The following is a 70,746-nucleotide window of genomic DNA, read 5'->3' as shown; positions in this document are numbered from 1 at the left end:
CTAATTCCCCCCAGCCCAGTGTGTGAGTGTAATCGAGAGCCAGAGTGGGATTGTGCCCGTGTGTTCCCCAGCAGCTGTGGCAGTGCAGGCACAGAAAGCAGCAAAGCTGCAGCAGGGGCAGCAAGGATTGGCCCCAGTGATGGAGATGCCCAAGGAGGGTGCCCAGGCAGAGGATTTGAGCAGAGGATGTGTGGGCAGGCCCAGGGGCTTCCCCCGCTGTGCAGCCCTGGCTGCTGCTGCCTTGCCTTCAGTGCAGCTCAGTGGGGCCTCCCGTGCTGGTGCTGCAGCTGGGAAGAGCAAATCTGCGGGGCTGGAGAGCCCCTGAGGCCAGGGTGAGGGGTCCCCCCGTGCTGAGCTGTGCTGGGGCTGTTTCTGTGCTCAGGGACACTTGGGATGGGCCATCAGTGGCACTTGGCCACCAGTGGTGCTTCTGTGCATTCCTCAGGCAGAGTGTAAGTCTTGGTCTAATTCCCTTCCCTTAATCACAGCATGTCTTGGAATTCTTTTCCCTTCTCTTGCCCTTGCAGACCCATCCATGAACACATTTTGTCCCTCAGGCCAGGGAATGTCTCCTCAATCTCTCCTGTCCTGGCTCTGGAGCTCTGTCACTGGAATGCAGCCATGGGTTTGTTCCCAGCCCCTGTGCAGGCTGTTCAAACAGGAGGCTGGTTCAACCCTTCCCCTGTCCTCAATTCTAAATCCTCCTGTGCCACTGAACAAGTGTCATTCTGTAATCACTGAGCACTGCTCATCCATGTAGAGGCTCCTTTGGTTATCAGAGCTTTAACTTGGTGCCAGACTTGAACAACAGCAGATCTTCCTGCCATCAGTTTTTGGGCCTCAGGTGCCATTAAAGTTGTGGCTGCACAATTCTGCAGACAGTGAGGCCACTCTGGCCACTGGGTTAAACATTTTAGCACAAGAATTCCTTTGGCATGACCTTGTGTAGCATCCACATTTTAAAAAACAAGGTTCCCTTTCTTGGTAAATATTTAAAGGTTTAATAAAAGACAACAGGAGACAAACAATAAAGGAAAAGATGATAACAGCTGGGGGCTTCTTCTTCAGGCAAGGGCACACCCTAACTCAGAAAACACTTCTTTAAATGCATCAACCTTTTGCATATTCTTAAGTCTTCATGCATTATTCAAAAACGTTCCCCCCCCAACCTAATAATCAAACTTTTTTCCTTCCCTGGGGGTCTGGATTTCCATAATCCAAGAATGTGAAGAATTTCCTTATTATCTTTTCTACCATTTTCTTAGTTACGTGAACAAAAGCTTTTTACATCATCATGTTATAGTCCAAGAAAAAATTATTTCTCACCCTACTATTTTTAAGTTTTGTTAATAGCAAAACTAAAGGAAACAATATTCATACAGCAAAGTTTTCCAACATTATACAGGTAGCATTCATTTTAATATTTTCCAAAAGCCAAAAATGTAATATGTCATACAACACGCATACAATTCAAACCTTCTTCCTGAGTCATGGCTGGGACACCAATCATTTTGGTTTTAAAGTTTTGCCATTTTTCATATCCATACCACAACACTGAGGCTGTCTGGGTTTAAAAAGTCTTACAATGTTTTGGCTTGCAGAGGGACTCCTCAATCTTTGTCCTGCAATTCCCTATTAATCCTCAGAATTGCTACAGCTCCATATTAATGCTGAGTAACATTAATTCTGAGATTCCCTGGTCCTGCTCTTGGTCAATACACCACAAAATTCCATGAAACTATGTCCTAAATATTTAATCTTTTTCTCCACCATTTGTGATTTTTTTTCCCAATACTCAAAAATGCTTTTTAGACTGAACATTCAGCCATTTCACAGAGGCTTCTTCTATCCTTCCTTCCTGTCCTCCTGATTGGAGCAAGTCATCCACATCCTGCATTAACCCAGTCCATGGGGCGGGGTAAATTCTTGTGATATTTTCTGCAGGGCTTGCCCCAATAAGGCTGGTGCTTCCCTGCATCCCTGCAGAAGGACCATCCATGTCTTTACCATTTTCCCTTCTGCCTCTTGTTCCCACTCAAAGGCAAAATGCAGTTTACCATGCTGTGTGAGTGGGCATCCCCAGAAAACACCTTTGACATCAAGCACTGACTGGTGTCAGTGTGAGGAGGGAACCTGGTTCAGGATGGTGTAAGGATCTGAGACTGTGGGCTGCCTGGGTTTAATAATCTCATTTATTCTTCTTAGGTCCTGCACCATTCTATCGATTCCATCTGATTTCTTGACTGGCAGGATAGGAGCATTATGGGCAGAGATGCCAGGCTCCAAAAGCCCTGCCTTTAGCAGGGACTCAGTGACAGCCTGTGAGCCCTTCCTTCCCTGCCCTGGAACAGGGTATTGCTTTTAGACACCACTTGTCCTTGTTACTTCTACAGACTTTGCAGAAGCTTCATATCTAATTTTCCCTCTTTTCCTGGAGCTGCCCACACTTCTGGTTCACTTCAGCATAGGCCTTGCCAGACATTTGCCAGGCAAAGACACAACTTTTTATCACCTTTACAATACTCATTTGCATTCCCAAAATAGCCATGAAATCCTTTCTGAGTAAATTGCAATCAGGATTAGGAGCAAATAGGAGCTCATGCATTTCAAACCCATCCCCCACATCTTCTAACAGTGGGTGAATAAAACACACCAGCTCAACTTTCCCACTTATCCCCTGAATACTGCTGTCTAAATCCCTTCTGGATTTCCCTTATTGTCCCCCCGGGTGCCCATGTCCTTGATTACCTCTGGGAGAATGTGCAAACTCCCTCAACATGCTCCCAAGGGTCCCTTCAGAGATATTTTGGGATCATCATCCCTTTTGCCAGAAGCCCTTCCTGGCTTTCCCTTTCTCCCCTCCATGGGTGCCCTGCCATGTTTAGTCCCCGAGGATCCCACTGCACTCACTGATGAGATTTTCAGTGCTCTCTGGCTGCCGACTCTTCCCTGCCCCCCCGATCTGTCACTCATCTGTCTCCTGGTCACTCTCGGGTGCCCAATCCATGCCCGGTGTCCCAAGGGAGCCGATCCCCCAAACTGGGTGCGGCACCTTCAGCTCCACTCGCTGCCCGCGCCCCGGATGGGGCAAGGAATTCCGGCCGAGCCCCGAGGTGTGTGGAAAACTTTACCAGAGATTTCTATCCACAAGGAAGGCAGAGGAGTCCTGTAAAAGCAATTTCATTCACAGAAGAAGAGGGAGAGGCCATGGGTCATTTCCCATGGGGTCTCTGCAGTTGCCAAGGCCGGGCCCCCCGCGCTGCCGGGCGGGAGCGGCTGCAGTGGGGAGCGAGTGCGGGCGGGAGCGGCCGAGAGCCCAGCGCTGCCCCAGCCCGAGCTGCCCCAGCTCCATCCCTGCCCTGCGCTGGGATGCTGCGGGTCTGGGGGGAAGAGGGAGCCGGCAGTGGGTGCTGGGGCTGGGGGCAGCAGGAGAAGGGGAGGAGAAGCAGGGCTGAAGAACAAAATGGTCAAAGGATGCACGTGGGAGGAGAAAGTGGGATTGTGCAGAAAGAGGAATAGTAGGAGGAAGAGGAGTGTGAGGGAGACGACACAGGAGGTGAAGGAGCAGGAACAGGAAGCAGCACAAGATTTCACCTCTCCCTGTATCTGCAGCCTCTCCCCCAGCCCCAGGAGCATTTCACCCACCAAATGCAGCAGATGACTGTAGAGGGGGGATCCACAATTTTCACAGGGGTGAACCTTGCTGTTTCTCAGCTTTATTGGGCTAAATGTTGGTGCGTTGGTTTTTTGCAGGGTCTGAAACTTTACATTTCGGAGGGGATTTTGGCTCAGTCTTGCTGTTTTGGTAGTTTTTGATCTGTGTCTTGATGTTTGGGTAACTTCTGATTGTAATCTTGGTATTTTGGAGCTCCCTATAGACACAAGATTCCTGAGATGAACTTGGGCAAGGAGGAACCCCCAGCCCAGGCCCTCTCCTCTTGCTTTTTCTCCCAAACCAGGATTTTTCATTTCCAAGACGTGGGTGAATGGAACAGGAGTAAAAGTCCTGGAGAGGCCTTATGAGGAGGAGCTACAAACCCAAGACAGGGAGCTGCAAGGAGGAAAGACCCTCCCTAAGCCAGGGAGGTGGTCAGAGATTCAGGCAGAGCTCAGAGCTGGTGGAGAAGCCTCGTGGAGGGGAGAAGCCCCACAAGTGCTTGGAATGTGGGAAGGGTTTCAGCCACAGGTACATGCTGATCAAACACCAGATGATCCACACTGGGGAGAAGCCCTGTGAGTGTGAGTGTGGGAAACGTGGGAAGAGCTTCAGTGACATCTCCCACCTGATGCAGCACCAGGTGATCCACACTGGGGAACGGCCCTACATCTGCTTGGAATGTGGGAAGAGCTTTGGGTTGCTCTTCAACCTGAGAAGCCACCAGCACATCCACACCTGGGAGAGGCCCTACGAGTGTCCTGTGTGTGGGAAGAGCTTCTCACACAGCTCTCATTTGACCCAACACCAACGGAGGCACCACTAAGAGAAGCCGTGTGAGTGCCCCGAGTGTGGGCAGAGCTTCGTGCTCTGCTCCAGCTCCATCCCCCATGGGAGGATCGGTGTTGGATGATCCCCAGTGCCCTGTTGGGCAGAGCCCTGGTGATCCGTGCTCCTGGTGATCCCCGAGGGGTGAGGGGGTGTTTGAGAGATTTCTCTCCCTTCTCCTTGTCCTGCTGTGATTTGGTTGCTAATAAATTCCCTCCCTGTGCCCAGGCTGGGTCTGTTGTTCCCGTTCGCTGCTCGGGGCGGGATCTCTCCTGTTCTTCTCTCACCTCCCGGGCCTCTCCTCAGCCAATCAGACAATGCGATGAAGAAGATCCAGCCAATCAGAGAGCGCAGCTCTGATGACTCACCGGTTGCCGGGCAGACCCGCAGCACCCGGTGTTCCCCACCTGGACCCGCCCTCCCCGCGCAACCACGATCCCCCCGCGGGGTCCCCCCAAGTCCCTCCCCAGTCCCGCCCCACAATAAACGGGACTGGGTCTAACTCGGAAGCTCTACTGGGAACACCGGGAGCTGCCGGGGAGAGCAAAGTGGGGCTGGGGGAGGACACACACCACCCCCAAATTAGCGTGGGGATGGAGCAAGAGTCCGGGCTTGGGCTGAGGCCACGAGGAGGGGGATGCAGCCACTGCTGGGTCAGGAGCTCTCTGGGCAGACGAAAACTGGTGACAGCAAGGCAGGGGTCCCCAGGGGGACCATACACGCTCTGGAGAAGGGAGAACACGAACCCCCGAGAACCTCCGCTCACCCTGTTGCACAGGTAAAAGCCAAACCCCAGCACCAGGAAGATGAAGCCCATCACAAAGCTCCCGATCCCCATCTGCACCTTGCTGTGGACGGTGTATGGCGGCATCTCTGGGGGTCCACAGAGGTCAGAACCCCCCAAAACCTCTCACAGACACCCCAAGCACCTCTAAGCACATCCAATCACCTCCAGCCCCCTTAAGCCCTCCAAAAGCTCCTCCCAATCTCTTCTCAGCTTCTGCAGGACCCACCAAAACTTTTCCTGTCCCTCTCACAATCCTATAACCCCCTCCCAGTTGCCCCTCACCATCCCAGGACTCACAAACCGTCTCCCAGTCCCTTCCCAGGCCCACCAAGATTCACCAAAACCCTCCCAGTCTTTTTCAGTGCACAACCAACCTCATTGCAAACCCTGGTTTTCAATCCTTGATCTTTTTCCATCCCCTTCAGACTCAGTCCAATCCCTCCCAGTTATACCCAGCACTCACCAAACTCCCTTCCAGTGCCCACCAGGACCTACAGAACCCCATCCCACCCTCCCCACCATCTTCCAAATCCCTTCTCAGCCATTCTAGACCTTCAAAGCCCTCTCCCAGTATAAACCAGCCTATCTCAAACTCCCTCCCAGTTCCTCCCAGCACACCCCAACCCCTCTCCCAGTCCCCCCAGTTCCTCCCCCACTCCCCCCACACTGTGGGGTCCAGGCTGTGCCCCAGTGCCGGCTCAGGGGGGGCTCCAGGCTGACGTGCTCCACCTGGCAGCTGGAGGTGACCCCACACTTGGGGACATTCCCAGCAGCACCAGGAGCTGTTAAAAATCCAATCCCCACTGGGGACCAGGTCAGTGGCCACCACGTGCCCCAGAGCTCCTGCTGGCCCTGGAACCACCTCAGCTGGATCTGGGCAGGGTAGAAATCCATCACAGAGCAGAGCAGGCAGTCAGGACCAGGCTGGGAGCTCGAGGGCCACAGCGAGATGGACACACTGGGGGGCACTGGGAGACAGTGGGGACACACTGGGATCAGCTGTGGGGAACTGGGAGAGATGGAAGAGGGCTGGTGTGGCACTGAGAGGGACTGGGAATGAAATTGGAGAGAGTGGGGGAACACTGGGAGAGAGTAGAGTGGGTTGGGGCAATGGGAGAGAGGGTGGAGGTTTGGGATTGAACTGAAAAGCATTTGGAATGGACTGGAGGGACTGGGAAGGCACTGGGAGAGAGGGTGGAGGTCTGGGAGTGGAGCTAGGAGGACTGGGAGTGCACTGGGAATGGAATGGCTGTGGAATGAGAGGAATTGGAAGGGACTCTGGTGCCACTGGGAGGGACTGTGAGGACACTGGTAGAGACTGGGATAGACTGGGAGAGCCACCGGAGTCACTCGGGCTGAGGCACCAGGAGGCCACAGGGATAGGATCTTAGTTTGAGAGAGGATTTTAAAGAGGGCACTCTGGAGTGTTGCCTCCTCTGCACAGTTCCCATAATCCCTTTCCACCAATAGGAAATTAATATTAATAGATAAAAGAGGAAAAAAAACTCCCAACATTTTATTAAATAACAGTAAGCCCACGAGGCAAGAAAAAAAAAAAAAAAGGAAATAATTTTAGATATTAAATTGTCAGACCTTACCCCACACACACACCTGGGACAAAAGACCCAAAATGCCAAAAAAGAGAAATCCCCGCACACAACACACGGTACAGGCGACACCAGCTCCTCCCCAAGAGGAAAAACCACCCAGGGGGAATCCCGAAGGAGATGAGAGCCCGGGGCTCGCCCAGCCCTGGACTCCTCCCCAGCTGAGCTGTGCGGGCACGGCCCCGGCAGGAGAAGCAGCTGGAGCCTCGGGCTGTTTTCTGTCCCGGCTCAGCCCGGCTCACAGCGGCTCTGGCTGCAGCAGCCCCGCTCTGCTCCTGCTGCACGGAGCCCCCGGGCTGCCACAGAGCAGCTGCTCACTCACCTCCAGGCACAGCAAGGGATCACCACTGCAGCCTCCTCAAATAAAAAAAACAAAAAGAAAAATCCTCCCCTTGCCTAGGCCAAAAGTGATTGTCAGCCACTGTTGAGGTTAGCTCAGCATGAAGAGAAAATCTCGGCCTAAGGCCATGGGAAAACCCTCTAGTGATGGGGAGCAAAAGGCTCACTCCCAAAATCCCCCTGCTCAGTTATGCAGATTATTACTAGAGAGTTCAATTACAATTGGTTAATTTTCACTGCAGAAATTATAATATTGTTAATTGCTCTTTCCCATTGGATCTCTCCCTCAGACCCTGCCTTAATCCCTCCCTCCACCCAAGTGTATAAATGCCCCTGAGGTACTCTGCTTTTTCTGGTTCCTGCCTAGTACAGTGCACACCTTCCTGTTTGTTGTTTGCACCTGATTAAAGTTCTTTCTCTAAACAATCCGATCAAAGTGTTCCGTCTCCATAAAAGTCGCCAGAGAAATTTTTCAGGGAAACCACCAGTCAGACTGTCCAGGCTTGGATCAGGGGGTTTCAAGCCAAGCAAAACCCCACAGTGCACAGAGAGAGCCGCAGAAAACCCGAGCAGCGAGGCTTCAAAATGCCCACACAGGGAACAAGGAGCCTCTCCCTGCCCCAGCCCCACACACATCCTATCCTGGGCTCCCGGGGTTTAGATACAAAAACCATTTTTGGGCACAAAGCAGAGGATCGTGGAATGTACCATCACAGTAACTCACTCCAAGAGAATCGTGTATACAATACCCACTTATTTCTATCTTTCTATAGAAGCAGGTACTGAACTCTGGATCCAGCAATGTGCACATAGGACAGGAGTGGAGAGGTAGAACAGACACCAGGGCAGATGTGGAATGTATGAACAGAGAGAACCCTCCAAGGGCTTTAACCTGATTCCCAGCTTTTCCATGTTTCAAGGGCTTTGACTGCCAGATTTGAACGGACTGAGATCTCACCGAGAAAAGCAGAGCAGTCTGGAACCAGACACTGCTGCTGGAGTCAAAGTCTGGACTGGGCACATGTCAAATTTCAAAATATATTGAATAAAAAACCCTGCTACCCACAACCTTTCCCAGCCCATCCCTCCTCACACAAAACAAAATACAATGGATCTCTTTCTAAAGGGTAAAAAATAAAGTAAAATGAACATTCAAAGTGTTCCCTGATAAAGCCACATTGAGAAAATACAAAATAATGAAGTGTGTCTAGAGAAACCGGCTGTAATTTCTCAGGTGTTTGGCTCAGTGTCAGCTCAGAGCCGGGCTCTGTCTCCCAGGTGCCCAAGTCCCCGGGCCAGCTCTGAGCAGCCTCTCCCGGCTTTCCAGCCCGGCTTTCCCCAGCTCTGCCCCAGCAGGCACTCGGTGTTTCCGTGGTGCCCCTGCCCCGCTCAGCTCCCCGTGCCCTGCAAAGGCGCCCAGGCTGCTCTTGGTGCCCCTGGGTGTCACTGAGCGAGGCAGTGACGAGCCCCGGGGCCCAGCAGAGCCCTGAGGGACACCCCTCGTCCCCGGCCTCCCGCGGGACACGGAGCCGCTGCCCACAAGGCCCTGGCACGTCCGGCCGGCCAATTCCTGCTGCCCCGGCCAGCCCGGGCTGCAGCCCCAGGGCTCTGCAGGGCGGGGCTGGGGCCACAGCCTGGCACCGTGGCCAAAGCCTCCCGGGGCTCTGGGCACGGCAGGGGCTACAAGGCCACGAGTCCGGGGCTGCTCTGTGCGGTTCCAGGCTGTGCCTCTGCTGCTGGGTGCCAGGTGTGGCCCTTGGTGACACGGGTGTGTGTCAGAGCCCTCGGTGATGTGGGACATTGTGGTGCTGCCATGAATGAGAGTGTTTGAGATTGCTTAAAAATCAGTGGCAAGGGCATGAGAAAAACTCAGATTTAATATTAAGCAACAAGGCACAAAAAACAAGGACTGGTTTCTCATGACAACTAGTCTTGGGGAGTTTACTCAACAAAGCTCCCACAGATGGAAGAGCAATGGACTGGTCCAGTATGGGCGGCCCTGCATGTGTTCATAACAACAAAGATGGTTTGTTGCGTGCCTTGTAGCGTCCTGTTTCCACCTGTTCCTCAGGGTAACGAGCGCCACATACAATAGTCCATAAATCTTCCCACCTTTTGGCCAGAAGCCACTCGCTTTGGGAAAGGACTATAAAAGTGACTTTCTCAGAGGAAACCCCTGAGATCTCCCCAGACGGCAACAGACATCTATTGGCTGGCTCCACGAGGATTCATCTGCCCGTCTTGGTAGCTATAATCCCAACCCCTCTTTCTCTCTCTCTCTCTCTGTCCTAATATTGCATTTTGTTTGGCACTAAATAAAGTGCATTTCTGTGAAAGTAAACTGGTTTTGTCCCCTGCTGTGTCTTTTGCGCTCTGAGATCCATAAAAGAACCAGTCACGACTCCCGCTCAGGTTGGGCGGATCGTGACACCGTGTAAAATTGTGCCCACAGCATCCCTCCTTTTGGCATCCTGGCTGGTGTGGGTGCCTTCCTGAGGAGGTACAGGCTTTTGGGGAGCTGCTGTTCCTGTGCACACCCTGGTGACTTTTCTCTGGTGTCCTGAGCCATGTTGACAGCAGCGACTCTGCAGGCCAGCTGCAGGACACATCGTCCTTGCCATGGCAGCAGCAGCTCTGTGGGCCCTGAGCAGAGTGTCAGGGGGTGTCGGCCTCTCCTGAAGCACTCGGGCAGCTGGACAGCAGCACAGGAGAGCTGGGTGACGCTGGCACAGCTCCCAAAGCCCAGCCAAGCCCAAGGGGCAGCTTTCTCCTGGCCCACGCTGGTGGGTATGGCTGCAATGAAACATTTAGATTCAGAGTACTGAGGGTTTGAATGGCCAAAAGAAAAGGGTAGGAACCACAGAAGTAGCCCAAAACTAAAGAACTGTAATGGAAAATAAAACAGGGATGATGCCCAGAAACCGAACATTGTACTGAGACAAACTCTGAGGGCCGAAACAAGGAGGGGCGTGACAATATATCCCCTCAGGGGGAGAACTTTCTAGAACTAAGGAACCACTAGGGGAAGAGAACTTGAACCAGTTAGCATAACCACTGTGGACTGTGGGAAGAACAGTTAGGTTTGCCACAGAGTAAGAAATGCTTTTCAGGATTTGAAGTCAACGCCTGGCTCTTTCTTGGTGAACTGTGGCTGCCTTTGTGCCCCAGCCAGGCCGACTCGCAACACGCTGCCAGCACAGCTTCAGCTGCCGCCTCCTTGTCACCATCGAGGGGTCCCTGCTGAGCCCCACGAGGCCTCTGAGCGCCAGGTGATGCATCTCCCTGGCCTCTGCCCACTGCGCCTCGCCAGCAGCAGCCAGGGACTGTGCTCCAGCAGGGCCTGCTCGGCCTCCTTGTCCCTCCCTGTCCCAAGGCAAACCAGCCTGGGCCCCTCGGGGGTGTCCCCACCGTCCTGCTGAGGCCAGGCCTCCAGGCCTTCTGCCCCAGCCCAGAGACGCGTCGGGGAAGCGCCGGAGCAGCCGGCTGGCAGGAAGAAGGGCCTGCCTGGGGAATGCTCATGGCCTCTGCCCCCCAGTTCCTCAGGGCTTCCCACCAAGCCATCCACACAAAGCCCTCCTGTCCCAGCACAGCCTCCCGCCACCCAGCGCCACACGCATCCCACTCACGCCTTCCCGCTGCCTTATCCTGGCTGGCCTCGGCAGCACCGCATCCCTTCATGGCTGCCACTGTCCCGTGCCCTCCAGGCCTCCCCAGGCCTGCCTGGCTGCTGGAGGAGCTCCAGAGGAGCCGGATCAAGAGGCACCTCAGAGCCCTCAGCAATCCAGCCAGCAGCACACGGGCAGGACACAGCTGGCCCTTCCTGGCTGGGAGAGGGCTGCTGGCCATCTCCAGGGACCAGGCTCTCAGCAACGCCCGCCCCAGCTCCGGCCTCTGCCCAGCCGCTCTGTCGGGAGCCTTAAGGCTTCGGCAGAACCACCAAGGCCAAGGGGCTTTGGGCCACTTTCCCTTGCACGCCGCACGCTGGGCCAACCTGCCCAGCACAAGCACCCTTCTTCCCCTCTTCCCCATTGGCCTGAAGACTCTGGCCACCAAAAGAAAGCTCCTGGACCTCTGTGTATACCAACAGCAGTTTATTATTCCTACTAAATTACTAATTTGCTAATTTACTAAATTACTAATTTACTTATTTACTAATTTGCTATTATACTAATTTACTAAATTATTAATTTACTAAATTACTAACTTACTAAATTACTAAATTATTTTCAGTAGGCAAAAGTAAAGTTGATGAAAAGTTGAGCTTGTCCCTGCAAGCTCAGGTGGCCCCAGCAAACACAGCCTCCCACATCAGTCCTCCACAGCACTCCAGCAGCAGAGACGGCCACGGCCACCCAGGGAAGGCCGTGACTTCCAGAGGCGGCGGAATCCATCTCGCATCCGCTGGAGTCGGGAGGAGGGAACGCTCTGTGCAGCTATGCTTATGTACAGAGCTTGATGTGCCAGGCATGAGATGGCAGGGCTGATGTCATCTGCCATGTCCTGAAGGGCTGGAAGAGAGAGAAACAGAGGCACAGTCAGAGCCTGCATCTGCGGGGACCTGGGGAGACCCTCCTGACCCGTCCATGCCCCCCAGCTCTTGCCACGGCCTGGAAGCAGCAGGAGGCAGCAAGGAGCAGCTGGAAGGTGCTGGCCCGAATCTCCTCGGCACAGGCCCCTGAAAGGTCTCTGTGCTCTGCCCACGCCGCCCCTGGTGCGCGCAGGGAGCAGAGCCCTCCGCAGCCCGGGCAGGGCACGCAGCTGCCATCGCCAGCCCCGCTGCCAGCGCGCTGGCCTCACTCACCCCTGCACATCAGCTGGAACTCTCGCTGCTTCTCCTTCAGGACGCGCCCGGCCAGCCCTGGGAACACAGAGCCCGTCACGGCTCTGCCCAGCGGCACAGCTGCCCCACAGCGGCGCTGGCAGCCCTGCGGCCGCAGCACCTCCTTCCCCTGCAGGGCTCAGCCGGGCCCTGGGCGCACCCTGCCGCCCAAGGGCACGGCTGGCACAGGGCGGCAGCAGCCCCGAGGGCAGGCGGGGCTGCACGGCCCGGCCCGGATGGCGGCAGCTGCCGGGGCTGGGGCCGAGCTGCGGCAATGGGGCGGGGAGGGAGCCGGCCTTGTGCTCACCCATGAACCTGACGGCCGCCTCTCGCAGGGGCTCCTGTGGGCTCTGCAGGAAGGGCAGGGCCTGCCGCAGGTGCTCGGCCGCTCGGCCCCTGTTCTCTGCCAGCTGCGGAGAGCGACGGGAGGGAAGGGTCGGGGCGGGCTCTGCCCCTTGGCCCCGGGATCCCCTGCCCGCACAGCCCCGAGGGGGGCAGAGGGCCCGGCAAGGTGCGGTGCTGCCCCGCAGCAGAGCCCGGCTGGGTCAGGGCTCCACCAGCTCCTGCCTTGGGGCCACGGGAGCCTGGAGAAGAGCCCGTGTGGGGCACAGCCCAGGGAAGGGAGCAGCGTGTGGGGCACAGGCCGGTGCCCCTGGGTGCAGCACTGGGCAGGGGCCACAGCTGCCAGCCCCACAGACTGGGCACCGTGGGCAAGGGATTCTCCAGGCTGGGGCTGGGGCTGGGGCTGGGGCTTGCAGGCTGTTCTTACCAAGCACTCGCCAAACCTCCACATCTGATCTGTCATCACCAGGTGTTCCAGATCCCTACTCTTGAGGAAGCTGACTGCAGCAAGCAGCGTTTCCCGAGAGGCCTGCAGAGAGCCAGAGATGCACGGCAGCCCAGGGCACAGGAGCTGCCTCCCTGCGCCAAGGCCAGGAGGAGGCTGGGGCCCACGAGGTGCCAGGGTGCAGGGAGACAGCTGAGCGTGGGGACAGCAGCGCCCAGGAGTCCTCACCTCTGCCACGCGCGTGTTCTCATTGTGGCAGTGGAAGAAGAGCGGGAGCAGGCTCTTGCTCACGAGCATCTTGAGACATTTTTTCCCCTTTGCCTCTACCAACCTCATCACCTCTTGGAAGAGGCGAATGCAGAGCAGCTGCACATGGCGGTTGTCCTGTTGGAAGGGAAGCAAAAGCCCTCCACATCAGCTGCTCCAGGCCCCTCTGTGCACAGGCCCAGGAATCCATGGGACACCACACTTGGGGGCAGCACCCAGTGGCCGTGGCTGGGGACACAGAGCCTTACGTTGTCCAAGAGCGGCCAGAGCGCGGCAGCCAGCCGCAGGGCGGTGGGGCTGGGTATGGCCAGGTCTCTGTGCAGCAGCAGAGCGCTGAGCACGACGCCGGTCATCTGAACGATGCCTTCATCTGCGTCCCGCAGCAGGTCCGCAAGGCTTTCAGTCAGGCTCTGCATTCTTTTGTACTGCATGGAACACAGGGCTGGCAATCCCACCCTGCTGCTGCTGCTGCAGCCATGGAGCCCAGGGGCCGCAGGCCTGTCCTGCAGCACTCGGGCAGCTGGGCAGCAACGCAGGAGAGCTGGGAGCAGCTGCCACGGCTCCCAAAGCCCAGCTAAGCACAAGGGATTGCTTTCCCCAGCCCCACGCTGCCAGCACAGCTTCAGTCACTGCCTCCTTCTCACCATTGAGGGGTCCCTGCTGAGCACCACCAGGCCTCTGAGCGCCAGGCGACGCATCTCCCTGGACTCGCTTTGCAGGTGCCTGGCCATGATCTCCAGGATGCTGTCACCCCAGTGACTCAAGTACAGGAACTCCAGGACCTGGAAGGCACAAAGCAGTGCCCAGGGTGCCCAGCTGGCAGGAGCTCAGAGCTGCCCAGGGCTGGGCCAAGGCAGCAGCACAGGGCACGGGCACGGTGCCAGATGGCAGCGGCTGTGAGAGGGCAGAGAGGTGGGAGTCAGCTCAGCGGGGCAGCGCTGGCCATGGGGCTCACCTCCACAAGGAAGGCCATGGCGGGCAGTTCCCAGTCTGAAATGCCTTGCCCCAGTAGCTCCAAGAGGCAGGATACGATGCTGGGACACCAGATGACACAGCCCTGACTTATCTCCCTGGTGGGGGGAAAAGACACCATTGCCCCTGAGCCGGGTGGGCAAAGCTGTGCCAGGGCTGACTGCCCGAGGCCTGGTCTGTTCCCGAGCAGCCCGTGGGCACTTTGGGAGGCGGCTGTTCCCGGGCACCCTCCTCTCCCAGCCTTTTCCAGTCTGCTCTTCATTCTCTTTGTGACAAGGCCCTCTCACCCATGCGCACGGGAACTGTGTGGGGCACCCTGGGCACAAATGGCAGCAGCAGCAGCCTGGAGAAGGGGGTCTCACCTGGCCAGCAGACGCATGGCATAGTGGTGGGTGTCAGCACACAGCAGCGTGTCCCAGCCCTTCTTGCGTTCCATGGCCAACACCACAGGCTCACACTGGACTTGGTAGAGCAGGACCTTCAGGGTCTGCACTGCAAACCTGTGTGCACAGCAATGCCCAGGTCACGCTGGCAGCCCTGCCTCCCCCTTGGGGACATGGGAGGGATGGGGAGACTGGCAGGACTGGGATGGAGCACCTTTGGGGGTTGGTGGCAAGGCCGAGTTGCTTCTGGCATCCCTTCCAGAAGGTATCAACCTCCTCTGGTGTATACAGCGTGCTGATGTAAGCTTGGAAGAGCAGATGCAGCAAGAGATGGGGGAAATACTCCAACACTATGGGTGGGCACCAGGTCAAGTTGAAGACATTCCACAGTGTCACGGTTGCCTGGAAAAAATGAAGCACCCAGAGACAAGAGTAGGTGCCAAGACATCCATGTGGCAGGGCCTGAGCGTGCGAGGGAGAGGCCGGGGGAGACACCGTGGGAGCAGCCGGCCTGGTGCCCCAGGTTCAGCGCAGTGCCTGAGGCAGGGAGATGCAGCTGTGGGGAGGACAGAGAGCTGGCTGCTCCAGAGGTGGCCTAGGGGCAAGCAGAGGTCAGTTGCAGGAACTCACAGCCAGAGCAAAGACGCCTGTTTTGTCCCCATCGGAGGTGTAGGCATTGTCCACTGGCCAGGCCCTCAGCAGACTGAGGAGGATGAGCAGCGCCGGCTCCGCGGTGCCAGTGGAGGTCAGGATCAGCCCCCACATGGCCGCAGCAGCTCTGTGGGGTCAGGGCTCTGTGTCAGGGGGTCCGGGCCACAGCACCGTGGCCTGGGCTGCTGCAGGGGCCCGCGCCGGCCCTCAGCCCTGCCTCTGCCCACTGGCCCCGGCCGGCGGCGCCCAGCCAGCCCACGGGGGTGCAGCCCCGCGAGGGAGGGAGCGTGGCAGCACGCTCAGGGGCTGACATGGCAGCACGGCAAACGGAGGGGCCGCAGGGGCCTGCAGCTGTGCGCCTGTGTGGCACTCAGCAGGGACAGGCTCTGCAGGGTAACGGGGGATGAACCCTAAGGCCTCAAGGCAGGTGGGGCTGCCCAAGGTACCTGTCACCCGACGGGGCCCAGCGCAGGAGAGTCATCAGCACATCGTAGGGGTATTTCTTGGTCAGCTCCAGCAGGCTCCTGTCCAGCCTGTGCCCAGCAGACTCATTGGCCGTGAGCCACTTGTGGATGTATCTCACCATGGCAGGCACCTGCAGAAGGCACGGGGAGACCTGGAGACCTGCCAGAGCAGCAACTTGCCCAGCTTCCCCTGAGAAGTGCTGCCCTTCCCACCACATTGGGCTGGGCCTCAGAGGCTGAGGGAACCCAGCAGAGCCAGCCTGAGGCGCCACACAATTCCTGGGGTGATCAAGCCTTGGCCACAGGCTGCTTACTTGCATTGGATTGGAGACACCCTTCTCCACAAGCAAATCCAGCATGGCAGCGCTGGTCTCAGCACCGAAGAGGTGCAAGTTTGCCAAAGGCCCAGTGCCCACACCGGCGGTCTCTTCCCGCCAAATGGACGTGATGAATTCACAGACCATCTGCAGGAGAAGGGCAGGAAGAGAGGGAGAATCCATGGAGTGTTCCAAGCACGGTGCTGGGCTGAGCAGTGGCAGCAGGCCCAGCCCAGGTGGGGATGGCTGCAGTACCTGCGCTGCTCTGCGGAAGCGGCCACGGGCAGGGTGCTGCTCTTGTGTGCGGTCCATGGCTGCACCTGGCACAGAGCGAGCGCAGCCAGGGCTGAGGGGCTGCGGGAGAGGCCGGAGAGCAGAGCCCAGCCCTGCGTTCCCAGGCAGGGACAGCCCGGCATGCACCAGCCCTGTGGCCCAGCTCTGGCACTCACCCTCCTGCTGCAGCTGGAGCTGCTGCAGCTCTCCAGGCTGCTGCGCTGAGGTAGCTGCAGCCTCCTCCTCCTCCTTCACCCAGGCCAGCTTGGGCACCCTGGGGGGTGTCTGCTCCATGTCTCTGTTTGCAAGGCTTGCAGGAGAGATGCCTTGAAAAAACTCCAAGATCAAGTGCTGCAGTTGTGCCTTGAAGGCCCAGCTGCAACAGAGAAGCCTTGGGAAGGCTGAAGGACAGTAAGTCCTGCAGTCTGGCCTCGAGGTCACCTGCACAGTAAGGCTTTGGGAAAGCTCCGGGTCAGCAGGGAACGAGCTGGCTGTGCGGGGGCTCCTCACAGCAGCGCTCTCTCCGTCCTGTCCCGACGCGTGCACTGAGCACTGTGGCGTGGCCGTGTCGCCGCCAGCACCTATGTCACCACGTGTCACAAAGGGTCACCCTTGTGCAGTGTGCTCTGTTCCATCCCACGGTGACCTCGGTGCAGTGTGTCACAAAGAGCCCTAGGACACACCCTCACGTGCCCTGGGGGCACCCTTCCCTCCCCCCCCAGACTGCCCCAATTGCAAGGAGGACGTTCCCCGAGTGTCAAGGACAGCCCAAGAGGAACTTCAGGAGCGGCTCAAACAACAAGCAGATGTTCCTCTGCTCTGCCTGCTCAGGGCAGCAGAAGGAGCCCCCACGGTTGCCGATGCAGCTGCAGCAGGAAGGGCACCCGTGCTTCCACAGGAGCTGCCAGGGCCTCTGTGGGACATGACCCGGTGCTGGGTGGCCGTCACACACGCAGGGCTGTGACACGGACACGGGACGTGTGGCCCAGGGCGCCAATGCTGCTCTGAGCCCTGGGGCCTGGGCAGCACTGGAATCAGCAGGTGTGGCAGAGTCCCTGCCAAAGGAGACCTGCCACCCCCGAGCCGTGCCAGTGCTGGTGCCTGCTCCTGCCACAGAGAGCTGTGCCCCCGGGGCACTTCTGTGCCAGAGGACAGCCCAAGCCCACGTGCATTGGTGCCCGTGCTCCTTTCTGCAGGTGCCTGTTGGCAGGAGCACCTGGAGCAATTGGTGGCAACACCTGGTCTTTGTCAGAAGGCAGAAGCGGTTGCTCATTCCTGGAATGATTTTTGCCCCGTCTGCAGCCCCTGCTGTGGAACACAGGAGAGCCAGACCCTCTGTGATCACCTGCCCTGCATCTGCCCCGTTCCAGCCTCCTGCCTCTGCAGACACAGCTGATCACCTGGACACAAACGGTGAGTGAGGAGCCGCCGCTCCAGCCCGTTCCCACCCGAAACTGGCGTGGCCGCTGCCGCCCCCTCCCACCTGCCCTCTGCAGCTCCGGGCTTTGTTCCAGCTGCAGGACTGGGACCAAGCACAGAGACAGCGTGCTTGCATCTAAAGAAGGGACTGAAACCGAGTTCTCTCTTCTGTTCTGTTAACAATTTTAACAACTGCTGTTGTTTTCTCCTTGAATGGTTAGATATATTAGTAAAAGAGCTGTTATTCCTACTCCCTTATCTCTTCCTCAGAGTCCTTGATTCAAACAATTATAATACTTGGGGGGAGTGGAACTAAAGTCTCTATTTCAAAGGGAAACTGCTGCCTTTACTGGCAGACACCTGTCCTTTCAAGCCAGGACATTTAGTTACCTCAACCATTTGATTTTAAAATCCTTAAAAGAAGTCTTCTTAATTAATGAAGAAAGGGGGAGTTGTGGAGACTGAAGGCATTCCCAGGTAGAGAAAGCAACTCCTGTTCTGCTCCCTGGGTCAGCCTCGTCCCCTCTCCCTGTCTGTCAGCCTTTCGGTCACTCCCGCCTGTCGCAGTACGCTGAGAGTCGTGTATAATAAGGACAAGGACTTCTTGAGCGTATGAGGCTAAAGAAGCATTTTATTGAAAAACCAAACCATATTTAGTGTGGTTCGCAAGTCTCGAACAGGACAGCAGTCCATTGGACAATAGGAGAAAACATCGCCTGTCATGTAGCACGAGAACTGTTTCTCAGTCAACATCAGGTGCTAATCTCTGTTTATTAATTCCTTTCTGTTTACCAGAAAGTTATCATCCTGGGAAAGGCTCAGGCTGGAGCTGAGAAACTGTCTCAGCCTGGGAAAAAGTTGCCCAGCCTGAGAAAAAGAGCTCAGATCCTGAAAAAGGCCTAGCAAACCGTGCCTGGGCCTTCAGTGGTGTCCATCCCGGCCCTGTTTCTCTGTTGGCCCCCATGCCCTAACCCCTCCCTTGTAACACCCCCATGTCCCCTAGTAATTGGTCTCTGATGTTCTACCCGCCCTGATCATCCCATGTATTTAATCTTGACTCTCACAAAGTACCAAGCCTTTGCTCCCTGAACCCTGGACCATGCACATGCAGGCTGAAATAAAACATCTCTGTAAAACCCCTGCAAAGGCCCTTCCCGCTCTTTTACTTGCTTTCACTCCAAGCAACACCAGATGCAACAGTTGTGGTTTGTACATTGTACTGAATGATTTGTTCTGTACTCCCCCAGGTCTGTGGAGTTGATTCAGCCCTCCCTTCGCCCCTCTCCGCTGGCAGGATCTCATTGGTTATGGTTCAGTTTCTCCCCTCCCCTCTGGCTGGGTTTAAAATTCCCCACCATACTTTGTTCTGCCTCTCTCTCTTCCCTTGGAATCTGATTGGGAATAAACTGCTGGACAATATCCAGGGAAAAGGAGCCTCCTTTGTCTTTTACCTTTGTCCATGTGGGTTCCACATTCTCCCCTGGTCCAGAGCAAGCCCAGAGGGACCAGAGAGAAGAAAGAACCCACAGGGATGAGGCTGAGCCGCAGCCCCATTCCTAATTTCTCACAATCTACTCTCCTACACAGAAACTCCTGAAAATCCATCCCAGGCACATTAAACACTTCTTGTGTGGGCCCCTGAGGGCCACGAGGATTCTTATGAACTCCCCTCCCATCAGTCCCTCCTGGGCAGTGCTGGGCATTAGCGCAGCTCCTGGGGCTGTCCAGGCACCAGCTGCTGCCACAGGGCTCGGGCTTGCTGCACTTGGGTATTAAACACGACAAATCTGGGGAGGGGCACAGCCCTAGAAACCAGGACTTTGCCCTCAGGAGCTTGGAGCTGCTCAAGGGGAATAAAGGATCCCCTGCACACACCGATTCCCCCGGCAGCAGCTCTGCCCTGCCAAGAACAGGGCTGTGTTTGGGAGAGGGAGGATGGCTGGGATGGCACCTGGCATGAGACAGCCACACGTTGGGATGAAGAGCTTGGGGAGATCCCGTTACTCAGGAGGTTTTGGAGCACCTTGCAATCCTGAGGGATGAGTTACTGGGAGGGGGAAGTCAACTGGCTCTTGTCAAGTTGTTCATGGGTCTGGGTCTTCAAAGAGACTAGAGCAGCTGTTGGTTGCTGTAAAGTTGTTTATTGCAGAAGTGCATCAGTCTCAAAGGCAAAGAGTTCAGAATATTAAAGTCCAGGCTAAAAGCTTTTGGCATAGAGTCCTGAGAAGGAGAAGCAGCAGCAGCCTGGCATTTCTTCTGCTTCCAGGTGGTGATAAAGATGGTGGTCTCTCACCCAAGTGCAAGGGGCTTTATTTGTAAATCATCCAATGAGCTAAAAACATTCCTTCTAAAGCTACTAGAATCTTAGTTCTAGACTATGAAAGTAATGTTATAGTTTACATATATAGATCTGTCTATTCCTGTAAATAGCTCTATCTGTTCTATCTAGAAAAATGTAAGCAATGTTCTTACTATGTTTTTATTATGTCTGTGTACTGATTTGAAACCAAAACCAGTAAGAGACTACAAGTCAGAAATATAACTTAATAGGAAAAAGAAAAAAAAATACATGCAATAGTAAAAAAAACCCCGTAGACAAAGTCAGAATACAATATGACACCCTGCTAGTTAGGGTGGTGGTAGCAGTCCAGATGAAGTGATCTTGTTGAAGTAGTGATCCTGTAGAAAGGTCTGGCAGCTCTTGTCCTCTGGAAACCAGTGGGTAAGGGCTGCCTTGGTGCTTCCAAATCTTAGTTTTATTTGGTAGGAAATGCTTGGCTCCTTCCCATGGGTGGAGCATCTCACAAAGGGATGATGTAATTTTATCAGTTTTGCAGTGGGATTCAATTTCCCATTAACAGAAGATTTCTTCCTGGAGGAAGGGTGGGTTGTGGCAAGGATAAAGAACACTGCCTCACCAGGTTTTCTGCAGAGGGCCCATTAGCAGAGGATATCTCCCACGGAGATAAGGAACTCTGCCCCATTTGGTTTCCACAGTTCATGAAGATGGTGATAGAACACATACTTTTGGGCACATCTTCACATTGTAACCCAGGACACTCTGGGGCTAAGTTTTTGAACTATTAACTAGATTTTAGGGCTTTTAACTCTCTTAAGGCACTTATAGTATATTCTTACTGAAAACTAAAACTCCTACTTCATATCTATGTAAATAATATTCCTACTTACTTCAAACTAAGACTTGTACTTCATGTCTGTGGCTTAATATATTTTAATTTCTCCAAAGGGTTTAATTCAATCCCTGCATTCTTCTCTCTCTCTGAGGGACTCAGAGAACCTTCTATTTAACACAGTCCAACAGGCTCTGACATTGGAGTGGGGCCCACAGGGAAGGACGTTGGGAGCCCTTATTAGGGAAGATCCTGCTGCTTTCTGCCAGTTTTAAGGGGTTATAAATTTGGGGGGGGGCTTCGGAGATTTCCCAGTTAGTTTTTGGGTGGAGGTGACCCCTTTTTAGGGAGAATCCTGATGCTTTCTGCCAATTTCAGGGATTCTAAGAGGCTTGTAGTGGACGCACTTCCATGGGTTCTGATATCACCCGCCCACACATCAAACTGGTCTGGACTGGTGCTCCCAGTGCTGCATGGGGTGGGGCAGTGGGGACCCCCCCATGGCACAGCACAGCTGCTTTGGGGCTGGTGGCACCGCCCGGCGCTGGGCATGGGGCGTGTTGGGGGAGCTGGGGCCGTACTGGTGGTACTGGGAGCTCACCTGCCTGGGGACCAGCAGGACTCAGGTGAACGTGTGTGCTCCCCCCGGGGACCCCCAGCCTGGTGCCACTCTGCCCCCAAAGAGCTGCTCCCAGTATTCCCAAGAAAGCTTCCCAGTTTGCTTGGTCCTGTTTATTGGGGGCCAGCAGGGAAGGAGCTGGAGAGACCCCATGAGGGGAGCCAAGATTGGAGGGGGGCAGAACAGGCCCTGGCATGGATTGGGAATGGGGACCCCCAGGAAAGGTCATGTCCCCCCTTTCTCACCCTGCTCTGGGGGGCCTTGGGAGGAACCTGAACCCCAACACGGCACCGGACCAGTCCCAAAGGTGCTGGAAATCCCCTAAGATGCCAGGGCAATTTGGGGGTGCATGGGGGGTGCCCAGACTGGGCCAAGAGCACAGCACTGCCCCAGCCCAACCTGCCCTGGCTCCATCCCAGCTCCTCCCACAGGATGCAACTTGTTGGGAAAATGGGGGGAGCCAAGGGTGGGCGCTGGGCCCAGGGGGAGCAGGAGAAGGGATGGAGGAGGGCCAAGGAAGGAGCAGAAGGGCCATAAAGAATAGGAAGTGGAGGCAGTACTAGAAAGCAGGAAGAGTGGGACCCCTACCAGTACAATTTAGGAGTACCAGCCCCCTCCCTCACTTCTGGGGTTCCCAGCTTCTCTTTTCCCATGCTCTTCCATGCCTTCCCCACTGCACCCCAATCCACCACCCCATTCCACATGCTTGGTTTTGGGGGTTCCATGCCCCTCCTCCTTACTCTGGAGGTCCCATACTTCTTATCTCACAATTCAGGCACCTCATTGCTGCTTTTTCCTGGGAAGAATTCCTGAGATTTGTGAGTTTTTGGGTTGCAGTTTTGGAAGGGGACAGCTCTGTCTGGCTTTCCCCTCCCTCTTGGGGCCTCTCAGCTACCACCGCCCCCTGGGAGTGCTGGCATTTCCCTCCTGGGGACAAGGACCTTCATTCCCTTCCAGGAGCCCAATGCCTGGCTGGGGCTCCAGGGCAGGGGGTCCTTGAGCAGCTGCCCCAGAACCTCTGCCAGGGTCTCCCAGCGCAGCTGGAGCCGCTCGGCCTGGGGTCCCCAAAACCCTCAGCAAGCCCCAAGTGCCTCCCAGGAACCCTCAACCCCCTCAAACCCAGCATCCCCCACAGCCCCTGCAAGTCCCCCCCATGGCACCGGCCTTGGCCACGTCCCCACATGTCACTGGCCATGTCCCACTGTGTCCTCACCCATGGCCATGTCCCTACCATGTTCCCATCCCTGTCATTGTCCCCCACATCTCCATCCATGTCTCCCCCATGTCCCCACGAATGGCCACATCCTCTTCCATGTCCATTTGTCCCCAAGTCACTCTCCATGTCTGTGTCCTGCCATGTCTCTGTCCCCCCATGTCCCCACCCATGTATTAGTTCAAAAGCAAATCAAGTCCAGAAGAAAAGCATTTCCTTGTCCATGCCAGCTGATGATCCAAGTGCTTGGGTGGCAGAGAAGAAACTTTTCTGGATGGATTTCCATTCCAGTGTCTCCAAACTCTAGGTCTTTGCCCAAATCCATCACCATTTTGCTTCAGAAGACACCCTTTAATAATAGGAAATCACAATTGTGTGATCACTTAGGTTGGAAAAGACCTCCAACACCATTCAGTATTCCTGAATGTCACCAGAGTACAGGACTGAAAGCAGAACATTTTCTGGGGTTGAAAGGCAACAAATGCACTCTCCCCAAGGAATTCCCAATGTTGGTTTGTATCCAGATGGATGGTCCCGCCCCCGTGTTCCTCCAGGTGCCCACAGGGAGACAGGATGATGCAGAACCCCCTCCCCACCCTCGCCAGGTGTCTTCCCAACACGGATCATCAGGACCACGAATCAGCAGGGCTCTGCCCAATGGGGGTCACTGGGGATCATCCAACACCAATCCTCCCATGGGGGATGGAGCTGGAGCAGAGCACGAAGCTCTGCCCACAGTTGGGGCACTCACAGGGCTTCCCTTAGCGGTGCCTTCGTTGGTGGTGGGTCAAGGCTGAGCTCTGTGAGAAGCTCTTCCCACACTCAGGACACTCGTAGGGCCTCTCCCCAGTGTGGATGCGCCGGTGGACAGTCAGGATGGAGTTGCGGTTGAATCCCTTCCCGCAGTCGGGGCAGCGGAAGGGCCTCTCCTCTGTGTGAATCCGCTCATGTCTGATCAGAGTGGAGCTTCTCGGAAACCTCTTCCCACACACAGGACACTCGTAGGGCCTCTCTCCCGTGTGGTTGTGCTGGTGCTTTCTCAGGTCTGACCTCAGCCTGAAGCTCTTCCCACATTCCAAGCAGGGGTAGGGCCGCTCCCCAGTGTGGATCACCTGGTGCTGCCTCAGACTGGAGCCACAGCTGAAGCTCTTCCCACATTTCCCACACTCGTAGGGCTTCTCCCCACTGTGGATCATCTGGTGCTGGGCCAGGCTGGAGCTGTCTGTTAATCCCATCCCACATTCCCCACATTCGCAGGGATATTCTCCAGTGTGGATCATCTGGTGCCGGATCAGTTTGGAGCTGTCTCTAAATCCCTTCCCGCATGTCCCACACTCGTAGGGCCGTTCCCCAGTGTGGATCATCAGGTGTTTGCTCAGGTCAGAGCTCCGGCTGAAGCCCTTCCCACATTCCAAGCACTTGTGGGGCTTCTCCCCTCCATGAGGCTTCTCCACCAGCTCTGAGCTCTGCCTGCATCTCCGGCCGCCTTCCCGGCTCAGGGAGGGTCTTTCCTCCTCGCAGCTCCCTGGGCTGGGTTTGCAGCCCCTCCTCATGAGGGATCTCTGGGCCTTTTCTTCCTGCTCCATCTGCCCACACTTTGGGAACAAAAAAATCCTGGTTTGGGGGAAAAACAAGAGGAGAGGGCATTAGGCTGGGGGTTCCTCCTTGCCCAAGTGCAACTCAGGAAGACACTGGGTGTCCTGTGTGTGTCAGAACCTGCAAAACACCAAGATGCAGCCCAAAAATCCTCCAAACATCACAACACAGATGAAAATCCCACCAAACAGCAAGATTTGGCCAAAACCCCATCCAAAATAGAAAGATTCAGCCCCTGCTAAAAACAAAAACACCAACATTTAGCCCAGTAAAGCTCACAAAGATCAAGATTCACCCCTGTGATAATCAGGGATCCCTCTCTCTGGTCACCTGCTGCATGTGATGGGGACAACGCTCCTGGGGCTGGGGAGAGGCTGCAGACACAGGGAGGGCTGGAACCTTGTGCTGCTTCCTGTTTCTGCTCCTCCTCCTCCTGTGTCCCTACTCTTGCTCACATTCCTCTTCCTCCTACTCTTCCTCATTGTCCTGCACAATCCCACCTTTTCCTCCCACGTGCAGCGTTTGACCATTTGCATTGGGATTATTTGTGTATATATGTTGGTGACTCTTAGTGATATCAAAATTTTGGTATGGTTTTTTTGATGTTCACCTTAAGGATGGATTTTATAACACCAGAAGAGCTTTAAAGGTAAACTTCAATAGATAAAATGTTAATAGAATATTGTTACTACGAAAAAAAAATAGCAGATTTTGGGGGGGCAAATATGAGGCATCCAATGGCTGCTCTGGAAGAGAAGCCGGGATTCCAGGCAGCCAGGAGAGGTTAGAAATGCACATTAACACTGCTGGGGCAAAGTGTGGACAAGGTACCAGGATATTCTTGCCTGGGAGAGGAATTGGGCTGATTCCCTCTGGCCCTCACCCCAAGCTCTGCCTGCCTGCACAGATGGAATTTGCACAGCTAAAGGCAGAGCCCATAGTGAGGATATCTGACTGCAACAGAAATTGGTTAAGCTGCAAAGAGAAACAGCAAATGGAGAATGTTGTTAAAACTTTACTAAATAAAAGTAAATATCCCTCTCCTCAGTCCAACATGTGCTGTCACTGTCTAGTTATACAGAGTGCATTAGAGCACTGGGGTGTTTTTGCTCGTCCAGAGAAACCAGTTGGGAATCCAAGTATTTGATGATTTAATTAGAGAAAAGTGGTCAATTGATGCAGCCCTGGCTGGCTGGTGCTCCTGCTCCCAAAATTGAGGAAAACATGAAGAGACACCACAACAAATCCTACAATATCATGGACCACTCTCTGGGAACCCTAAGAAATACATATCAGGAGACAGAAAATTGGAGTGGCATAATGAGGTTAAAAACTAAATATTATTATAATTCTTACTACTATGATTAATATTCATTATGCTATTATTATTAATGCTATTATTATTTTTTCATGTACTAAGGAATGTATTATCAGTCCTTGAAATAATAATCAATTCGACAGCACCAGCTCCTGACATTCCTGCTGACCAATCCAAAGAAAGGAAGAACAAGATATTTCACCATGGGAGAGAATCAGATTATCTTTCAACAGAAGGAGGAGAAGTTTGTGGAAAATTAAGTGATGCAAACAGCTGTTTGCAAATAGATGATAACTGAAAAGGGGTGAAACAGATAACAAAGGAAATACTAAAATAAATCATATTCTGGTCCAAATGTACAGAGGATGGCAATGGCACATGTGTTTGTGGTTCCCTGGCAGACCATGGGTTAAACGAATGCTGTTCCTCCCCTGATGTGCTGCAGCAACTCTCATCTTTTTCCCATGCCCGACACCTTGCTGAGTGCAGCTCATTCAGCAGCTGAGCAAGGGGATGCAGGTGGCAGCCAGGCCTGATCCAGAAACGGCTGCAAAAGGACAGGGAGGGAGGGCACTGAGAATAATCCCAAACCAAAGAGGGACCAGGAGAAAAAACAGAGTCAATGAGTGAATCTGCTTAGAGAAAGGGCCAGGGACTTGTACATGAGGAAGCAATGGGAGAAATCTTCAGTTTCAGAACATGTTGCTAATTGACATGGACTGCTGCTGAGCCAAGATCCTGAACTTCGAGAAGAAGAAATACTTAACAGAGCCATGTGATAATTGATAAATGATTTTGCTAATCATAGAAGTTTTGGAGCTGGTATAAACCAGCATACTTAAAATAAGAAAAGAACATGGACCTAGATAAAGGGAAATTATGATTAAACCCATTCTGTTTAAATCCTCCTGTTACAAATTTTCTAAATTGAATATTGCATACCAGTTTGTAAAAGGAAAAAAAAAAGGGCTTTCCACAGTCTGAAAGTTTTGCAGAATCAGATTTCCTGCCTTTGTGTAATCAATCACAAACTATCTGCTAAAGACCAGGCTTCCTACTTCTCCTGTTTTTTATCTACCAAGACCAGATGGTTACAGGACCAATTGTCTGAAGAACTGTCCCACAGAAGTTTGGAAGTTTTCTTTGACCACCACTGCTTACCTCGCAGAATTACTACAACAAAACAATAAAAATTATTGATGACTACAAGGAAAACCATACTATAAAGAGGGAACTGCAAACCAAGTTAGATGGAAGCGTGGAGTGGGAAGTGACCCCTCATGTTTCCCAGTGCTGCTTGCTCCATCTATACAAAATAAAGCAATCTAAATTTTGCTAAGCATCAAGACATTTTAGAACAATTTGGTGCCAAAACCCAGGACGTCCTTGGAGCCCTGAGAGGCGCTGGGATTTCGGGGAGGCGCCCCATTACTGTGGCCCCGGTTTGTCAGTGGCTCTCGGGACCCAACGACCTCACGATAGAGACTGAGCAAGGAAAGAGCTCCCCGGAAAACTGCAGCAAAATCACCTGTAATTCTTGTGCAGGAAGACCCAGACAGGAGCATGGAAGCTGTAAGTAATTGTCAGGTTGGGTGGAGGTGACTGTGTGCTTGCCTGAATGAGACGTGGATTTTGCCATCAAGCGAGAGCAGAGTCCTTCCATCCGCGGTTCCGGGATCCCGCCAGGGACCCGGCCGGGGAAGGGACAAAGCGAGTGAGGGGAGGCTGCTTTTCCCATCCTAGCCCAGGGAGAAGCTGGGTTCTTTTCCCATCCCAGCCCAGGCAGAGGTGGGACCTGGGCAGGGAAAAGCAGAGAGCAACACATGAGACACAGGGGGAAGAGGGAAAAAGCTGCTTTTGCCATCCCAGCCCAGGTAGAGGCTCCTTCCCATCCTGACCCAAGCAGATGCAGGATCCAGGCAGAACACAAGGGGAGCACAAACACCTCAAAATAGTCCCTTGAGGTAAAAATGGGACAAAGAAAAAGTAAGGTTTTAAATCTGAATGACCCACAAAGGGGTTCAAGTTCCTGTGATCCACAAAGCAATAAAGATAAGACACGTAGGTTGGCAGAAATACCACCAGGCAGCCCTTTGGCAATAATATTAAGATGCTGGGACACAGGGGAGTTATACAAAGGCTATTTAAAGAAAAATTGTAAAGAGAGGATACAGGAGGAGAACATGTTCCAGGGGGACGAATAGGGGTGTCAGGGGCTGTATGTATTTGGGACCTTACCATCTAAAGAGTCCTTGATAAAATTAAGAATCGGTCCCAAGGGAGAGGAGCTGGAATTTTTAGTAGATACAGGAGCAAAAAAATCCACAATTAAACATCTACCAAAAAGGTGTAAACCTAGCACTCGTAGTTGGAGCAAAAGGTAAACCATTTCCAGTCCCTGTTATTAAAAATGTGCAAATTGAGACCCAGAGCAAACCTGAATTAAATGATCTGCTGCTACTGTCAGAGGCAGAAAATAATTTATTGGGGAGAGATTTAATAATAGCATTGGATTTGAAAACTGAAGTATCCCAAGGGCAACTAAAAATTTATGCCTTAACCTGAAAAAATGAGGAACAAATATATCCTGAGGTGTGGTATACCCCTGGGGAAATCAAAAAGTTACAAATAAAACCTACCAAAGTGAAAATCACTGATCCAATTTGCCTATCCGAGTTCGTCAATATCCAATATCTCTGGAAGGGAGACAGGGCCTTAAGCCTGTCATAGAAAACTTCTTGCAACAAGGCACTTTAGAACCACATATGTCCCCACATAATACTCCTACTTTGCCTGTCAAAAACATAAACAGGAATTACAGATTGGTACAGAATTTGAGCAAACCCTTAAACTCCCTTAAATCAGCTGTTCCCTGACTACACTTGGTATAGTGCAATAAATCTAAAAGATGCATTCTGGGCATGCCCATCAGCAAAAGTAGTAGAGATTATTTTGCCTTTGAATGGGAAGATCCTGATAAGGACAGAAAACAACAATTGCATTAGACAGTATTGACTCAGGGCTTTACAGAACCCCCAATCTCTTCGGGCAAGCCCTAGGAGAATTGATGCAGTCTTTTGAGCCACCAGAAGGAGTGAAATTGTTACAATATGTAGATGATCTATTAATAGCAGGAAAAGATGAGAAATCTACTAGAAATGGGACTATAAAACTTTTAAACTTCTTGAAACAATAGGGTTTGAAGGTATCCAAAGCTAAATTACAATTCCAAATTACAAAACCAGATGTAAAATATTTAGGACATTGCCTAAGTAAAGGGAAAAAGAAATTGGATCCTAATAGAGTCACTGGAATACTAAGCCTGGGACCTCCAAAGATCAAAAAAGAAGTCAGGAAAATTTTGGGACTGCTGGGATACTGTCGTCAATGGATAGAGGGATTCAGTGAGAAAGTGAAATTGCTATATGAAAAACTTAACACTAATCACCAAAAATGGACAAAGGAGGATGATAAAAGTTTTGAAAAGGTCAAACAGGCTTTAATTCAAGCCCCTGTACTAAGTCTGGCAGATTTGGAGAGACCATTTCAATCACTTGTAAACAGCTCTGATCAAAGGGCACATGGGCTGCTCACTCAGGAATGGGCAGGCAGTCGAAAGCCAGTGGGATTTTATTCTAAACTGCCAGACCCTGTCAGACAGGGCTGGCCCACATGTCTACAGGCCCCAGTGGCCACAGCACTTTCAATTGAAGAAGCCCAAAAAGTCACATTTGGGGCACCCCTAGTGGTACACACCTCCATGATGTAAGGAAAATTCTGAATCAAAAAGCCAAGAAATGGCTAACCAATGCCCTAATATTAAAATATGAAACTATTCTAATCACTTCCCCAGACTTAGAGATAAAAGCAACAACTGCTCAAAGTCCTGCACAATTCCTATATGGGGAACCAGGAGAAAATTTAGAACATGATTGTCTGGACATTATAGAGTTACAAACAAAAAATAGACCTGACCTGGGGGAAGTTGAACTTAAAGATGGAGTAAAATTGTTTATAGACAAGTCTTCCAGAGTAGGAGAAGGAAAAGAAAATCTGGATATGCCATAGTAGGAGCAGAAGAATTAAAATTAGTAGAATCCAAACCTTTAAATGCAACATGGTGCTCAGGCTTGTGAACAATTTGCTCTTTACAGGGCACTATCTCAATTAAAGGGTAAAAAAGGGACCATATTACAGATTGAGGAAGAAGGGGGGGTTAATTAACACTCAAGGATGGGGATTGATACCTTAAGAATTAATTGTTAGAATACTAGAAGTTCTCAGGGGCCCCACTGAAATTACTGTGGTCCACATAAGAGGGCACCAAAAAGGAACAAGCTGTCATACAAGAGGGAATAATCTGGCTGACAAAGAAGCAAAAAAAGCAGCATTAGAGCAAAAAACAGTATCTGTATTAAGTACTACAGTTAGAGATCCACTTCCAACCAGGAATTACAGAAGCTGTTTACTCCCCAGCAAAAAGAAGCGATAAGGAAATTAAAGGCAGAACACATGTGAATAAATGGGTTTTACCAGATGGCAGGGAAATTTTACCTAAAGCCCAGGCCAGACAAATTACTGAACAATTACATCAACAAACTCATTGGGGAAACAAAGCACTAGCAGACCAATTTTTAAAATTTTTTTGATGCATCGGCATTTTTGATGTTGCAAAGCAGAGCATCCAGAGTTGTTTAACTTGTCAGAAAATTAATAAAACAGTGTGCAACAAGGTCCATCAGGAGGATGGAAAACTGCTTACAGACCCTTTGAAAGAATAGAAACAGATTTTACAGAATTACCAACAATAGGAAGGTGGAAATATTTACTAGTAATAGTAGAGCAATTAACCCACTGGGTAGAGGCATTCCCTGCAGCTAGAGCCACATCACAAGTGGCAGCCAAAATATTGATAGAACACATAATGCCAAGGTGTAGCCTGGTCCAAGCCATAGACTCAGACCAGGGGACACACTTTACATCAAAGGTGCTGAAGTTACTGACCTCAGCACCAGGCATCAGCTGGGAGTATCACACACCCTGGCACCCTCAGAGTTCTGGGAGAGTTGAAAGCATGAATCAAACTGCAAAACAACAGCTGCCAAAATTAATGGTTGAGACTAAAATGCCATGGACAAAGTGCCTCCCACTAGCCCTGTCTAATATACCAACAATGCCAAATTTGAGAACAGGGATTTCACCATATGAAATGCTGGATGGTATGTCTTGCCCTAAAGGAGCACACCTTGATCCAGCCTTAGTGCAGGACTCTTCCCTCCAGAATTACATAAAAACAATCAACAAAATCTTGCAGAATTAAGGGAGAAGGGAATTTTAGCTCAAACTGTCCCTCTAGGATTTGCCATACATAAGATTAAGCCAGGACAATGTGATAATTAAAGTATGGAAAGAAAAAAGTCTAGATCCAAAATGGGAAGGACTGTATTTAGTTCTATTAATGACTGAAACAGCTGCACAGACAGCTGAAAAGGGATGGACACATGTGAGGAGAGTCAAAGGTGCTGTAACCCCTCCTACTGCAGGCTGGGCAGGGACATCCGAGCCAGGAGACCTCAAAATGCAAATTCAGAGCACTTGATGTCAATACCAGATCAATTTGTCTCCAAGATCTCCCAATCAAGACTAAAAGTCACTTGTCCCAAACCCGGGTGTGACTGTAACCCGTTCATCAAAAAAGGGATCCACACTGTGCTGAGTTGTGGTGATGTCATTCCAATGGTGGGTATCTCCCATTGCATTATGTGTCCAATGTAAAAGAAACAAACATAAGGAAACTGTTAAGGTACTTAATACCCTATCAGCACCAAGAAAAAATCAAAATTAATAATCATAACTGGTGGAAGTCATGTGAGAATGGAAGGAAAGGAAAGAAGAAAGCCAAAGCAGAGGTACTGGCACAAGAGTGCTGGAAAGGGTTGCATATACCGTGCTGTTACTGCTGTGCCTCCTACTGGAATGTTAAAGCTCAAGGCTGGGACAAAATTAAGAAATGACACCAAAAGAGAGAGACAAAGTGGGAGACCCCAGGACACACTCCCTGCAGCCCAGAAGATTAAACAAACCTTGGCTACCAATAGAAACCCCACAGGCCTTGAGGGAGGCAGAGGGATGAAAACAGTCATGGGACTCATCCTATTGCTAATTATGACAAAAGGAAATAGTGCTGATGCTTGTTCCAAGTGTTACCAGACAATTGGGTATGGCAGACACACAGTATCCACCCTTGCCTTCCACACACACACCAATTCAGCCTGCTATAATAAGCACAACTCAGAAACCTCCATTATCATGGGAAAAAGTTACTGGGGAGCCACCAATTTGGGAAAAGGAGGGTGGGCTCCATCAGCATAGCAAAGTTGCCCAGTAGGAGAAGCACACCTCTGCTTCACAAAAGAAGGTATGTGAGGATATGCAGATCAGGGAGGAGTGCAAGATCACTACAAGGAAGAATTGATAAAGAATATAACTAAAGTGTTCAGGGAAGAAGGACAAACCATAAGGGAAGTTTTAACTTGTACGAGAAATTGAAACAACAACTCAGCAAACGGGACTTACCCACCTCAGGAAAGAATTTATTTGTGGAATTCATGAAAGAAATTTCTACTGAATTACTTACTGATATTACCACTGAACTGACTTAACTCACTGCTGGATCTGTGGAGGAACACAAATGACTGAACAGTGGCCATGGAGGGGGGAGGGATTAGACCCAGAGCAGTTATTGGAATCAAATGGAAATATCGAGGGGAGTCAATAGACCTGAAGGGTGAGTTCTAAACCATGAGGAAACAGGAGAAGTGTGTATAACACATCAGGGAACTAACTTAACCAATATGTGGGGCACACCCCCTCTATGACTATCCTCATTACAAATACAAGCAGTCAGTCTTGGTGGCCCAAAGCTCCAAAAGGATATTGGGGAAAGTTAAGTAAAGGTAAGTGTAGAAAGAACAATTTTACAGGACTAGGCTGGTATAATAAGAATAGAGCCAACCCATACGAAGAAGTAAAAAGTGTAAGCATCTATTGGCAACAACCTAAATCAGTTCAACTAAGCTGGAAAGCCCCAAACAGAATATTTGGGATCTGCAGGAAAAGGGTTTATAATACCCTACCAGAAAGATGGAGAGGGACATGTACTCCAGGGATTATCCAGCCTGCGTTTTTCACATTACCAAAAGAAAAAGGGAATAGAGTGTTAGGAGTTCCCTTGTATAAAACTTTGTATCAAAACAACAGCAGCCCTGCCACAGGGGGAACACAAATCTCAAAGGATAATGAATGGCCCCCAGGATGAATTATTGAGTACTATGGACCAGACCTGGGTTCAAGATGGGAGCTGGGGCTATCCACTCCAATTTATCTGCTAAATAGAATTATCAGACTACAAGCTGTAATAGAAATTACTGCCAATTGAACAGCCTGAGCAATGGAATTCATAGCTAAACAACTTACTCAAACTAGAGCAGCAGTACATCAAAATCAACTAGCCCAGACTATCTATTAGCTGAAGAAGGAGAAATGTGTAGGAAGTTCAATACTTCTGAATGCTGCTCAGAAATTGATAATAATAGTGAAGTAATTACTAAAATTGTGGAAGAAATAAAACGAACAGCCCATGGACCTGTACAAACCTGGAACTCGATGCTTAATAATAATTAGTGGAATAATCTATTAGGGAGAGTGCAGTGAGTCTGCTGCGCTCGCTGCGATTGGCTGATTCTGCCGTCACTCCTCATTCTCGCGCGCTGATTGGGCAGAGCGGGGACAAGCCCGGCCCCGGTGCCGCCCCCACGGCGATCGTGCCGCAGCAAAGGCGCCATTGCCGGAGCGCCTTTGTGGGCCCGGGAGCGGCAGCGCCCGCAGCGCGGTGAGTCGCTGCTCCGGCACCGGCTCCTGCCGAGCTCACAGAGAGAAGGAGACCGCGGGCAGCCGCTGCATCAGCGCCCTCAGCCCAGGGGGAACACGGGCCGGGCACAGCACAAGGAACCCGCCAGAGCCCCCTGCCGCCCCCTCCGCCCGCAGCGAGCTCCAAGCCCCCGCAGAACCGGGCGCGGCTCCCACCTGCGCTGCGGCCACCACCGAGCTCCTCCTCCGCCGCCGCCGCCGCCTCACCAGGCTCCGGCCGATGCCGGGCCGCACAGAAGGTTTGAAAATGGTGCCTTTGGCCCCGGGGCCGGGCTTATTCCCCGTCTGCCCAATCAGCGCGCGAGAATGAGGAGTGACGGCAGAATCAGCCAATGGAAGCGAGGGGCGGGCTCTGCACCCAGCATGGGCTCCTTTCCCTCGCTCCGCCATTTCTCTCCTCGCCTGAGGAGCGGCTCCGCGCTGGGCCCGGCCCGGGCATCGGGCCAAGGAGCCGCTGCTGCCCTGAACCGCCGGGAGCTCGGGGTGAGCGGGAGCTGAGGGCGGTGGGAGCTGGGGGTGAGTCCGGGGTGGAGCCGGGACCCACCTGGAGCCTTTGCAGGAGCCCGAGGTGGGCAAGGGATGTTTGAGAGAGGCCCCGGGGCTGTGGGGGAAAATTCACATCGCCAGAGGTTTGTGTGCACAAAGGAGACAGAGGAGTCCTGTAAAGTGACTTTATTGATGAGCAAAGGGAGAGTCTATGGGCATTTGCCATGCGGTCTCTAAAACTCAGCCTCCTTTTTATCCTCATTTTCCCGGCCGCATCTCCCTCTCCCTTTCCCCACTGGCTGAGGCGCTTGGAAGGTTCAGATTTCCCGATCCGCCTGCTGCATGTCCCCTTGATATGCACCCCTCCTTTAGTATAACATCCGATTTTCACGGCTCTGTTAAGTGTTTCTCTTTCTAGACTATCAGGAATTGAGCAGGATTTTGGCTGAGCAGCAGTCTGTGTCGATAAGTAACATCTTCTGAACTGAAGATTTCTTCCATTTCTTTCTAATGTACAAGTCCCTGGTCGTATTTCCAGGCAGATTCACTCTTTGACTCTGGTTCCTCTTAGGTTTTGGGATTATTCTCAGTGCCCTCCCTCCCTGTCCTTTTGCAGCCGTTTCTGGATCAGGCCTGGCTGCCACCTGCATCCCCTTGCTCAGCTGCTGAATGAGCTGCACTCAGCAAGGTGTCGGGCACGGGAAAAAGATGAGAGTTGCTGCAGCACATCAGGGGAGGAACAGCATTCGTTTAACCCATGGTCTGCCAGGGAACCACGAACACGTGTCCCATTCCCATCCTTTCTGCATTTGGACTGTAATATGTGCAGCTTTCTTATGTCCACTATTATCTGTTTCACCACTTTTCAGTTATCATCTAAGTAGAAACAGCAGTTTGAGACATTTAATTTTCTGCAAATCTCACCTTTTCCTTGGCTGGGGTGGGTCGGTAGAAAGGTGAAGAGCTTGAACTGTGTGGCTGATTATTATTTCGAGGAAATATTGTAATCTAATCCTGTAATTCAAATGATAGATGTGTGCTTTGCCCCAGCAGTGTCAATTTGCATTTCTACAGCTCCTCTCCTGGCTGCCTGGAACCGATGCTAATCTTCCGTGGCAGCCATCCCCTGGCTCACATGTGCACCCTCACAATCTGCTTTTTACTTGATATCTTTAATGTTAAAGAGTCAAGGCATTACTTGGTTCTTGCCCGGATGTGCAACAGAAATCATTTCATCCACACATAGGCCGAGTGTGCAGAAAAAATCGTTCTCTGGCACGTGACTTTTACTATATTTTTACTAAATTTCGTACAGTCTGAACCCATAGAAATCCATTTGTTTAGTGTTCATTGCTTCCAAGTTGTGTAGTTCTTACTATTTGGTATCCTATTGGACCCGGATTTCTTTGCTTCTGATTCTGTCCTTCTGATGTTAATTAGGTTGCACTCCTGATTTTCCTTCTCAGCCTTTTCCAGACCAGGTGTCTCCAGCTCCACCCGGAGTTGTCTCTGAGGTGGGTGTTCCTTGATGTTTGCTGGTGGTCCTATATGTTTTGTTGCTGGTTGTTATCTTTGTGGGGATCTTTTGGGCCATTCCCCATCTGTTGAGATGTTAAATTCATCTCTGTACAATGGTGCAACCTCCCTTTAAAAAAAAACCCTTTAAAATTCCTTTCCCCAAGAGGAAGGCAAACCAAGCCTGAGTACGAAGATGAAATTTTAAAAAATTTAAGCTACGTATATTTTCCAGCACCAGCCCAGTTTTTTTTTTGTGATTTTCTAATCCCCCCCAGCCCAGTGTGTGAGTGTAATCGAGAGCCAGAGTGGGATTGTGCCCGTGTGTTCCCCAGCAGCTGTGGCAGTGCAGGCACAGAAAGCAGCGAAGCTGCAGCAGGGGCAGCAAGGATTGGCCCCAGTGATGGAGATGCCCAAGGAGGGTGCCCAGGCAGAGGATTTGAGCAGAGGATGTGTGGGCAGGCCCAGGGGCTTCCCCCGCTGTGCAGCCCTGGCTGCTGCTGCCTTGCCTTCAGTGCAGCTCAGTGGGGCCTCCCGTGCTGCTGCTGCAGCTGGGAAGAGCAAATCTGCGGGGCTGGAGAGCCCCTGAGGCCAGGGTGAGGGGTCCCCCCGTGCTGAGCTGTGCTGGGGCTGTTTCTGTGCTCAGGGACACTTGGGATGGGCCATCAGTGGCACTTGGCCACCAGTGGAGCTTCTGTGCATTCCTCAGGCAGAGTGTAAGTCTTGGTCTAATTCCCTTCCCTTAATCACAGCGTGTCTTGGAATTCTTTTCCCTTCTCTTGCCCTTGCAGACCCATCCATGAACACATTTTGTCCCTCAGGCCAGGGAATGTCTCCTCAATCCCTCCTGTCCTGGCTCTGGAGCTCTGTCACTGGAATGCAGCCATGGGTTTGTTCCCAGCCCCTGTGCAGGCTGTTCAAACAGGAGGCTGGTTCAACCCTTCCCCTGTCCTCAATTCTAAATCCTCCTGTGCCACTGAACAAGTGTCATTCTGTAATCACTGAGCACTGCTCATCCATGTAGAGGCTCTTTTGGTTATCAGAGCTTTAACTTGGTGCCAGGCTTGAACAACAGCAGATCTTCCTGCCATCAGTTTTTGGGCCTCAGGTGCCATTAAAGTTGTGGCTGCACAATTCTGCAGACAGTGAGGCCACTCTGGCCACTGGGTTAAACATTTTAGCACAAGAATTCCTTTGGCATGACCTTGTGTAGCATCCACATTTTAAAAAACAAGGTTCCCTTTCTTGGTAAATATTTAAAGGTTTAATAAAAGACAACAGGAGACAAACAATAAAGGAAAAGATGATAACAGCTGGGGGCTTCTTCTTCAGCGAAGGGCACACCCTAACTCAGAAAACACTTCTTTAAATGCATCAACCTTTTGCATATTCTTAAGTCTTCATGCATTATTCAAAAACGTTCCCCCCCCAACCTGATAATCAAACTTCTTTCCTTCCCTGGGGGTCTGGATTTCCATAATCCAAGAATGTGAAGAATTTCCTTATTATCTTTTCTACCATTATCTTAGTTACATGAACAAAAGCTTTTTACATCATCATGTTATAGTCCAAGAAAAAATTATTTCTCACCCTACTATTTTTAAGTTTTGTTAATAGCAAAACTAAAGGAAACAATATTCATACAGCAAAGTTTTCCAACATTATACAGGTAGCATTCATTTTAATATTTTCCAAAAGCCAAAAATGTAATATGTCATACAACACGCATACAATTCAAACCTTCTTCCTGAGTCATGGCTGGGACACCAATCATTTTGGTTTTAAAGTTTTGCCGTTTTTCATATCCATACCACAACACTGAGGCTGTCTGGGTTTAAAAAGTCTTACAATGTTTTGGCTTGAAGAGGGACTCCTCAATCCTGGTCCTGCAATTCCCTATTAATCCTCAGAATTGCTACAGCTCCATATTAATGCTGAGTAACATTAATTCTGAGATTCTCTGGTCCTGCTCTTGGTCAATACACCACAAAATTCCATGAAACTATGTCCTAAATATTTAATCTTTTTCTCCACCATTTGTGCTTTTTTTTCCCAATACTCAAAAATGCTTTTTAGACTGAACATTCAGCCATTTCACAGAGGCTTCTTCTATCCTTCCTTCCTGTCCTCCTGATTGGAGCAAGTCATCCACATCCTGCATTAACCCAATCCCTGGGTGGGCTAAATTCTCGTGATATATTATGCAAGGCTTGCCCCAATAAGGCTGGTGCTTCCCTGCATCCCTGCAGAAGGACCATCCATGTCTTTACCATTTTCCCTTCTGCCTCTTGTTCCCACTCAAAGGCAAAATGCAGTTTACCATGCTGTGTGAGTGGGCATCCCCAGAAAACACCTTTGACATCAAGCACTGACTGGTGTCAGTGTGAGGAGGGAACCTGGTTCAGGATGGTGTAAGGATCTGAGACTGTGGGCTGCCTGGGCTTAATAATCTCATTTATTCTTCTTAGGTCCTGCACCATTCTATTGATTCCATCTGATTTCTTGACTGGCAGGATAGGAGCATTATGGGGAGAGATCCCAGGCTCCAAAAGCCCTGCCTTTAGCAGGGACTCAAAAACAGGCAGTGAGCCCTTCCTTCTCTCCTTTGGAATAGGGCATTGCTTTAGGACACTTGTCCTGGTTGCTTCAAACTACTTTGGAGAGGCTCCATTTCCAATTGTCTCTATTTTACTGGAGCTGCCCAACCTTCTGGTTCACTTATGCATTGGCCTTGCCAGACATTTGCCAGAGAAAGGCGTAAATGTATCACCTTTAAAATATCAATTTGCATTCCCAAATTAGCCATCAAATAGCTTCTCTGTAAATTATAATCATAATTAGGAGCAACTAAAAGCTCCTGCTATTCAAATCCATCCCCTGTGTCTAACAGTGGTTGGATAAAAAACACCATCTCATCTTTCCCACTCATCCCCTGAATACTGTTGTCTAAATCCCTTCTGGATTTCCCTTATTGTCCCCCTGGGTGTCCATGTCCTTGATTACCTCTGGGAGAATGTGCAAACTCCCTCAACATGCTCCCAAGGGTCCCTTCAGAGATATTTTGGGATCATCATCCCTTTTGCCAGAAGCCCTTCCTGGCTTTCCCTTTCTCCCCTCCATGGGTGCCCTGCCATGTTTATTCCCCGAGGATCCCACTGCACTCACTGATGAGATTTTCAGTGCTCTCTGGCTGCCGACTCTTCCCTGCCCCCCCGATCTGTCACTCATCTGTCTCCTGGTCACTCTCGGGTGCCCAATCCATGCCCGGTGTCCCAAGGGAGCCGATCCCCCAAACTGGGTGCGGCACCTTCAGCTCCACTCGCTGCCCGCGCCCCGGATGGGGCAAGGAATTCCGGCCGAGCCCCGAGGTGTGTGGAAAACTTTACCAGAGATTTCTATCCACAAGGAAGGCAGAGGAGTCCTGTAAAAGCAATTTCATTCACAGAAGAAGAGGGAGAGGCCTTGGATCATTTCCCATGGGGTCTCTGCAGTTGCCAAGGCCGGGCCCCCCGCGCTGCCGGGCGGGAGCGGCTGCAGTGGGGAGCGAGTGCGGGCGGGAGCGGCCGAGAGCCCAGCGCTGCCCCAGCCCGAGCTGCCCCAGCTCCATCCCTGCCCTGCGCTGGGGTGCTGCGGGTCTGGGGGGAAGAGGGAGCCGGCAGTGGGTGCTGGGGCTGGGGGCAGCAGGAGAAGGGGAGGAGAAGCAGGGCTGAAGAACAAAATGGTCAAAGGATGCACGTGGGAGGAGAAAGTGGGATTGTGCAGAAAGAGGAATAGTAGGAGGAAGAGCAGTGTGAGGGAGACGACACAGGAGGTGAAGGAGCAGGAACAGGAAGCAGCACAAGATTTCACCTCTCCCTGTATCTGCAGCCTCTCCCCCAGCCCCAGGAGCATTTCACCCACCAAATGCAGCAGATGACTGTAGAGGGGGGATCCACAATTTTCACAGGGGTGAACCTTGCTGTTTCTCAGCTTTATTGGGCTAAATGTTGGTGCGTTGGTTTTTTGCAGGGTCTGAAACTTTACATTTTGGAGGGGATTTTGGCTCAGTCTTGCTGTTTTGGTAGTTTTTGATCTGTGTCTTGATGTTTGGGTAACTTCTGATTGTAATCTTGGTATTTTGGAGCTCCCTATAGACACAAGATTCCTGAGATGAACTTGGGCAAGGAGGAACCCCCAGCCCAGGCCCTCTCCTCTTGCTTTTTCTCCCAAACCAGGATTTTTTATTTCCAAGACGTGGGTGAATGGAACAGGAGTAAAAGTCCTGGAGAGCCCTTACGAGGAGGAGCTACAAACCCAAGACAGGGAGCTGCAAGGAGGAAAGACCCTCCCCAAGCCAGGGAGGTGGTCAGAGATTCAGGCAGAGCTCAGAGCTGGTGGAGAAGCCTCGTGGAGGGGAGAAGCCCCACAAGTGCTTGGAATGTGGGAAGGGTTTCAGCCACAGGTACATGCTGATCAAACACCAGATGATCCACATTGGGGAGAAGCCCTGTGAGTGTGAGTGTGGGAAACGTGGGAAGAGCTTCAGTGACATCTCCCACCTGATGCAGAACCAGGTGATCCACACTGGGGAACGGCCCTACATCTGCTTGGAATGTGGGAAGAGCTTTGGGTTGCTCTTCAACCTGAGAAGCCACCAGCACATCCACACCTGGGAGAGGCCCTACGAGTGTCCTGTGTGTGGGAAGAGCTTCTCACACAGCTCTCATTTGACCCAACACCAACGGAGGCACCACTAAGAGAAGCCCTGTGAGTGCCCCGAGTGTGGGCAGAGCTTCGTGCTCTGCTCCAGCTCCATCCCCATGGGAGGATCGGTGTTGGATGATCCCCAGTGCCCTGTTGGGCAGAGCCCTGGTGATCCGTGCTCCTGGTGATCCCCGAGGGGTGAGGGGGTGTTTGAGAGATTTCTCTCCCTTCTCCTTGTCCTGCTGTGATTTGGTTGCTAATAAATTCCCTCCCTGTGCCCAGGCTGGGTCTGTTGTTCCCGTTCGCTGCTCGGGGCGGGATCTCTCCTGTTCCTTCTCTCACCTCCCGGGGCCTCTCCTCAGCCAATCAGACAATACGATGAAGAAGAAGATCCAGCCAATCAGAGAGCGCAGCTCTGATGACTCACCGGTTGCCGGGCAGACCCGCAGCACCCGGTGTTCCCCACCTGGACCCGCCCTCCCCGCGCAACCACGATCCCCCCGCGGGGTCCCCCAAAGTCCCTCCCCAGTCCCGCCCCACAATAAACGGGACTGGGTCTAACTCGGAAGCTCTACTGGGAACACCGGGAGCTGCCGGGGAGAGCAAAGTGGGGCTGGGGGGAGGACACACACCACCCCCAAATTAGCGTGGGGATGGAGCAAGAGTCCGGGCTTGGGCTGAGGCCACGAGGAGGGGGATGCAGCCACTGCTGGGTCAGGAGCTCTCTGGGCAGACGAAAACTGGTGACACCAAGGCAGGGGTCCCCAGGGGGACCATACACGCTCTGGAGAAGGGAGAACACGAGCCCCCGAGAACCTCCGCTCACCCTGTTGCACAGGTAAAAGCCAAACCCCAGCACCAGGAAGATGAAGCCCATCACAAAGCTCCCGATCCCCATCTGCACCTTGCTGTGGACGGTGTATGGCGGCATCTCTGGGGGTCCACAGAGGTCAGAACCCCCCAAAACCTCTCACAGACACCCCAAGCACCTCTAAGCACATCTAATCACCTCCAGCCCCCTTAAGCCCTCCAAAAGCTCCTCCCAATCTCTTCTCAGCTTCTGCAGGACCCACCAAAACTTTTCCTGTCCCTCTCACAATCCTATAACCCCCTCCCAGTTGCCCCTCACCATCCCAGGACTCACAAACCGTCTCCCAGTCCCTTCCCAGCCCCACCAAGATTCACCAAAACCCTCCCAGTCTTTTTCAGTGCACAACCAACCTCATTGCAAACCCTGGTTTTCAATCCTTGATCTTTTTCCATCCCCTTCAGACTCAGTCCAATCCCTCCCAGTTATACCCAGCACTCACCAAACTCCCTTCCAGTGCCCACCAGGACCTACAGAACCCCATCCCACCCTCCCCACCATCTTCCAAATCCCTTCTCAGCCGTTCTAGTCCTTCAAAACCCTCTCCCAGTATAAACCAGCCTATCTCAAACTCCCTCCCAGTTCCTCCCAGCACACCCCAACCCCTCTCCCAGTCCCCCCAGTTCCTCCCCCACTCCCCCCACACTGTGGGGTCCAGGCTGTGCCCCAGTGCTGGCTCAGGGGGGGCTCCAGGCTGACGTGCTCCACCTGGCAGCTGGAGGTGCCCCACACTTGGGGACATTCCCAGCAGCACCAGGAGCTGTTAGAAGTCCAATCCCCACTGGGGACCAGGTCAGTGGCCACCACATGCCCCAGAGCTCCTGCTGGCCCTGGAACCACCTCAGCTGGATCTGGGCAGGGTAGAAATCCATCACAGAGCAGAGCAGGCAGTCAGGGCCAGGCTGGGAGCTCGAGGGCCACAGCGAGATGGACACACTGGAGGGCACTGGGAGACAGTGGGGACACACTGGGATCAGCTGTGGGGAACTGGGAGAGATGGGAGAGGGCTGGTGTGGCACTGGGAGGGACTGGGAATGAAATTGGAGAGAGTGGGGGAACACTGGGAGAGAGTAGAGTGGGTTGGGGCAATGGGAGAGAGGGTGGAGGTTTGGGATTGGACTGAAAAGCATTTGGAATGGACTGGAGGGACTGGGAAGGCACTGGGAGAGAGGGTGGAGGTCTGAGAGTGGAGCTAGGAGGACTGGGAGTGCACTGGGAATGGAATGGCTGTGGAATGAGAGGAATTGGAAGGGACTCTGGTGCCACTGGGAGGGACTGTGAGGACACTGGTAGAGACTGGGATAGACTGGGAGAGCCACCAGTCACTCCAGCTGAGGCACCAGGAGGCCACAGGGATAGGATCTTAGTTTGAGAGAGGATTTTAAAGAGGGCACTCTGGAGTGTTGCCTCCTCTGCACAGTTCCCATAATCCCTTTCCACCAATAGGAAATTAATATTAATAGATAAAAGAGGAAAAAAAACTCCCAACATTTTATTAAATAACAGTAAGCCCACGAGGCAAGAAAAAAAAAAAAAGGAAATAACTTTTAGATATTAAATTGTCAGACCTTACCCCACACACACACCTGGGACAAAAGACCCAAACTGCCAAAAAAGAGAAATCCCCGCACACGACACACGGTACAGGCGACACCAGCTCCTTCCGAAGAGGAAAAACCACCCAGGGGGAATCCCGAAGGAGATGAGAGCCCGGGGCTCGCCCGGCCCTGGACTCCTCCCCAGCTGAGCTGTGCGGGCACGGCCCGGCAGGAGAAGCAGCTGGAGCCTCGGGCTGTTTTCTGTCCCGGCTCAGCCCGGCTCACAGCGGCTCTGGCTGCAGCAGCCCCGCTCTGCTCCTGCTGCACGGAGCCCCCGGGCTGCCACAGAGCAGCTGCTCACTCACCTCCAGGCACAGCAAGGGATCACCACTGCAGCCTCCTCAAATAAAAAAACAAAAAGAAAAATCCTCCCCTTGCCTAGGCCAAAAGTGATTGTCAGCCACTGTTGAGGTTAGCTCAGCATGAAGAGAAAATCTCGGCCTAAGGCCATGGGAAAACCCTCAAGTGATGGGGAGCAAAAGGCTCACTCTCAAGATCCCACTGTTCAGTTATGCAGATTGTTACTAGAAAGTTCAATTACAATTGGTTAATTTTCACTGCAGAAATTATAATATTGTTAATTGCTCTTTCCCATTGGATCTCTCCCTCAGACCCTGCCTTAATCCCCCCCTCCACCCAAGTGTATAAATGCCCCTGAGGTACTCTGCTTTTTCTGGTTCCTGCCTAGTACAGTGCACACCTTCCTGTTTGTTGTTTGCCCCTGATTAAAGTTCTTTCTCTAAACAATCTGATCAAAGTGTTCCGTCTCCATAAAAGTCGCCAGAGAAATTTTTCAGGGAAACCACCAGTCAGACTGTCCAGGCTTGGATCAGGGGGTTTCAAGCCATGCAAAACCCCACAGTGCACAGAGAGAGCCGCAGAAAACCCGAGCAGCGAGGCTTCAAAATGCCCACACAGGGAACAAGGAGCCTCTCCCTGCCCCAGCCCCACACACATCCTATCCTGGGCTCCCGAGGTTTAGATACAAAAACCATTTTTGGGCACAAAGCAGAGGATCGTGGAATGTACCATCACAGTAACTCACTCCAAGAGAATCGTGTATACAATAATCACATGTATCTATCTATCTATAAAAGCTAGTACTGAACTTTGGATCCAGCAATGTGCACGTAGGACAGGAGTGGAGAGGTAGAACAGACACCAGGGCAGATGTGGAATGTATGAACAGAGAGAACCCTCCAAGGGCTTTAACCTGATTCCCAGCTTTTCCATGTTTCAAGGGCTTTGACTGCCAGATTTGAACGGACTGAGATCTCACCGAGAAAAGCAGAGCAGTCTGGAACCAGACACTGCTGCTGGAGTCAAAGTCTGGACTGGGCACATGTCAAATTTCAAAATATATTGAATAAAAAAACCCTGCTACCCACAACCTTTCCCAGCCCATCCCTCCTCACACAAAACAAAATACAATGGATCTCTTTCTAAAGGGTAAAAAATAAAGTAAAATCAACATTCAAAGTGTTCCCTGATAAAGACACATTGAGAAAATACAAAATAATGAAGTGTGTCTAGAGAAACCGGCTGTAATTTCTCAGGTGTTTGGCTCAGTGTCAGCTCAGAGCCGGGCTCTGTCTCCCAGGTGCCCAAGTCCCCGGGCCAGCTCTGAGCAGCCTCTCCCAGTTTTCCAGCCCGGCTTTTCCCAGCCCTGCCCCGGGCAGGCTCTCGGTGTTTCCGTGGTGCCCCTGCCCCGCTCAGCTCCCCGTGCCCTGCAAAGGCGCCCAGGCTGCTCTTGGTGCCCCTGGGTGTCACTGAGCGAGGCAGTGACGAGCCCTGGGGCCCAGCAGAGCCCTGAGGGACACCCCTCGTCCCCGGCCTCCCGCGGGACACGGAGCCGCTGCCCACAAGGCCCTGGCACGTCCAGCCGGCCAATTCCTGCTGCCCCGGCCAGCCCGGGCTGCAGCCCCAGGGCTCTGCAGGGCGGGGCTGGGGCCACAGCCTGGCACCGTGGCCAAAGCCTCCCGGGGCTCTGGGCACGGCAGGGGCTACAAGGCCACGAGTCCGGGGATACTCTGTGCCACTTCCAGGCTGTCCCTCTGCTGCTGGGTGCCACGTGTGGCCCTTGGTGACACGGGTGTGTGTCAGAGCCCTCGGTGATGTGGGACATTGTGGTGCTGCCATGAATGAGAGTGTTTGAGATCACTTAAAAATCAGTGGCAAGGGCATGAGAAAAAACTCAGATTTAATATTAAGCAACAAGGCACAAAAATTTTTTTGACAAGTGTGAGTCCATCCAAGCCTCTCGTCTGTTTCTGCCCAACGACCCTCGCCTGAGGCCTGCGCTGGCCAGGGATGGGAGGAACACCAAGTGACTGTTCCGCAGGTGATGCCTACCAGGACTCCACATACAATAGTCCATAAATCTTCCCACCTTTTGGCCAGAAGCCACTCACTTTAGGAAAGGATTATAAAAGTGACTTTCTCAGGGGAGACTCCCTGAGATTTCCCCAGACGGCAACAGACATCTATCGGCTGGCTCCACGAGGATTTATCTGCCCGTCTTGGTAGCTATAATCCCAACCCCCTTTCTCTCTCTCTTTCTCTCTCTCTCTCTCTCTGTCCCACTATCGCATTTTGGTTGGCACTAAATAAAGTGGATTTCTGTAAATTAAACTGGTTTTGTCCCCTGCTGTGTCTTTTGCACTCTGATATCCATAAAAGAACCAGTCACGAGTCCCGCTCAGGTTGGGTGGATCGTGACACACCCCAATGATAGCCCCCACTGACCACACCCCAATGACCACCCCAATGACCACCCAATTGACTAATGCAATGACCACATCCCACTGACCACCCCACTGACCCCCCGCACTGACCACACTTCACTGACGAACCCAATGACCACACCCCAATGACAGCCCCTACTGACCACACTCCACTGACCAACCCAATGACCACACCTCAATGACCACCCCAATGGCAACCCCACTGACCACTTCCCACTGACCACCCCACTGACCACACCCCAGTGACCACCCTAATGACCACACCCCAATGACCACCCCAATGACAACCCCCACTGACCACATCCCACTGACCACCCCACTGACCACACCCCAATGACAGCCCCAGTGGCAGCCCCCACTGACCACACCCCATTAATCACTCCAATGACCCCCCCCCATTGACCACACCCATGCACCACACTCAACTGGAAAGCCAACTGACCACTACACTGACCACCCTTCACCTGCTACCCAAATAACCACATTCACAGGCCACACCCACTGATCAGACTCACTGACCACCTCTGAGCACATTGCAATGACTGCACCCACTGACCACACCCACTGACCAGACCCACTGACCATTCTGCACTGCTCACAACCACTGACCACCCCCAACTGACCACACCCTTCTGACCACACCCCACTTCTCACACCACAATGACCACCCAAGTGACCATACCCCCACAGACCTCACCCAACTACCACACCAATGACCACACCCACTGATTACCCAACTAATCATGTTCACTGACCACACCCACTGTCCACAGCCCTATGGCCACACAACTGATCACACCCCACTGACCACACCCACTGACCACACCCTAATAACCACAGTACTGACCACACCCCATTGACCACACCCATTGACCACACCAACTGACCATACCTACACTGACCACACCCACTGACCACACCAGCTGACCACCCAAATGATCACACCCACATTGACCACAACCACTGACCAATCCTGAGTGACAACTCCCTCTGACCAAACCCACTGACCACCCAACTGACCACTCCACTTACCAAATCCTCTGGCCACACCCACTGATCACACCCACTGACCACCCAACTGACCAGGAGAATCCTGGGAGGAATCTCAGTGAATCCAGAGATGAAGTTTTGTGGATGAGGGTAGAAATCATCTGAGGCAGCTCAGGGGCAGGGGCATCTTCAACCAGAGCAAGCTGCTCAAAGCCCTGTCCAAGGTGACTCTGGGTGTTTGCAAGGGTCAGGCATCCAACACCTCCCTGCACAGCCTGCTCCTTGCTTTCACTTCTCTCTGCTTAAAAATCTCCTCCTCGTGGAAGAGCAGCAGAGTGGAGCTCACAAAATGAAGAGACTCATTTTATGGCACTGCTGGCCTGGGCAGAATTACCATGGCCCAGAAAAGCCACAGGTGGAGCAAGGAAAGCCACACCTGGGCCAGTGGTGAAGCCCTGGGCTGTGCAAGGGCAGGATCTCACGTGCCAGGGACCAGGATTCAGACCTGGACCCTTGTGCTCCATCAAACAAAGGGTTTGCTCAGCTCCAGAGCCACCTGCCCAGTGCCTGCAATCACAGCCTCCAATTATTGGCTCTAATGAGGCCCTGAGAAGCTCCATCAGAAAAGGTTTCAGTGGCAACTCTAAATGCTACAAGACACTTTGGGTTTTTCTTCTCACCAGGGACTGCTGCTGTCTCCTCTCAGGATCTGAGGCCCCTGGGCTCAGAACACCAAATGCACTGCAGGGTTCATTAAAATGAGGAAAGGCCTAATGAGTCATTCCCACCCCTGTGTAAAGTCTTCAAAACCTGTACAGCTAATTAGAGAGATTCCAGGAGTGGAGATAAAGACTCCAATAACCACTTTGAAAGGTGATAACAACATTGTGCAGCTGATACTGACCCAGGGTGTCCTAAGAAGACCACAAACAATGGAAAACTGTTCCTGGAGGTCCAACATGGGATGGATAACTCTGCCCATCACCTCCACCCCCTTTCTCTCAGTGGCCACCTGGGCCCTGCCTCACTTTCTGTGACATGAGACTTCACTGAATTCTGTAATGACATTACAGCTCCTTTGCATGAACTTCAACTTCCTTTCACTCTGGATCTGTCTTCAAACAGGCGTGGAAGAGTTTCTTAATAATTAAAAGTAATAACAACAAAAACCCCCCCAAAAACCCAAAACCAAACCAAAATTAATAGCAACAAAAAGTCAAGTAAAAAAACCCCACAAACCAAAGCCAGCATCAAAACCAAAAGAAGTGAAACATGATTAGAAGTAAAACACAGCAAATGACTCCCCCAGGTCATCCTCCATGACCTCTGCAGGTGGACACTGCTCAGAGGGCCAGGCTGGCCCCATGCCCTGCCCAGGGACCCCTCACAGTCCCTCAGGTCCCAGCCCTGCTGAGGATTTGGGAGATTTCTGTCTCTGCCTCCCCCCAGAGCTGCTGACACAGCACAGCAGCCACACCAGGCACTGGGACAGCAGATGGCAGGGCCTGGGGACAGCAGGGGACTCAGTGACAATGGCAGGTCCCTTGTGCTCCACCAAAGCAGCATTTGGGGTCTCGGCAGTGTGATAAATTATAAAAGTATTGGGGTTTGTATAAACCAGAATACTTCGGTCTGAAATGAAGCATGACACTAAAAAAAGGAAAATACATTTAAATTATTTTGTTTTAAATCTTCCTTTTATGCAAATTATGTTTCTAAATAAGTTGTATCTACTGACTACTTCTGCAAAATCAGGTTTCCTGCCTTTGTGTAATCAATTGCAGCCTATTGTTATAAATGGATATTGGATGTGTTCGATTTTGTCCAATTAATCAAACAAAAAAGTTAAATTTAGCAGTAATTCACTAATAATATAAATTGTATATAAATTAATACAATCAAAATATAAGAGTTCTATAAATATGAGTAAATACAAAATTTGGCAGCAATTTCAAGTATAATAGAGGTCCAATGGTTTGGTTGAATAAAACATAAGCAAAACCAACCAGGGGATCCTTCCTCTCACACTGTACCAAACCAGCCAAGCTAAAATCTCACTTATATACTTATATATTAATACAGAATCTTCTAGAAAGCTCCTCCTTGTTTCTATTCCCAGAATCTTTGTCACTCGTGTTGCTCATGTGTCACCAGTGGTCAGGGTCTCTCCCCCTTTTGGGCTCTTGTTTCTGATGAAGGCTCTGGGTCTTCCTCAGTGTTCACTGAGCTTAGGGTTATATAATAAATATAGATTCCCACAAGAGGGAATATATATATATATATATAAATATATATTCTATTTGATGTATATATATATATCCAGTGAGCAACTCTTTGGAACCATCCCAGTTTGGTCCAGTTCAAGGTCAAAAATCTATTTCTAGACCTTCCCATCCTGCCTCCCACCTAACAATTGGAGGATGATTTTTTTCTGCTTTGTTTAACCATTTCCTTTATCCCTTTTTGCTTCATAGCAATTAAACACAATTTTTGATTAATTATAATGCAACAATTTTGCCAATATCATTGCAATTTAATTAGCACAAATCACATATGGAACACTATCCACTAAAGATCAGACTTCCAGATTTCTGCCATTTCCTTATCTACCGAAAGCAGATAAGCAGATGGTGCCATATTGTTCCATATTCTCACAACGCCCTCATGACTTAAAGAACATAGAAATAAAGTAACAGCCTTTGGAGATAATATTATATAGAAGGAAATATAAAGGCTGATCTTTATTAAAGGTCTCCAAGGGGCAGAAAATACCCATAAAATGCCCATCCCCCTCTCTAGGCTGAATATAAATTTATAAGTTTAGCAGCAGCATATTTGACAAAAAACCCCACCAATTAGGAGCACGGGTGGTGAGGCAGGAAAAGCTCCTTGACAAGAGTCACCCTAATCCTGACAGGACAGGGGCAGTTCAGGCACATCAAAGAAGCAAAGCAACAACAAAACCAAACAAAACCCAGGCAACCAAACCAGAAACAAACTGAGAACTGTCCCTGTGTGTGTGACAAAAGGACAGTGAGGGCAAGGGTGAAAGGAACACCGCCTAAAATCTTAACGGAGCTCAAAGTTAACAGTGCTTAACTAATTCCTTAACCTACTTGTTAAATGTAACACTTTAGCAAAAGAAAAGCACTTAACAGTATTTATCCTATTTTATAATCTAACTTGACAATTTACAGAGGAGTAGAATTTAACTTAGCTCATAACTTATAAAAAATCCTGGAATTATGGTAGGGCACTTCACTAAGCATTGGCTCAGAAAACTCTAAACTGTACAACTTCAAGTTATCCAGATTTTGAGAAGAGGAATTCAGGAAAAGAGAGAGAGATCCAGTCATGGCTGTGGATGAAGAGCAATCTCAGCTCAGTGAGCTCCATGTCATTTTCACACCCTGTCACAGCCTATATCTGCCCTGGCCCCTCTCACAGGTGGGTTTTGGGGTGCCAGGGATTTGGCAGCCACTTTGGGGCCATCCCACCTACAGAGAGCCTGACCCCCCAAACAATACCCAAAAACTCACTCAGGAATGGGTCCCCCTCCCTTCATCATTCCCAACCTTCATCTCTCTCGTTCCACACCCTCCCAATCCCCACTCATACCCATCCCACCCCTCCTGGACATCATGACCCCCTTCCCAAGCCCTGTTTCCCTCATCCCACCTCTCTCAATCCCCATCCCAATCACCCCTCCTGATTTGCAGCACATTTCCCCCAAATGCCTTCCAACCCCATTCCACCCTGAGGGACAGTGGAATTGAGTTATTTTGGGGTGGGATCCAGTAGTTTTTAGTAGCATTGAGTGTCTTTGAGGTGACAAATCATTGCCTCTTGTCTTTTGGAGTGCCAAGAAATGGAGACAACTACACAAAATACCCCCCCAAACACCCCATATCCCCCCAAGTATCTCCCCAAACCCCAGATTACCCTGAAATACTAGTAAAAAGTGAGGCTTTAAATGCCTTTGATGAATTTGTTGATTTTTACCCCATTTTTGTGTGTTTTAAATGGGATGAAGATGAATCAAAATATAATTAGAGGCAAATTAAAAGGACAACAAGCCACTTCCCATTGTGGATCACAGGGATTGTGGGTGTCCAGGACTCTTCCTGAGATAGGTTCTCTGATGGGGATGGAGCTGGAGCACAAAGCTCTTCCCACAGTCATGGCACTGGCAGGGCTTCCCTTAGTGGTGGCTCTGTTGGTGTCAGGTCAAGTGGGATCTGTCTGAGAAGCTCTTCCCACACTGGGGACACTGTTAGGGGCCACCACCTGCCTAGGCAGAAGATTCCAGTGCCCAATCACTCTTTCAGCTGAGATGTTTTTCTTGATGTGAAACCTAAAATTTTGCTGGGGCATCTTAAAACTGTGTCCTCTCGTTCTGTCAGGGGTGGCCTGGGAGAAGAGATCAACCCCTACCTGGCTAAAGTCTATGTTCAGGTGGTTGTAGAGTCTCACTGGAGACCATTGGAGCCATTGGGGCCATTGCAGCACAGCAGGGACTCATGGAATCAATGGGACTACAGTGACAGTGTGGGGCTGCATGGGACAAAGGGGCCATTGTGACACTGTGGAACCAAGGAGAGTTTTGTTACACTGCAGGAAATCATGGAATCCTGGAGGCCATTGTGACAAGGCAGGGCCTAATGGAACCATGGAGAGCATGGTGACACTTTGGGGTCACGAGGAACCAAAGTGCCATTGTGGCACTGCAGGGCCTCATGGAACCAAGGGCACATGAGTAACACTGTGAGGCTCCAAGGGACCAAGGGGACATGCTTACAATGCAGAGCCAAAGGTCCACTGTGATGCAGCAGGGCCTCATGGGACCAAGGATCCAACATGACACAACCACTGTGACACTACAGGCCCCATGAATCCAAGGGAAAAGGTAACAGGTCTGGTTGGCTTGGGCTGACTGGTCCAACTGCCATTGGCATTTCAAGGATCTCTTCTCATGTGCTCTTGAAACACTGGGGCCCTGGGCTTTCCTTCAAATGGAAAAGAACTGTCCTTCTCCTCTAGGTGCCCATGGCCAAAGTGGGATTCTGCCTCCAAAATTCCCTGTATTTAGAGATTAATCCTAGACAAAGGCTGCCATTACAAACAGGTCTGGCTGTCTGTGGCTTCCTGAGAGTCAGCTCCCAGCTGTCTTCAAACCCTGGGGCCCTGGGCTGTCCTTGCTACGGAAAAGAACCTTCCTGCCCAGCATCCCAGGCCAAAACTGATACTTCTCCTCCAAAATTCCTTATATGCAAGGGTTTCTCCCAGATGGAAAAAGCTGCCAGGATACACAGGTCTGGCTGGCCATGGCCTCTGGTGGTCACCTCTAATTTGCCCTGAACTACTGGGGCTCTGTGCTTTCCTTCCTATGGGAAAGAATTTACTTTCTCATACAGGCACTCATGGCTGCAATTGGGATTCTGTCCCCAAAATTCTGTGTATCCAAGGGTTGCTCACAGATGAAATCTTGCCAAGACAGATGGATCTGTTTGGCCTTGGTGTCCAGTGGCTACAGCTCATCTGCCCCTGAAGCACTGGGACTCCATGCTTGCATTCCTATGGAAAAGAACCATCCTTCTTTCCATGCGCCCATGGCCAAAATTAGGAATTCACATTCCAAATTCCGTGTATCCAAGGATTGCTCCCAGACAAACCTGTCAGGACAGGAAGGTCAGGCTGTCCTTGGCCTCTGGTGGCTGCCACTCATCAGTCCCTGAATCATAGAATCACAGAGTAACTAGCTTGGAAGAGACCTCCAAGATCAAGTCCTAAGACCTGAGCTGGACCATGGCCCCAAGTTCCATGACTCTAAGTTCCATATCCAGTGTGGTTAGACAGGAAAGTTCGGTCAGAAGATTGCTACGATGTACGGGAAGGTAGAGCCTTAATTAACCAATAAGAACTTAGTGATAATATAAGCAGACCATAGTTATATAAGGCCATGAAAAGAGGAAATAAACACCATTTTGCCATCCACCATATCGGTGTCTGTGAGTGATTGGCCCAAATCACCTGTAAGTCGTTGTGTCTTTCTCCAACCGGGTCACTCTGCCTCAAAAGAGGCAACAGGTGGTGCCGACACCCAGGAGCCGCCCCCGGCACAGGGGCAGGTGCGGCCGGGAGATCGGGAATCTCGCCTCAGGGACCGACTTTGGCGGGGAGGACGTTCCCATACCGAGATGGAAGCCCTTGTCAAGGTAGTGTTGCAACTGCATAAGCAGTGGCTTATGCAAGGCTAAAGATTTTGAATGTGCAACTGTTGCAATAAGGGGCCATTGACAGCCTGGTGGAGATTCTCAGTCTGGAGTGTTGGGAAGGATGCACCAAGGCACACGTGGATGATGTTTTGTGCACGGGCTCTGGCAAAAGGCTCAAATAATGAGGGAGGAGGGAGGGTGATGCAGGTGCTGCAAAAGGCACTGCAAGAACAAGAAACCTGGAAAGCAGCTGTTGCCCAACCCGAGTGGGAGTCGTGACTGGTTCTTTTAGGGATCTCAGAGCGCAAAAGACACAGCAGGGGACAAAACCAGTTTACTTCTACAGAAATGCACTTTATTTAGTGCCAACCAAAATGTGATAGTGGGTCAGAGAGAGAGAATGAGAGAGAGAGAGAGAAAGGGGGGTTGGGATTATAGCTACCAAGACGGGCAGACGAATCCTCATGGAGTCAGCCAATAGATGTCTGTTGCCATCTGGGGAGATCTCAGGGAGTCTCCTCTGAGAAAGTCACTTTTATAGTCCTTTCCCAAAGCGAGTGGCTTCTGGCCAAAGGGTGGGAAGATTTATGGACTATTGTATGTTGAGATCGTTAACTGAGGAACAGGTGGAAACAGGACGTTTCAAGGCACACCAAACCATCTTTGTTGTTATGAACACACGCAGGGCAGCCCATACCAAACCAGTCCATTGTTCTTCCATCTGTGGGAGCTTTGTTGAGTAAACTCCCCGTGACTAGTTGTCATGAGAAACCAGTCCTGGTAGGCATCACCTGCGGAACAGTCACTTGGCGTTCCTCCCATCCCTGGCCAGCGCAGGCCTCAGGCGAGGGTCGTTGGGCAGAAACAGACAAGAGGCTCACACGGACTCTCACAGAGGCTCAGAACTGCCTGTGTGTCACTCCAAGATTGGGATTTGGAGTGATTGAGATTGGGATTTGGAGTGACCACACAAACCACGTCCGATGGTTGCTCCGCTGAGTCTGCTGACTCACCACATGAAAATAAAGAACATTTCCCTTTATCTTTGTTACCCCCCAGTCCTGCCTGCAATTCACCCGCGGAACCGGGACAGTGGCTGAGTAATGAGACTGTCAGTGAGGTTGGGAACTCTGCTGACAAGCGAGACCCTGAGGAGGCTTGGGACAGACCCCCACCCTGTGCTCCACAGAATGACGCTGGTCAGCATAAAGAAGGGCGGGGTGTAAAGTCTTTGCCTGCTACAAATTCGCATGGCGGGAAAAAGAGGGAAGTTGGGAGGAGAAAATCACAAAAATGGACAAAGAGGGGGAGGAGGGCATGCCCAGAGACACAAGGTCCAATCAGGGAGCGCGCCCCAAAATATTTCCATGTAGGGAAACAACTTCCCCAGCCGGGAGGCGGGGAGACCCAGGGTGTGGAGAAACCCACCAACAGGAAAAGGAGAGGGAGAGGGCAGAGCCCAACAAAAAGATACTCTTGCTGGATTTGTTATGACACCAATCCTCTGTTTTCTGAGGGTGTAGCCCTTGATATCCCATTTACCTATTCCAAGGAATCCCACCCAACCCAATGCCAATTGAATAGCCCCTGGAGAGGAATCACTTTAGCCCTAATCACTGGGAATCTGTGTGGGCAATCAACAATTAGTTCAACAAAACCGACCTATCTGTAAAACTCTTGTTGCCATCAATACAACATACTCTTGGGTTGGTATTGCAAAACAGACGTGGGCTAGATCTTTTACTTATGCACCAAGGAGGTTTGTGTGCCGCCCTGAAAGAACAGTGTTGTTTTTATGCCAACTATTCAGGTGTAATTAAAGATGCAATGGCAGAACTTAGAGAAAGGCTGGTGCAACGAAAGAAAGACAGAGATGCTCAACGAAGCTAGTTTGAGTCACTTTTTGACCATTCTCCTTGGGTCCCCACCATAATATCTACTTTGATAGGACCAATCATCATGATTTTGCTTGTGTTAATTTTTGATCCTTGTGTCCTCAACAAACTAACACAATTTGTCAAGGCTTGCCTAAGCAGAATAGATATTATGGTGAAATCATGGCTCCTAAAAGAACTGAGCAGAAATTGTGACACCATGGGGCATAACGGAAACAAGGGGCTTTGGCCACACCATGGAGCCTAAGAGAACCAAGGGGCCATTGTGACATCATGGGTGCTAATAGAACCAAGGGGAAATTGTGACACCATGGACCATAATGGATGCAAGGGTGTTTTGTAAAACCATGTGGCCTAACAGAACCCAGGGGCTGTTGTGACACCATTGTGCCGTATGAAACCAATGGTCCATTGTGACATCATGGGGCCTAACACAACCAAAGGGCCTTTGTGACACCGTGGGGCCTCATAGAACCAAGAGGCCATTGTAAAACTATGGGAGCTCAGGGAACCAAGGGGATATTGTGACACCATGAGGTCTCAAAGAACCAAAGGGTGATTTAGACACCCTGGAGCCTAATGAAACCAAGGGTTCCTTGTGACACAAGGAGGCTCATGGAACCAAGGGGGCTTTGTAACACCATGGGGGCTCGTAGAACCAAGGGGCCATTTAAACATCATGGGACCTTGTGGAAACAATGGGCCAAATTGACACATTTTGCCTCATAGAACCAAGGTGCCACTGTGACACCCAGATGATTCATGGCACCAAGGGGCCAATTTGAACACTATAGGAGCTCATAGAACCAAGAACCAATTTGAACACCATGGGGCCCAAAAGAACCAAGAGGCCATGGTGACACTGTGGGTCCTAACACAACTGAGGGGAGATTGTAACTTCATGGGGCATAATGGGACCAAGGGGCTTTCTTGAAACCATGGGGTCTCATGGCACCAAGGGGCCATTTTGAACACCATGGGGCCTAATACAGCAAAGGGGCTTTTGTGTCACCATGAGTCCTCTGATAATCAAGGCAGGATTGTGACACCAAGGGGCCTCATAGAACCAAGGGGGTATTGACACACCATGGAGTCTAACCGAACCAAGGGGCCATTGTGCCCCCATGGGACTTCATGGAACCAAGAGCCATTGTGAGACCATGGGACCAAACAGGCCAAGGTGCCAATGTTACTCAATGCTGTCCACTGGGACCAAGGGGCTATTGTGAGACTATGGAGCCTAAGGGAACAAAGGCCCCATTGTGGCACCATGCAGCCTATCTGAACCAAGGGTCCATTGTGACACCATGGAACCTAACAGAAGCAAGGTGCCATTCTGATACTATAGGGCCCCATGGCACCAAGGGCCCATTTTGAAACCAAGGGTGCCTAACAGAACCAAGAGGCCATTGTGACACCATGGGACCTCAGAGAAGCAAGAGGCCATTGTGACACCATGGGTCCTCATAGAACCCAGAGTGCATTGTGACACCATGGGGCCTCATAGAACCAAGGGTCCATTGTGGCATATGGCAATCATAGAACCAAGGGGCCATGGTAACAGCATGAGACCTCAGCGAATCACAGATCCACTGTGACACCATGTGGCCTATCTGAACCGAGGGGCCATTGTGACAACATGGGTCCTAACAGAACCAAGGGGAACTTGTAACACCATGAGGCCAAACAGAACGAATGGGCCATTATAACTCCATCGGGCCTTATGGAACCAAGGGTCCCTCATGACATAATGAGTCCTAACAAAACCAAGGGAAAATGGTGACTCCATATGTCCTAAAAGAACCAAGGGTCTATTGGGAGTACCATAGGGCCTAAGGAAACCCAGTAGCCATTGTGACCCCATTGTGCTATATGAAACCAATGGGCCATTTTGATACGATGGGGCCTAATAGAACCATGTGGCAAATGCGACACCAGTGTGCTGCCTGGAACCAATGTTCCATTGTGACACCATGGGGCCTAACAGAATAAATGGGTCATTCTGACAACACGGGCCTCATAGAACCAAGATACCATTGTGACTCGATGGGACCTCATAGAACCAATGAGCTGTTGTGACACCATGGGACTTCATGGAACTCAGGAGCCATCATGACATGACGGGGCCTCAGTGAACCAAGGGGTCATTGTGACACCATGGGGCTTCATAGAACCAAAGGTGTATTGTGACACCAGTGGGCCTAATAGAACCAAATGTCCATTGTGACATATGAGGGCTCATAGAACTCAGGGGCCATTATAACACCATGGGAGCTCACAGAACGATGGGTCCATTGTGACACCATGTGGCTTATCTGATCTAAGTGGTCATTGTTGCAACATGGACTCAAACAGAATCATGGTCCATTGTGACACCAAGTAGCCTCATGGCACCAAAGGGCCACTTTGAACACCATACGAGGTCACAGAACCAAGGGGCAATTATTGACACCATGGAGCCTAACAGAACCAAGGGGCCATAGTTACACCATGGGTCTTAACAGATGGGAAATTGTGACACCATGGGGCATAAAAGAAGCAAGCAGTTTGGGTCTAACCATAGAGGCTAACAAAGGGGCCATTTTCACACCATGGTGTCCACCAGAATCAAGGGACCATTATGACATCATGGGGCCTCACAGAACCAAGGGACCATTGTGACCCCATGGAGCCTGACTGGACCACGGTGCCATTGTGACACCATAGGGCCTCATGGCACCTACATGCCATTTTAAACACTGTGAGGTCTAAAAGGACCAAGGGGACCATTTTATGCCCTGGGGCATAATGGCATAAGGGTATATTGTGACACCATTTGACCTAACAGAACGATGGGGCTGTTGTGACACTATGGGAGCTCATTACACCAAGGGGCCATTGTAAAAACATGGGACCTCATGGAACCAAGGGTCCACTGTGACATCATAGGTCCTCAGAAAACCAAGGGGTCCTTGTGACACCGGGGGCCTAATAGACCCAAGGGTGTATTGTGACACCGTGGGACCTAACAGAGCCAAAGGGCCATTGTGACACCATGAAGGCTCATAGAACCAATGGTCCATTGAGACACCATGGGATCTCATGGTATCAATAGGTCATTGTGACACCATGGGACCTCATAGATCCCAGGTTCCATTGTGCCACTATAGGACTTCATGGAACCAAGCGGCCATTTTGACATCATGGAGCCTCATGGAATAATGGTCTATAATGACAGCATGGGGCCATACAGAACCAAGGTGCCATTGTGACACCTTGCAACTTAACAAAACTAAGGAGCCATTTTGACATCATGGCCTCATAAAACCAAGTGGCCAATGTGACACCATGGGACCTCACAGAACCATGGGTCCGCTGTGGCACCGTCTGGTATGTCTAATCAAATTGGTCATTTTGACAACATGGACCTGAACAGAACCAAAATGCCATTGTGACACGAAGCGGGCTCATGGAACCAATGGCCCATTTTGAACACCATGGGAACTCATGGAACCAAGGGGCAATTATTAACACCGTGGGGCCTAATAGAACGAAGGGGCCATGGTGACACCGTGGGGTCTTATAGAATTAAGGTTGTGTTGTGACACCATGGTGCCTAACAGAGCCAAATTCTATTGTGACACATGGGGGCTCATAGAAGCAAGGGGCCCTTGTAACACCTAGAAACACAGAACCTCATGGAATCAAGTGGCCATTGTGACACTTTGGTGCCTCATAGAACCAAGGGGCCATTCTGGAACCATGGGGCTTCTGAGAACCAAGGGGTGATGTAGACACCATGGAAACTAATGAAACCAAGGGCCATTGTTACACCATGAGGTCTAAGAGAAGCAAGGGGCCAGGGTGTTACCTTGGGGCCTAAAAAAATCATGGGGACGTTTTGACATAATGGAGTCTTGTGGAACCAAAATGCCATTGTGACACCAAAGGATCACAAAATCCAAAGGGGAATTGGTACACCCCGGGGCCTATGAGAACCAAGGGACCATTGTGACACCATGAGGCCTAACAGAACTCGGTGGCCATTGTGACATCATGGGCCCTAACAGAATCAAGGGGCCATTCTGACACCATAGGACCCAACGGAACCAAGGATGCTACTGAGGAACCTTGTGTGAACATTAATTAAACCAAGAATCTGCTCCAGTTGAGCTCCTCTCCCCAGGTATCCTGGGCTGACGTTATGATGCTTTGCATCCCCAATTGTGTGTGCTGTTCATTTCTGGAATTATATTCGGTGCTTTCAGAATTGACTCTGAAAGTGAAGGTTTGTTTTGTCTAGTTAGCGGGTGCCCCTCCACCATTGTCTGGGCTTAGGAGAGGCTCACTGGCTTTGCTTTCACTTTGCTGGCTTGGCTGCTGCTTTGCTTGCTTGGCTGCTGCTTTGCTTGCTTTGCTTTCGGTTTGCTTGCTTGGCTTGGCTCGCTGGCTTAGCTTTTGCTTTTTCCTTATTAGTTAGTTTAGCTAGGCAGCCCAATTTCCTTCTCTGGACTGTTTTCTTTGCTTTCCTTCTTCTCTTTTCCTGAATACCATCTGAACCTGTTTTGGACCAGAACCTAGGAACATTGAGGAGCCCCTGGAGTCTGCATTTTCATGATAAGCATTCAGCCCTCCCCGGCGCCAGAGACTTTCTGAGTTTGTTCATCCTCTCAGACTGGTGAAAGAGTTTCTTTTGTCATCTGTGGCTGTTTTTTTCTTGTATTGGGGAGTGGGGGTTTTTTGTTTGCTAAATAAACAGGTTTTTTCCACTTTTCCTCTGAGGAAATTCTTCCTGAACCCGGTGGTGGGGGTCTGGATTTTTTTGGGGGGGGGCCTCCTTCCAGAGGTTTTCCTCTTAATTTGTCCTAAATCAGGACACCAGGGTTCTACAGGTCCTGCAGGATCCTGCTCCATCACAGGCTTCCTGTTTGGTCATAGCCTCCTTTGGGAATGGATCTACTGCAGAGCAGGATCCAGCACTGGATGCAGGTTAATCCCTGCTGCATTCTGGGCCTCCATGGGCTGCAAGTGGATCTCTGCTGCATCATGAGGTACCTGAGCTAGTCCCCCTCCCCATGTGTCGCTGCATGATTAGGGCAGGGGAAATTTGGGAGGACCAAAACTCCTGTTTCCTCCAGTGAATACTGAGTTTTCGGAGTAGCTACTGCCCATTCTGGTGTTGTGTCACCAACTGAACCATCCAGCAGTTCAATCTTAGGTCAGGCTCCCATATAGACAGGATCTTTTCTTGATCCCCTCTGGCTCTCATCCATAATTTCCTATATATTTGACCTAAGCATTCTTTTTCCAGGAACAATCTTAAAATGCTGGAAATAAGATTTTAAAGTTTTAGAATAGGATAATATATATATAAAAAACAAGTAGAACTTTTAGAACAAAAGTTTGTCCTTTTGGCCTTCTTCTTCATAAGTCTAAGTAATATTTCATAATTAAATAAAAAGTCTGCATTACAAGCCACAAATTGTTAGTTATTAAGTTAAAAGTAAAAATAATTTAAGCATCATTTCTTAATTAAGCAATTTATCCTTAAAATCCCTGTAAAAAGTCTTCATTTTAAATTGTTTAACTTAAAGTACTGTAAAACTCATCTTTGGTAAAACTATAATAGAAATAAAAAGTAATAAACATCTAAATCCAAACAAAAAAAAAAATCTCACACATTTAATCCCAACCCTAACAAAAAATCCCCCCACAGCATTAATTCATCATCCAAACATTGGGCAAGTCTTTGTAATCTTCGGGCCTAGATATTGGATTGAATCCCATCAATGTTGGGATACCCAGACTCCATCCTTCATGCTGGAGTGCAGGATGGCATCACATGTACACGGTGTTAGGCATTGCCATTCCTTGATAGTTGATCAAATCTGGAGGTCAGGGGATTCAAGAAGCCCTGCTTTTGCATCCGTTTGGTCTGCCAAGTATCTTAGTCTAGGGATGGTGTATATGCTTTGGGTTATGTCAGTTTTCTGAAGAGGTTTTCATGTGAAGATGTATGCTCTGACACATATTACTCACCAAGCTGGTGACATGACAGTCCACTTCCCTTTGCTGCAGAGCATGTAGAAAGTGCTGGTGGTCAAAAGCTTTAGCCAATATCCATGAATACAACACCCAGCAGCCTCTGTTCTCTTCTGGCAGATCAAATTATTGTTTGCAGGAGTATCAATTTTTCAGAGTATCCCGCTGCTTCATAAAGCCTCTTTGCCTTGGCTTGAGGGAGCATGCCTCAGTTAACCTTGCTGATCTTATTCTGGAGAACAGGTTTAACAAGATGGAACCAATTGTGATCATTCATGGCTTCTTATAAATAGATATGATAATAGATTTCTTTTCCAGGTTAAGTATAGGTGGCCCATTCACCTGGGCCAAATTGGTAAATTTATCTCAAATATGGGCAGTGGCCAACAAAGTATGATTGAAAGAATTGTATTGCTCCCACATGTCCTACCCACTGTCCAGTGATGCCGTTCAGTCTTGTTTTTTATTTTCATGAACAGAAACAATCCGTCGAGCTTTGTCCACAAAAGTATGTACCATACCAATGGAGAAGAGCAGTGCTCTGGATGCTCTGGGCCCAGACTGTCTTCTCTTGCATCATCTTAGAGAGACCTAGGGCCAACAGCAGAAGAGTTTTTGTCACACCACTTTCTTCGCACTCCTATAAGAAATCCCACAAATTCAATGTCTGATGCATTTGTAAGATCTTGAGTTAGTCTGTGAAGGCACTGGTATTTCCTGACCTTCTCATTGGCAGCAACTTTCAAGGAGGAGTTGTAGTGCTTGTATCTGACTGCCATGTTCACCATGAATGCCTTTCATCCTTTAACAAATATCAAATCTGGCTTGTATAACTTGTTGTGATCGTCTCTTGAAATACAGTCCAGTTCTTCTTTTTAGCAGCTCACAGATGTGTCTCTTTGTGCCTTTATTCCTGGTGTTTTGAGTAATTGGACAGTTTCCTATAATATGGGCTGATGTTTCATTATCAGCACCACAATATTATCAAGTTTCCACAAGTACCCCTGGCCAAGATCTCTCTCGGGGCAGACATTGACTCTCAACTGTAGTGCAGTTAACAATTTTCTATGAGGTGTGCTTCTGGTTATCCTCCAATTACTGATATTATCATTTTCAAACTTCGCAATACTGTGGCCTTGGGATACGAGTAATTTTTGATATGATATGATATGATATGATATGATATGATATGATATGATATGATATGATACGATATATATCGTATGCCTTGGGATACTTGGCCAATCCCTCCCAATTTCCATCGAAGTAGTTTATATGTTCCAAGAACTGTTTAGCATGGCTTTTCCTTTGGTTTGCTTTTTAAGAGTGTGCACATTTTTTGGCTGTGGTTTTAGTCTGTTTCCTTATTATCACCTCCAGCCCGGGCTTTGGTCCTTACTTGGTGCTGATTGTAGCAGGGGACTTCATCACCTCTCCATTGGATGGTATCCCAACCAAGCAGGCAGTTCAATTCCCACAAGCATGACTATATCAGCTATTTCACTACTATATTTAAGTTTAGTTAATAGCAGAAATAAACACGGTATCTTTATAGCAAAACTGCTATAACATTATACATTCAGCATGCATGTTAATATTTGCAAAAAACCAATATTATAATATGGATTTATATCATGCTGGACATTTTCCAGCCCATTCCCAGCTCAAAGCAGAGGGAAGAAGAAAAGGAAAGAGCGGCCCTGAGAGAATCCCAGAACGATGGTGATGAGAAGGGGCCCAGCAGGGTGAGACACCTCAAACCCAGTGAAGGTGCAAATGAGACCACAGGAGCACAACCTACGAATTTGATTGAACATGGATTTGATTGAACTGGAAATGTGAGGTAGAGAAATAGGAAAGAGAGAAAAAGAAAGAGGGAAGAGTTGAGGCTGGGACTGGGCAGCTGCTGGGAAGAGCCACAGAGCACAGAGCCTTTCACCAGCACACCCAGAGCCCAAACTGAACAATTTGCTCAGTGGTGACTCCCCAGAGAGTGGCATGAAAAATGTGTTCCTCTTTGTGTTGATTTTAAAAGGTGTAATACAAGAAAATAAGAGACAAATAGTAAAGTAAAAGGCTATAATGGTTGGGAGTTTGGTACTTGGTTAGGAATACACTTTTTTTGAGGTATATTTTTTGAATTTATTAGCTTCTTGTATATTTATAGCCTTACTGTATATTTTCAAACTGTTTTATAAATTACATTTTATAATTTAGGATTTGTTTTAAAGGTTATTTATGAGTTTGGATTTTAAGAGCATTTGTGGGTTTTTGTTGTGGTTTTAATTTATTTTTTTTAATAAGGTTTGATTTGTGGCTTTTAGTTTTTAGAGACGGTTGGTGCTGGTAACTGGTATATTAGCAATAGGTGTTTCTATTGAGTGTTATTTAATTAAGTAAGTAGTTTCTTTATTACAAATACTCTTTACTACCTATGCTACTTTTAAAGAAAATTATATTAAAAAAACAATTTTGACACTATACATACAGTATTTCTCCGAATATTCAGGAGAAGCCAATGCCATAACATGTATTTGTAGCAGCGGCAGAGCCGCAGCGCCCAGCGCTCCCCACTCCCACCCCACCTGCGCCACCTCCTCGCATCCAGCGACCCCCGGGAGCGGAACTGGGGCTCGGGGCGAGGGGACGGAACGGACGGATCTGCACTGGGGGGCCCCGAGCCCCCTGCCCAGCCCTGTGAAGCGTGGAAAAACTCTCTATACCGCACAAAATAAGGTATAAGAGTAGGAATGTATTTATTCAGCGCTGAGGGGGATAGGTCCTCCAAAACCACGCACTCCTTTGGCGACCTGCACCTCTCTTTTTATTCTCTACAAACTAGAATTGCACAATACATCTAATACATATTCATCGCCTCTCCCGCTACATATTAAAATTAGCAACAAGCCTCTTCCTGCTCCACACTGCTCCTTGGGAAAAAGTAAACCGTTTTCCTTTCAGTTGAACTTTTCATCTTGTCTCCTAGCACATATTCTTTTTACTCCTTTGCCCATCTTCTGGACTTTGATACCAGTTTTCCTGGGTTCAGGGATCTGGAGAATCCCCCTTATCCTGTGGTGCCTTTGTCCTTGCATCCTGTTCGCCCACCCCAGCACTTTATCTTATACTGCAGCCCTGCTCTCCTCTGTTCTTGTAAGCACCATAAATTCCAGCCAACATAGGGTTTTGTCAGCCCCCTTCTAGTCCAAGCATTTCTCGATGCTCGATTCCTAACTCTCAGTTGCTCTGTCTCCCCTGCAGGCTCAGGGGGTGCTGCCCCCTCCCCAACAGCCGCTGCTGCGGCGGCCGCGGGGCACAGGGGGTGGCAAAGGGGGGTCCGGGATGCGAGCGGGGGAGCAGCGGGAGGAAGAGGAGAGAGGGGAAGGGGAGGAGAGAGGAAAGGGAGGAGCAGGAGCAGGAGGAGCAGGAGAGGAGAAGCGGGCGCAGGCGGAGAATCGCGGTGCTGCAGGGCGAGCCCGCTGAGCCCGCAGCTCCGCTGGCCCCGGCAGCATCGCATTCCTGCATCCCGCGGGTGAGCGCGGAGGGGAAGCTCGGCCCGGGGCTATCGCGGCAGCTCCGGCACGGCTGGTTGGGTTTCGGATTCTTGGGGGATGGGGGGTGGAGTTTGTGCCTCGCAGATTCGGGAATCGAGTCCCAAATGTATTTGGGTGTCCTTGGGAGACGTATTGCTTTATTGATGTGAGGAGGGGATGTTTCTGGCTCTTGCAGGAATCCAAAGCTGAGCCGTAAATGCTCCTTAGGGGGATTTGGAGTGGCCCACGTGGCGATGGCCCGGTCCCGGCGGGGCGGGACATCGGTTTTGGGGATCCCCGGGAGAGGCGGGGGATGAAAGGCGGGAGCCCCGGCGTGGGGAGAGGGGCGACAGCAGAGCTGGGGGACCCCCGGCAGCCTGGAGGGGAGGTGGAGCCGGGAGATGAGTGGGGTGCGGGCCCCCCGAGCCTGGAAGGGCTGGCAGGGAACGGGGGAAGCCCCGAGTGCCTGAAGTGGGGGGATGCTGGAGAGGGGGACCCTGGGACCTGAGTTAGGATCAGGGCAGGATGAGCCCTGGGACTCACGAAACTACCTCAGCGTGCCTGAGCAGGAGCCAGGAGAGGGGGAATCCCCAGGAGCCACGGGTCCCCATCAGTTCTGAGAACAGGAACCCCCATAACCACAAAGTGAACACAGTGTGAACAGGGATCTTCTGGGAGAGTGTTTTTGGGCTCCTTCATGATTTTTGGAGGTTTTTATGGACACCAGACAGCCTGGGCATTTCTTGAGATGCACTCAGACAGCAGGACCTTCAAAGCCGTATCAATCACTTTGTTTTTCCCCCAAACCAAGATTTTCCATTCCCAAGTCTTATCCAGATGGAGGAAAAGGCTGTGAGGAACAGGAAGATGCCCCTGGACAGCCAGGCAGGTGAGGAGGAAGTCACTGCCCCTTTCCCCCTCTGTTCTGCTGGGAGGATTGGGGGCATCTTCTCCTTCCGTCTGGCACAGAGTCAAATCCCATCCTCTCCTTGTCCTTCCCCCACAGACAAGGAGCTGAGGACGGAGACCATGGAGGACAAATCCCCACAGCAGAACCTCGTGGAAGAGGCTGTTTGCAGCGGCTCCACAGTGCAGGAATCCAACAGGGAGGAAAAGCCGCGGAGATCCCGCATAAGGAGGGGCTGCAAACGCAGATCATGGGGATCCGAGGAGGAAAGACCCAGCCTGGGCCGGGCAGGCAGCCAGAGATGTGGCCAGAGCTCTGAGCTGAGGGTCCATGAGCAGCTTCAGGATGGCAAAAAGCCCCTTCAGTGTTTGGAATGTGAGAAGAGTTTCCGCACGAGCTCTGGCCTGGTCCGGCACCAGATGATCCACACTGGGGAGAAGCCCTATGAGTGTGGGAAATGTGGGAAGGGATTCAGAAACACCTCAGATCTGATCAGGCACCTGACAGTGCACACTGGGGAATGGCCCTACGAGTGTGGGGAATGTGGGAAGGGATTCAAGTGCCCCTCCGGCCTGATCCGCCACCAGAGGATCCACAAAGGGGAACAGCCCTACGAATGTGAGGAATGTGGGAAGAGCTTCAGTGTGAGGTCCAGTTTGACCCGCCACCAGAGGATCCACACTGGGGAACGGCCCTACAAATGTGGGGAATGTGGGAAGGGATTCAACCAGAGCTCCAGTTTGCTTTGCCACCAGAGGATCCACACTGGGGAACGGCCCTATGAGTGTGGGGAATGTGGGATGAGCTTCAGGATGTGCAGCAAACTCACCCGTCACCAGAGGATCCACACTGGGGTACGACCGTATGTGTGTGGGGAATGTGGGAGGAGCTTCAGCCAGAACCACAACCTGATTGTCCACCAGATGATCCACACTGGGGAACGAGCCTATGTGTGTGGGGAATGTGGGAAGAGCTTCATCCAGTACCACAAACTGATTGTCCACCAGATGATCCACACTGGGGAACGACCATATGTGTGTGGGGAATGTGGGAAGGGCTGCAGAACCACCAGTGAGCTGATCCGCCACCAGATGATCCACAACGGGGAATGGCCCTACAAGTGTGGGGAATGTGGGAAGGGATTCAGAAACACCTCTGAGCTGATCCGCCACCAGAGGATCCACACCGGGGAACGGCCCTACAACTGTGGGGAATGTGGGAAGAGCTTCAGGCACAGATCCCACCTGGTTGTCCACCAGAGGATCCACACCGGGGAGAAGCCCTATGAGTGTCCTGAGTGTGGCAAGAGGTTTCAGAGGAGATGCAGTCTGCTAAAGCATCGGCAGATTCACATAGAGGAGAGGAGAGGCCCTTCCGCTTCAACTAGTGCAGGAAGGGCTTTAAGAAAAACTCCACCATCGTCACCCACCAGTGGATCCACACCAGGGAGAGGCCATAACAGTGTCCCCAGTGTGGGAAGAGCTTCTCCCCGAACTCTGCTGTGACCCAGCACCAATGGGGCCACTGGTAACGGAAGCTCTGTGAGTGCCCCATGTGTGGGAAGAGGTTCCTGTGCTGCTCCAGCTCCATCCCCTCTGTTGGGCCCCGTTAGATGCTCCCCAGTGACCCTCGTTGGGCAGAGCCTTGGTGATCCATGGTCTTGGTGATCCATGTTGGGAACTCACCTGGCTTGTGGTCTCCACTTCTTCCTGGCTCTTTGTGGGCACCTGGACTCAGCAGGCAAAAAACCCACTGGGATGCAGACTGACATCAGGAATTCATTTGGGACAGTGGATTGTACTTTCCACCCTGTGAGAGTCCATGTGAGCCTCTCATCTGTTTCTGCCCAACGACCCTTGCCTGAGGCCTGCGCTGGCCAGGGATGGGAGGAACGCCAAGTGACTGTTCTGCAGGTGATGCCTACCAGGACTGGTTTCTCATGAAACCTAGTCACGGGGAGCTGACTCAACAAAGCTCCCACAGATGGAAGAACAATGGACTGGTCCGGCACGGGCTGCCCTTCATGTGTTCATAACAACAAAGATGGTTTGGTGTGCCTTGAAGCGTCCTGTTTCCACCTGTTCCTCAGGGTAACGAGCTCCACATACAATAGTCCATAAATCTTCCCACCTTTTGGCCACAAGCCACTCACTTTGGGAAAGGACTATAAAAGTGAGTTTCTTAGAGGAGACCCCCGAGATCTCCCCAGACGGCAACAGACATCTATTGGCTGGCTCCACGAGGATTCATCTGCCCATCTTGGTAGCTATAATCCCAACCCCCTTTTCTCTCTCTTTCTCTCTCTTTCTCTCTCTCTCTCTGTCCCCCTATCACATTTTGGTTGGCACTAAATAAAGTGCATTTCTGTAGACGTAAACTGGTTTTATCCCCTGCTGTGTCTTTTGCGCTCTGAGATCCATAAAAGAACCAGTCACAACTCCCGCACGTGTTGGGTGGATCGTGACATTATTTGGTGTAGTTGGCAATTGGATTCCCGATACTGGGGGAGTTGGGGTTTCTGTGCACTTTATACCAGGGGAAGACCTGTGCCATTTCAGCTGCACCTAGTCTGTCAGTGCCGTAAGGACTGAACAGTGTTAGAAAGCAAGGGAGGTGGTATTGGGTTCTTCCCACAATCTGCACACAGACCCAGGTGGATTTTAAACTCCATTTCAGTTATTGGAGAATTTTTTGAAAGGATCTCAACTGAGCAAAAGATGGGACTTGTGTTTTTTGTTGTTTGCTGCTTGCTGTAGTTGAGGAGACAATCATTGTGCAACTAAAGAGATCCTCCCAAGCAGTTTGGTCTCCTCAGCCACCCAGGGAGGAGAGGGGATTGTCCCCAGCAGAAGTCTGAGTGACAAGTGTTGACCTCCGTGAAGTGGTTTTTCCCCTTCGCACATAATCGTAACTCAGAGGTTACAGTTGTTGTATAATTATTGTATTTGACTACTTGGGATCACGAAGAGACAAGTGGTTTTTGTAGTTAAGTTAGTGTCTCCCAAGTAGTGTGTCTCTTCACCCGCTCCAGGGAAGAGAAGGGATTCACAGTTTCAGCTGTGCTTTTTGTGTAACTTTAAGTGTGTCTCCCTGAGTATGGTTTTAGTCCCTTCGTAAAAATGTCTGAAAATGATAAAGCTGCATTTTAGGCTTTACTAGCTAAGTATAATGTCAGACCCTCCCAAGGGGGGGAAGACTGGGCACACAGTAATTGGTTTAATTTAGAAAATGTAATTGATAGAATACATTCCTTGCAACATGAAACAAAATTCAAACTGAGCAACAAAAATAAAACCACACGTTGCTCAGTTCTTGGTGCTTGTCTTTCAGCTGATGTAGAATCTCGTTTTAAACGAGTGAGTGAGGAAAATGCAGTGATAGACTCCTTGCAAAACCTGGTGGAAGCTTTGCAAAAACTATTACAGGAGAAAACAAACTAACTAGAACAGAAAACAAATCAGATAGAAACTCTGGAAAACCAACCAGAGCAGGAAAGAAAACACAACTACTTGCTACAACTATCACATGCCTTACAACATGCAGATACACCTAATGAAACAGAAGAAAAGGAAACATATCACATAAAGCAGATATACCCACAGAGAGAACTAGTACATGTACATGTACTAGAAAATTGCTGCTCTAAAATGAGACCTCTTGTTAAAACGGAATATAGATACCTGAACGACGATGATTTTGACCCCCACATAACCTCCAAAAAATTAGCATACACTGCTACTGAATTGGCCAAATTAAAGAAAGAATACTCACATCTCCCCCAAGAATTTGAAACCGAGTATGTTTTTAGAGTTTCACTAACTGGAGAAGATTAAATTAAATTAAGTGAACAAGAAGCCAGTGGGCACTGGGGCCTTGGAGCTCTCTTAACAATGGGTGACAAATTTAACTTATGGTCCCTAACTCAGCACGCTGTTTTTTGGGCAGGGGGGCTTAACCCTTTGGAAAGGGGAAACCTTGTAGCTTTAGTTGGTACCCCCGACCAACTCCTAGAAAACTTTTAAAAAGCTGCCTGCTTGCAAATTATACATGAAATAAAATTCACTGCTGGCCATAAATCACCTATGCAATTATCTGTAAATGTAAAACAAATCCCTCTCCTCTCTAGTGCCAAAGTACAGATCAAACCAGTTATTCAAGACTTGCAAAACTCCCCTGTATGGCCAGTCCAAAAACCCAGACCTGACACTGTAGCTGTGTACCAATACATAGATGATGTATTGATAGGAAGAGAAGAAAAAGAAGAAGTGAGGGATGTGCGACAGAAAATAATTTCACACCTATAAAGCCCTAACTTGCAAATTGCCTCAGAAAAAATTCAAAAAGCTTCTCAGGAAGTGAAGTTTTTGAAGACAGCAACTACTGGTACTACCCCCCGTGACAGGGTGGCCCAGAAATCCTCAGTAACAGAAGGAACTGTAAAAAATCTGGCAATAACAGAAACTGAGACGTTGGGCAACAGCGATGACAAACCTGCCTCAATAATTAAAGTAGCCTCTGCTTTCTCCCCCAAACAGTCTCTGTTCACTAATACTTCGTTCACTAATGCTTCTGCTGAGCAAATTATTGCTGGGGGATGGGGTGACTCTTGGCTTGGAGTGCTGATGGTTATTTGGGGTGTTTTTCAGCTTGAAGTGCAGAGTGCCTTCTTTGTTTGCAACTACACTGACTCTCATTTTGTGTTTAAAGGAGGTACAGAGTGGCTTCCTTCTTGGCAGCAAAATGATTGGGAAGTTAACAGAATTTCTGTCTGCATAGTTCCATCATTTTAACCTCCTGCCTCTTTGTGGCAGATTCTGTTGTGTTTACTTTTAACAGAATAATACCATGGAAAGTGAAGATTAATTGCTGAATCCCTCATCAAACCTGAATACAGTTATGGCACAGGACTTTAACAGTTGTGTTTTATTTTGTGAAGATTCAACATCAAAATTGAACTGTTGTACAATTTTCCCAAAAATTATGTGTCGGAAAAACAATACAAAATATAAAGGAGAACTTGATGTCAATGTTGTAACACCTACTATCCAACCACCGGTTATACTGAGCCTGAAAATTTTTGAAATTGGACCTTGGGTAATTCAGAAAACTGGCCAACAGCAAATATTTTTTAATTCAGCCTGATCTTTTAAACAAGTCAAATTGCCAATGCAAAACAATGTCTCAGTAATTCAGCCAGCCTGTTCACCTTTTCTTGGCATGGACAAACAACCTAGTTGCAAAACCAGGAGGATCCTTTCAAGTAACAAACAAGAGACATAACCGGTGTTGTGGGAACAGGATTGGGAATTTAAATAGCATTGATTCAGAGGGATTAATAAACAAATTGGTTGCCACCACCAGAGACCTGACCTCTGCAGTCCTCTTTAACAGCCCTGGGGACGCAAGAGTGGTTATTATCAAATATTTTACCAAATTGGGAAAAGGCAAATGTAAATGATCAGAAATTGATAATTGATGTTCTTGGTACTGCTCAAAACAACATCTCCTTAGCCCTCAGCTGTATCCAGGCACAGCTTTGGATGCAAACAGTTGTTGCCTCAATTATAAGGGAAGGGGAAGAAGGCATCTTCCCTACTGAAATCCGGACAGTAATTTGGGGCAACACTAATGATTTTGAAAGGAAGTTTCAGTCCTGGTGGAATTTGGTGAATTTTACCTACAACCCCAGCACAAACACAGCCACAGCCTTTGTGTTGACAATACGCAACGCTTCAGTGCATTTGATATACCCCATCATTGCATTAGGATTGGATCACAATGGAACTATTCTCTATCCTTTCGAGCATAGAGGATGGGCCTGTCAAATTGATGAGAAATGGCAAATTGTTAATTTGGAATCTTGGGTTGTTCAGGAGCAACAGGGTTTCATTTGTGAAAGCAATGCCATTGTGGCCCA

At 50.4% G+C, this 70,746-nt stretch overlaps 2 protein-coding genes and 1 long non-coding RNA gene across 3 annotated transcripts; 2 read left to right on the top strand and 1 right to left on the bottom strand.

Moving 5' to 3' along the window:
- Window positions 1-11,524: 11,524 nt before the first annotated feature.
- On the bottom strand, window positions 11,525-16,253 carry LOC306815891 (maestro heat-like repeat-containing protein family member 7; the record flags this gene model as incomplete). The annotated part of the gene is made up of 13 exons (XM_079332401.1): window positions 15,874-16,253; window positions 15,542-15,690; window positions 15,075-15,222; window positions 14,659-14,846; window positions 14,424-14,561; window positions 14,045-14,159; window positions 13,734-13,871; window positions 13,338-13,514; window positions 13,051-13,206; window positions 12,805-12,906; window positions 12,343-12,445; window positions 12,018-12,074; window positions 11,525-11,724 (listed from the first exon to the last, which is right to left on the bottom strand). Exons 1-13 carry the CDS (start codon window positions 16,186-16,188, stop codon window positions 11,525-11,527), a joined length of 1,986 nt encoding a protein of 661 aa, XP_079188527.1. The 5' UTR covers window positions 16,189-16,253.
- Window positions 16,254-23,132: 6,879 nt separating this feature from the next.
- Window positions 23,133-24,305, top strand: LOC306815890. The gene is made up of 2 exons (XR_013777514.1): window positions 23,133-23,730; window positions 23,899-24,305. It is a non-coding gene; the product is annotated as an uncharacterized lncRNA (long non-coding RNA).
- Window positions 24,306-63,822: 39,517 nt separating this feature from the next.
- LOC306815888 (zinc finger and SCAN domain-containing protein 32-like) lies at window positions 63,823-65,279 on the top strand (the record flags this gene model as incomplete). Its single annotated transcript, XM_079332400.1, has 3 exons — window positions 63,823-63,922; window positions 64,734-64,811; window positions 64,929-65,279. Coding segments are annotated over exons 2-3 (403 nt in total), but the record flags the coding sequence as incomplete, so codon positions are not given.
- Window positions 65,280-70,746: the final 5,467 nt, after the last annotated feature.

This window comes from Erithacus rubecula, assembly GCF_903797595.1.
Source record: "Erithacus rubecula genome assembly, contig: scaffold_276_arrow_ctg1, whole genome shotgun sequence".
Classification (NCBI taxonomy): domain Eukaryota; kingdom Metazoa; phylum Chordata; class Aves; order Passeriformes; family Muscicapidae; genus Erithacus; species Erithacus rubecula.
This window is presented reverse-complemented; position numbering and strand designations above follow the sequence as displayed.